The sequence below is a fragment of the Micromesistius poutassou genome (genome assembly GCF_964030765.1).
Source record: "Micromesistius poutassou genome assembly, chromosome: 1".
In the NCBI taxonomy this organism is placed as follows: Eukaryota; Metazoa; Chordata; class Actinopteri; order Gadiformes; family Gadidae; genus Micromesistius; species Micromesistius poutassou.
In genome coordinates this window covers 8,681,822-8,753,910 of record NC_140271.1, presented here as the reverse complement: position 1 = coordinate 8,753,910, position 72,089 = coordinate 8,681,822, and the positions used below count along the sequence as shown (strand labels likewise).

General features: G+C 43.6%; 3 protein-coding genes across 6 annotated transcripts in view; all 3 read right to left on the bottom strand.

Annotated features, from left to right (window-relative positions):
- igf2bp1 (insulin-like growth factor 2 mRNA binding protein 1) overlaps positions 1 to 2,505 on the bottom strand; it is a 34,236-nt gene extending 31,731 nt beyond the window's left edge. For both annotated transcript variants that reach the window (XM_084482359.1, XM_084482360.1), the window contains exons 1-2: positions 1,978 to 2,505; positions 607 to 667 (exon numbers count right to left, since the gene is read on the bottom strand). In XM_084482359.1, the coding sequence (XP_084338485.1) occupies positions 607 to 667; positions 1,978 to 2,152 (236 nt within the window). In that variant the 5' untranslated portion in view covers positions 2,153 to 2,505. The remainder of the gene's footprint in view (positions 1 to 606; positions 668 to 1,977) is intronic.
- A 10,458-nt stretch (positions 2,506 to 12,963) lies between these two features.
- LOC311352278 (uncharacterized protein) lies at positions 12,964 to 23,438 on the bottom strand. 3 transcript variants are annotated; one of them, XM_084472413.1, is made up of 7 exons: positions 23,235 to 23,425; positions 21,794 to 22,035; positions 20,792 to 21,047; positions 18,273 to 18,362; positions 16,513 to 16,758; positions 15,981 to 16,157; positions 12,964 to 13,321 (listed from the first exon to the last, which is right to left on the bottom strand). In XM_084472413.1, exons 1-7 carry the CDS (start codon positions 23,367 to 23,369, stop codon positions 13,154 to 13,156), a joined length of 1,314 nt encoding a protein of 437 aa, XP_084328539.1. In that variant the 5' UTR covers positions 23,370 to 23,425; the 3' UTR covers positions 12,964 to 13,153. The 3 variants fall into 3 exon arrangements, with proteins under 3 accessions (XP_084328539.1, XP_084328538.1, XP_084328537.1); XM_084472412.1 differs by lacking the exon at positions 18,273 to 18,362 and having other exon boundaries at positions 20,804 to 21,047; positions 23,235 to 23,438; XM_084472411.1 differs by lacking the exon at positions 18,273 to 18,362 and having other exon boundaries at positions 16,032 to 16,157; positions 20,804 to 21,047.
- A 3,688-nt stretch (positions 23,439 to 27,126) lies between these two features.
- On the bottom strand, positions 27,127 to 65,545 carry jupb (junction plakoglobin b; the record flags this gene model as incomplete). Its single annotated transcript, XM_084488544.1, has 15 exons — positions 27,127 to 27,263; positions 30,862 to 30,904; positions 33,835 to 33,956; positions 35,561 to 35,711; positions 36,605 to 36,724; positions 40,684 to 40,836; positions 47,259 to 47,477; positions 49,811 to 49,930; positions 50,535 to 50,638; positions 52,751 to 52,895; positions 53,595 to 53,796; positions 57,926 to 58,164; positions 59,677 to 59,930; positions 64,906 to 65,130; positions 65,536 to 65,545. The coding sequence occupies 15 exons, from the start codon at positions 65,543 to 65,545 to the stop codon at positions 27,127 to 27,129; spliced, it is 2,244 nt and encodes a 747-aa protein (XP_084344670.1).
- Between the last annotated feature and the right edge of the window lie 6,544 nt (positions 65,546 to 72,089).

Genomic DNA, 72,089 nt, shown 5'->3' with positions numbered 1-72,089 from the left:
AAATGTAGCTCAAATCTATTAAATGTAGGCTATATGGGCATTTGTAATAGGTCTTCAATACAGCCACAAAATAACAATATGTGCTAAAGAAAGGCTGTTTAATTTCACATTAGGGCCAAACATAAACATGAGTAGCCTTCATGTGTCCACATGAAGGCCTGGAGCCTGCTCGACCTACATAGAGCATGTGCTCGTAGGCTATAATGTGATGACGTTGCAAACAATGTTAACTCAGGACCTGTTCGCCCCTTCAACCACAACGACTCAATCAATCAATTTTTAAAGAAGCACATAGCCTACAGCGACACCTGAGTCTCCTTACATATTAACAGTACCAGCTTTAATTCGCCCATAGACATTAAAATGCAATGCCTTCAAACGCAAGCCACCATAATAGGGACAATGGTTAAAGGCTTGAATCCGAAGGTCTACAACCACAATATAACAATGGGTCCCATTTCGCAATCAGTCTATATAGCCTAGTACAGGTTTAAATGGTCAATGATTTTCATTTGCACTCAGTTTGCACTCGAGGTCGGCCATGTCGGTTATTTGAAACAACAACTGATGGGTTAAGGGGGAGGGTTAAGCCTTTCCATAGCCTACCTTTGCTTCTTGGGGACGGAGTGCTCGACCTCGATACGTTTCCCATGAAGTTCCACTTTACCTGAAACATAACATAACATGTTAATACACTAGTTATGGAAAGGGACCGCTATCCGTATAGCTCTTGGGCCTACTTAGCTTTGCTGATCAGATATCCACTTCTTTCTCAAGTTATGGATTGTGTTACGTTACATTAAACTCCTGAAACCATAACGTAGGACCAATGTGTCTTATGGGTTATCCATTTTCTGGACGCGAGAAAAGTCGGGGATTCCCTGGGCCTAACCACTAACAACAAAAGTTACTACAGATCTGAATGCCGTGCTAACTCCTCAGTCAAAATTCGTATTTATTTTTGTTTTTGTTTACGTTTAACACTACTAATGTACCGTCGACATTTGTTTGACCATGCTCTATAATGATCATTAGTTAGTCCCATTGAAATGGGACGAGGGGTTCACGTTGACACTAGGAGCAGTCTAAAATACGAACGTGTGAGTGAGTGAGTGAGTGAGTGAGTGAGTGAGTGAGTGAGTGAGTGAGTGAGTGAGTGAGTGTGTGTGTGTGTGTGTGTGTGTGTGTGTGTGTGTGTGTGTGTGTGTGTGTGTGTGTGTGTGTGTGTGTGTGTGTGTGTGTGTGTGTGTGTGTGTGTGTGTGTGTGTGTGTGTGTGTGTAGCACTCCTTAAATGTTTAAATTAGGGTTTTCGTTTAATTACACCGACCAACACAGAATGGTGATAATGTAATGCTTAAATGGAACGAGATAATTACGTCACAAAAACATTGAACAATGTTCACAAGTGATTCACGAGATGTGTTACTTTGGCTTAGTGTGAGATATGTTGATATCTTTGTCATGGTGCGGTGGGCTACCGGCTAAAGGGGGAGGGGTGTCTTCATTCTATAGTAGTAGAGTATCCTCCCATCCCTCCATTGTAATGCAAAGTATCGCCATCCTCTGATCGTTATAATATGGAAATTGGTGCATTTTTGTTTACTAAGCATATTGACTGTCCCCAGGTAATGGAGTGTTAGATATACGGCTATATGCATGAATTGTGGACAAATTCCGTTCCTACATTTAATTTGCCTGTATCTTAGCCTCGTGTGTCCTATACATTTATAGGCTACTAAACGCGACCCTCCCACCTGCAAAAGTTGAGCACGTTTTGTTTAATGGGCGTGTATCGTTTCGCCTATCCCTTGAGTAGTTATATCTCAAGTCATTCAAATATTGTTTGAATGTATCGGGAGTTAGGCTCAACCGTCGGGCATGCACCACTACAGCACACAAGCGTCAAATACACATCCCCAGAATGAATGGACATACACAGACGAATGAGCCGTTTACGATAAACCAACTTAACTCACCAGAAAACGCCTCGATAGCCTTCATAGCCCATTGATCGTCCGGACAATCCACAAATGCATAGCCCGTTTTCAGCAGAAATTCCCCGACGTATACGAGATTGTAATCTTCAAAGAGTTTAACCAATTCTTCGACAGTCACTTTATCGTTCAGATTTCCAATGTATAGCTTGTTCATTTTGGCAGATGTATTTGTAAGTCCAAATGGGCCAAACGGTGTTACGGAAATTATGCCTATAAAGTAACACAGGAGTGGGACTTTGTTTGAGATCTGCCTCTATCTGGATATCACACTAGTTGTGTCCGCACAGGCAAGACCTAAAAAAAACTAAAAGATCCTCGAATACAAAACAAATCAAAACGGACTATCGAGGGGGGGAGCGGAAACGTTCAAATGATCCAGTAAAATATGTGGAGCTGTAGTTGAAATCAAAATCCTTTGATTTGCAGTCGGCCCGTTGAACGAATAGAGCAGCAGCCTACTAGCCTATCTATCGCACTGTGGAGAAGGTGGGTTGGACTGGGGGTGGGTTTGATGATGGCTCTGTGGTAGTAGAGTGGGAAAACTATGGCGGGATCAAGTCTAGAGAAATGCCCCTCTCCCCCCCCCCTCGCTCTCTCTCTCTCTCTCTCTCTCTCTCTCTCTCTCTCTCTCTCTCTCTCTCTCTCTCTCTCTCTCTCGCTCTCTCTCTCTCTCTCTGACACCGCCCCTCAACCTATTCGAATTCACGCTGGATTTTTTGTTTGCAAAGAGGAAACCACGTGGTCATTTTGGAGTAGGAAATGAGGGGAAGGGGAGGGGCGGCCCACTCATCCAAGGGTATAATATTCACAGATTGTGTGTGTGTGTGTGTGTGTGTGTGTGTGTGTGTGTGTGTGTGTGTGTGTGTGTGTGTGTGTGTGTGTGCGCGTGTGTGTGCGCGCGCGCGCGCGCGTGTGTGTGTGTGTGTGTGTGTGTGTGTGTGTGTGTGTGTGTGTGTGTGTGTTTGTGGGCGTGCGCACATAGGAAGAGCTCGCTGTAGGCTGTGCAGTACAGTGCGTGAGCGGTCTAGTCACGGTGCTGCTGGATCTATGCAACAGGCCCAAGAGGAACTACAAATACGCTAAAACGAGTACTTGTTAATACAATTTACAATTATAAGCTTCATCAACACACTCCATCTTCATGTCTCACAGATATGAATACGTAGTATTGTTCCTTGAAGCCTGAACCGCCTTTACACATTTAGCCTACTAACCAAAACATGCAACTCTGATCTAAGTGACAGGTGATGTATGCATGGAAGTTTAATATAACTAATCAAACAAACCATTTGTGTGGCTGCAACAAATATGCATCACAATCAGATTTCACAAAAATAACTTACACAGCCAAAACCAATTGTGAGGCACATGTAGGCCTACATTTTTAAACAAGTATCTTAAATTAAATGATCTATAGCGAACTACCTCCACCCCTAGGCATTGTTCAGGTAAGGCATCGTAATCAGGTTAATAGCTGGGAGTGTCCTGGTCGCAGAGGATAGTAGGCTACTACTGTGCTAATTTCGTTCTTTAGTCCATTTTCTAGAAAGACGAGAAAAGAGGACAAACTATGGAACTATGTGTATGCATCTGGTAATAACACAATATATTTTGTGTTTCACATTGGCCAACTTATTCATAATTGGCTACTCCGTTACAACAATCTACCACAATCATTTTCGCGTCCATTGGTGTACATGTGCACCAGTGTATGCAATGTAGTCCTAAATGTTACATTGATAACCTATAGTGAACCTCTGACACTAGTGGACCTCTGGAGGGGGGTTGGTTGGTCCAGGGTCAAGAGGGCTCGGCTGGTATTAGGATGCATCTATTACTGCGTTGACCTGATCTCAACAGCTCTGAACTAAATTTCCTCATCTTATTACTAAGAGCGGGGTCCTTTTGGCACGCGTTGATCTCGGGGAAGTGGAAAGAACGCATCGAAAACGTATTTAGGCAATAACTAAAAAAAAAATAAAAAAAGTTATAACATGCAGCGGTTGACTGACAGCGGGGCCCATGCGCTAGGCTACTGCACCCAACAGGCGCTACACTGCTTGGAAGGAGGAACCTCCTCAAAATGGAGGCACTGGCTGCGAGGCGTTCAGACACAGGCCCACAGACCGGAGGATCTGTCCGTCATTGCCCCAGCGCCACACACACACACACACACACACACACACACACACACACACACACACACACACACACACACACACACACACACACACACACACACACACACACACACACACACACACACACACACACACACACACACACACACACACACACACACACACACACACACACTACCTTGTTAGCATTAATCCTGGAATTCCTTGAATTGAACCTGTTTCCACAGTTGTAACAAACGCCTACTACGGCCGCCTATATGAAACGTGGCTCTCAAGAGTGGCTCTCTGTGTATAGTAGCCTAGTGTAAAATGGCTCCTACTTACAAAATGGAGTAAATCATTGGTTAGATTTACAATGTTTGCACCGACGTTGAGATATATGGATATTTCACCGAAAAACAACTAAGCTCCGTACATGGGGCTAACTGGATGTTTACAATGAATTTCAACGCCGTCAGAGCGTAGCGCGAACGGGCACTGACAAACCACAGGTCCTGTCCTAGTAGCTACATTGAAATACTTCATCAGCTTCAGCCGATAACAGGCTATATATGTTATCAGTTAAGTTAAATCATCTGTTAGCCTAAATACAATGAGCACTTTTTCTATTTCTGTTTTACAGTTTGGCACACATTGGGTGGGTGTTATACACAGAGGAAGTGAAATAAACGAATTTTGTCTTAGTAACCCGGATTGTGGCAGGATTTTTGCATCCACAACTCTCCTGCTGCAACAGCCTTGCTCTGGTTGTTCTGGGGGAGGGGTGGTTGGAGGTCAAAGGTTGGCGCGGGGTGGGGGGTAGTCTGGTCTGGAGGTAGGGAGGAGGAGCCTATTGCCTCAAAACATGTTGAATATCTACCATCAATTTAGTTAGGTCTCAAAGTCTCAAACTTTGTTGGTATCCACATGTGTGCACATGTTGTATAACATGATGTTGCAAGTTAACATGTTAACCCCAGCAGCATTGACAAGTATACAAATGCACACAAAAATGTGCATACATTTGCATACAGAAAACTAAACAATATGTAGTTTACTGTGGAAATAAGCCAATTAGGAGAACATTTTATTCATCCATGATGTCTTTAGCATGTTTTGTAACATCACTTATATGTGACATCAGATTGGATCATACCTTGGCTTCTCCTTTAAATAAGTAATCAATTTACTCTTTTGTAAAAATCATCATATTTAAACTCTGAATCTTTGTCTTGACAACTTACCTTACTTTGAAAGTTAAGAAAATATCTTCCATCAAGGAATCTATACATTTGGAATCAAGATTACTTAACTTTAGGTTTAGCTGTGTTATACATTTGATTGTGTACCCTGAACAAACATGTTATAACCACCATGTTTTAAACATGAACTTTGCAAAACCTAGTTTTGTTCATGATCCAAGTTTTGAATCATAAACTCATGATTCATAACAAACTCATACTTTGCTAATAAAAGTAAAGTATTGTGTTCAACTGTGTTATTAAAACCAACCCTAACTATATCTATAACATGTGTAGGATTTGTTTGACCCAATAATCACATAATCATAATCACTTCAACCTAAGTGTAAAAGCAGATCCAAAACATCCATATTTGTTTTTTAGCTTGAAAGCTGAGAGGTTTAAATAACATGGATGATGGCCTTTACGTTCTCAGAATGTAAGGCCTTGACAAAATGCAATTCAAAAGGTAATCTATTACCCTTCCTCCTCTCCTCTTGTGTACTTTCATTCTTGAGAGCCTTATTCCCAAAACAAACAGAAACATGACAAACACAACATGAATTGACATTCATTCATATGCTTTGTTTATTGTACTTTCAAAGTTTCATCTATTAAATTTGTTGATTGCTTGTTGACAAGATTAATGAATACGAACAACAGAAATCAAAATAAATGATTTATTTGTTGGCATTGAAATTTGATTTTACACTTTTGATGTTACACTTTTGAAGGCCAGTTTCTGTTTCTGTTCTGTACTATCAACAAAACAATATATTACAAACTGTGTTTTGCTTTGTTTGTTTCTTTACATTGTCAGTTAAAGTTCATTTTCCAACCAAAAAACATAGGAAAATATTATTTACCACCACCATTTAATTAAAACAAAAACAGATAAGATCAGTTTCTTACAAGTAGCACAGATATTAGATCAAACAAGAAACCTTTTGCTACTGAAAATAGTTCCAATGCTTTCACAATCAAATTAGTCCTTTGACATTATTAGATGAATAACTTGTTTTTAATGATTAAGTGAACAAAATAGAAAGGAAAAATATGGACATGCTTGAGTTAGATGAATAACGCAACATATAAAAATATCTGATTTTTAGGAATAACATAGCAACCCCAAAAGCAATAACTGTTCTCGTTATAAAGTATGATTGCACAATAGTATACTTACATTTTGGAAATATTTGCATCCCAAAGGTACTCAACACATCACCTTTTGTTTGGAGAAGCTTGTCCTTGTATATCCTCCATTGTATACATTGTGGAACAGCCAACAACCATAACTCATATAACAAGTGTATAAGAATCTGTCTTTTCATTAGATTCATTATTTAGTGTCTTTCTTCTGTTATATTATCAGGTGTATCTTAGTCACAACTCCTTATCCTTGATGCAAACATTACTTGTTGACATTCAAATGTATGTTTTCTGAAACTCCTTTCCCATGTGGTGCCATGATAATTCGAGACACGTTTCAGTTCATAACCAGGCCTAGAATAGCCTTTAATGATAAATCATTAACATATCTTAAGTAAGCCTATAGTGGAAGAAGTCTTTAACTTAATCAAACTAACAAAATCAATATAGTGATAAGGATTTTAGATACGTATACGTATGTATCAACTATATATATATATATATATATATATATATATATATATATTCAGCTATATGATTATTGTGTCACATAGCATTTAATACTAACATACTGTTTCATTTCACTTATGACAGAGGGCAAAAGTTTAAGAGCTTAACATTGTCATGAATCAAATGGACATTGATCAATTGGAAACAAGAGTCATTATCAGTTGTTCATGCTTCTTCTAATTTCTGGTATTAATTGTTAAGAATTCAAATTATTACACATGCCTAAACTTGCCTAAAAGCATCTTTAATTAGCCATAATGCATTTTTTTGTATATTCTCTACTGGTGATTGTCTGATATTTTGAAGGAAAACTTTTGTTTCATGTTGTAAACTACTTTTAATTACTGATGTTCACAATAGGATACGCAAAGACTGGTAAATGACAGGTACTGTTTTAATGAGTAGTTTGGACCAGTTCCAATATAGAGACAACCACAAACTTCATGTGGCCTCATATGAAACGATCGAATGAGTATAGGACCAAATTAAGGCCTGTTGACATTTGTTTTTAAATTACTGAAGACAAACATCGACCTTAAAGCTACTTGTCTTAAATAAATGTTTGATCATTTAGAACAAACAAATGTATCAAAAAATCAAATTATTTTCACAATAATTGAAAAAAAACCATTATGCGATGCACCAACATAAACGAATCTATATTAATGAAAGACGAAAGAAATATTATAAACGGATACGTTTGGAAGCCCAAACAGAATTGTTTTATTCATCAAAACGATATTGATAAAAAAGTTTATATTTGCACAAAGCTACAAAGCCAAAACGGTTCTTTAATAGTTAAACTAGCACGATTTATATTTGGAAAGCCTTAAACCTAATAACATATTTTCGTTATTAATTGCATTGAATCATAGCAGTAGGCTACTGCTACCAACCCGTGGGACAGACGGTTCAAGTCAGACTACCTTGGTATCTTGGTCGCTCTCTGTCTGAGTGGATCTTATTATGGAGGGAAGCCAATTGAAAGCGTCGGTAAACCGTTTTATAAGCGGACTATTTTAATGCGCACTCGCCTACTAAATAATATCCCTCGTGTGGCTCCCAGCGATACCGCAGCTCCTGTTGTTCTCAGAAGGCACAAAATGGAGAGGGCTAGGAGGGGGGTTTCCTTTCAGAAAACCGACAACCGGGGAGGGGGTGGTGGTGGTGGGTGGGGGAGGCGGGGGGTCGACTACTAGTATGGGGGGACGGAAACACCAAAGATATGCATCGATAACAATCTTATAATAATGATTACAATTAGTTAATTATTTGGCATGGACTTATGGGGGTAAACTGCCAATACGGTGAGCCGACTTGTAGGCCTACTCTAGGACCCAGGTCTACTTGTATTTCAACTTTTAAGTTATTCAAGCATCTTTGGGGACGAAAAAATAAAATACACGGTATGTGTTATGGTATAGGCCAGGACAAGACGAACAAGTCAAATGCTATTTAGAACCAGGCTTAATTTGGCCAAGTTGTATAACTTGATTCAAACTGGCTGTATTAACCCTAGCTATGCCTTTAATGCTCGTAGTGATTTTCAATGAGTGCGTTACGATATTTGGAATACAAGTTTAAACCTGTGTAAATAAAGTGACGTATTAACACGCGGAACCTTTTTTTCTCTCAAGACCGCTGACGCCACCAAGCGGTGGCAGTGCGGTTTTGCACGCAGTCCCCCTATGTCTAATGCATAGAGGGCCTATAGGTTTTATGGTGTCCTATACCAGAGTGGTTGATCCTAAACCTCGTCCTCGTTACAGGCTATTTGATGAGCGAATTTTCCTCAACGATGTTGTGAGTATGGAGTCGAAAGAGAAATATCAGGTACAATTTCCTAAAACAAAACCACTACAAATAAAAAACAATACTATATTGATATATATATTTGTCGACAGGGCCACTGCGGGTATTGCGCATATTTCCTAAAACATTTGACATTCAGGTATTTTCCGATGAAAAGTTCATTCGTTTATCCTCGCAATTTAGGCTAATGTTAAACTGTAGCTTCTGATTTGGGAAATTAAATTAAGAAAGGGATATATATTTTTAGGGACTTTCGATTAACTGGTATCGTCACTTGCATGTTTGCTCCTATGATCATTCTTGCGTTTTATAAATAATCGTGCACGAAATCCTGCGTCTTCAAGTCACTCGATGTAACGTTTTAATCCGAGGCCCATGCATCACTGAAGGCAACGAACTATCGAAAAGGCAAACAATTGTTTTAGAGTAATGATCATTGATATACAGGTAATTAACCCTTCACTGGGTTGTACATTTAAATTCTCGTTGATTCGGAACAGGGTTTGGCTCAATGTGTATTTCAACTATTTATAAAGACCCTTTCTTCCGAGCGGGTTTGAATACAGTTTGTGTTGACTTTTCATTCGCAATTTACAGTCGAGACAGAAATGTTCATAATTTTACTGGAATAATGAGTGCTGATCTCCTGTTTGAAATAAATTTGGCCTATATAAGACTATATTAGGCTATTCGGGGTTAAGAACGCTATCTTCTGTGAGAAAAATTAAGTTGTACAGTCCCTTAAAATAATCCTGTAGCCCATTAAAAAGTAGCATTCAGTCTGAAATTGAAACAAATCTTGCCAAAAAAACACCCGAATAATCAATTATTGTAGGCTGAATAATCCGTGGGCTACCCTAAAATAACGTCACGCATTTGGGTAGGCCTATACCTTAAACGTTCCGTTTATTGAAGCTTACTTAAGAAATAAACACGTGTGACACCGCATTTCCAGAGCACCACCGATGGACCCACACTTGTTGACTTTCACTCCAGGTCGATGGTGCGTGTCTCCTGAGTGACGCTCTTCTCTCCGCGCGTCGCACCAGAGAGGATTGTTTTGCCGAACAGGTATATTAAATTTCCCTATAGCGTCAGAAGAGTTGACCTATCTGAATGAATTCTAGTAGAAGAAAAGTATTATAGGCCTATAGAAAATAAAACCAATTTTAAGGCGTAAAGCAAGTGAAGACTGAAGGTCATCTTATTCCAAAAACTATTCGGTTATTATAGGGTAATTATTCATATTATTATGACGTGGCTCATGGCTGTAATTTATTATTCACCTGTTGTTTTTTTCTAAGCAAAAAAAATATCACATTTAGTCTTTTGTATTATGCTTTAGGCCTACTCCTCAAGCATCACTTTCAATAGTAGGCTACGCCACGAATTGTAAACCCGAATGAACACGGTTAACGGTTTAGTTATGTGGCATGCCTATCATTTATGCCATTCCTCTTGATTCATTGGCGTCAACCAACCGAAGCTATTCAGAGGGGAGAACCCTTAAAAGACAGCAACAATGATTCTTTATAGTTGGCCAATATATCATCTTTATTAGCCTCCTAATAGACTTCGTTGACGCAACGCAACCACTTCAACCTTGCGGTAAAGGTGCGCACTCTTGACACAAGTTCCAGCTTGTCATACCGTCTAGACCCTGTCTAGACTATTGAAGTAGGCTACATTTCATTTAAGAGTTAAACTATGGCAGCCAATCAGAATCACAGTGTCAAAATATTTTTCATATGCAAAAATACATCTAACAATCAGCTGGCCTGGACAGAATATGATCCTTAATGTGCGGTAATCCTCCTGCACCATAGGCCTACTATTCAATTGTTGATATTAATTAGTAAAATCACTATTCACTTTTCCATAGCTATTCATTCAATCCTACATACAACTTTTCAGAAGCCTCTTTTAAGCCACATGATTTGGGATTTTCAAACTAATGTTAAAAGCATCAGAAACGGTTTTTAGATTAGTCGAAAGGTTGGTCAGCATTTTCTTTGGCAGTGGTACATCTGTAGCTGCCAAGGTGACGGCAAACTTACCTCCAAGCAGGGATTGTGGTCATTGAGGTAGAAGATGTGCATCGTGTTCCATGTTGGATCTCACAAGGTTATAATGACACACGCTCTACAAAGAGAATACGAGCTGTGGTAATAATAAAACATTTTATTTGTATAGCACTTTTCTAATACTCAAAGACACTTTACAAGGAGAGAGAGAGAAAGCAACAATGAAAATGTGAATAAAAATAACTTTTTAAAAAGAGAAAAATACATTGTCAGTAGACTTGTGGTTATTTCAACAAGCAGGGTCGCCAAGTTAACACGATAACCTTTTTTTTTTTTAAAGAATTGTACATTATAATTAATCAAACGCTGAACATTGGCTGGATATGATAATCAACTCACATTTGGACCGACAACTTAAATATTTTTTTCCCCCCCAACATTTCTGTTCCAATCTTCAATATCTACCTGCTTTTTTGAAACACCCTGTTGGTTTGTTGTAACAAAGACCACTCAGAGAGCGAGGAACTGCTGGCATGGTGTAGTAGAACGATTTGAAAATAACAAAAATAAAACTGAATGAATGAACACGCTAGTGAGGGACGCTAGGCTGGGCCTGGGGGACAACGGCTCTAGGCCCATTGGCCAGGTAGCACGATGTCATGCCAGAAGGTATGACATCACAGCACAATGCAAGTTCACGTGTCCACTCGATGCAGAAATGCTGTCCACCATTGTGATTTAAAACATTTTCGCTATTACGGGTCAATATTAAATATCCAAGGGCAAAACCGCTCCATGGATGGATATGTGTGTGTGTGTGTGTGTGTGTGTGTGTGTGTGTGTGTGTGTGTGTGTGTGTGTGTGTGTGTGTGTGTGTGTGTGTGTGTGTGTGTGTGTGTGTGTGTGTGTGTGTGTGTGTGTGTCATAATTAACGTGCACTTTTTATTTATAAAAACAAAGTGCTTCAAGTAACAAAATGAAGAAACTAACACTTAATCAGTTGGCCGTCTTTAAGAGTGAGGAGAGGTTAGCACAACCCAACAGGTTTATCAAACAGATTATCAAAATTACAGTAGCATTATGTCTGGATTACACTAACCAGAAAACTCGGTAGGAAATTCATTTCCAGTTGGTGGGGAAATGGGCTAATGCGATCGGTTCACACTCACATGTGAACCGGGTTTAAAATTTCTTCCGGAGATAGGCCCAAACGTGAATTCCAATAAATTGTTTTTACAGTGGATGACAAAAATGGTCCAGATTATATCATTGCAGAACTTTAAAACGGTTTCTGGGTTCCGGGAAAAGGGGAGGGGGGACCTGCAAGTCTGGGAGACGGATGGATAGAGTGAGAGAAAAAGGGAGAAAAGAGGGAGAAAAGAGGAGAGAGAGATCTGACGGTAACATCAACCCACATGTGACCAAGTTAAATATACAAAAACTAATTTCAGGGTGGGCCCTATGACGATAATATTAATAAAAAATAAAAAAGTTAACAAAACCAGAAAAAAAAAAAGAAAAAGAACATTTCACATTTACTCTTCCTCTTTGCTGTAACCTGAAAAGAGAACGACGGGCCGTGCGGCAGAGTTTTGTCAGATTCATTTCCATGACGATTTGTAAGCCATGTTTCTCTCGTCGTCGGTGGTCTGAATGAACGTCGCAGGAGGAGATCCGCACACTCAGTCGTCCAAAATTAAAAAATAAAACAATTATTTTCAAAATGTATAAAATAGGGACAATGGTAGGGGGGGGGGGGAGAGAGGTGAGAGACTATTTATAAAAGGACAGATAAGGTTTATTTTTTTTGTCGTTTTTTTTTTTACATAACTAGAGAAGGGGGGGGGGGGGAGGGGAGCTGGGTATAAATTTCCATCAGTGAAAGGTTTAGGGAGAAAGACATTTTTAACTTATATCAAGTACATGGCATAGATCATACATGAGGGGTCAAGGCAGCACAATTTTTAAACCTATAACTACTCAGTAATCATTCGCATCTAGTTCTCAATGGTGCCCCCCCCCCCCCCCCCCCCCCCCACCCCACTTCCACATCGGAGTGGGGGGGGGGGGGGGCGGTGTTGTGAGGGGGGAGGGGGGAGGGGGGGAGGGAGGTCCGACGTCGGCTGGCAAAGGGAAAAAATAAAATAAAATAAAATAAAAATAATTAAACTCCCACAGCCTGGACCCTGGGGAGGGGGGTGGTGGTGGGGGGGATGGGAGGGGTGTCATGAGGAAAGGGCGGGGCAGCAACGCTTGGGACGGTGCTGGAGTGGGGGGGGGAGGGGCCGGTTCAGGGCTTTCATTGGTTGTAGAGGGAGCGTTGCTCCCACGGCATGCCCTGGATGGTGCGTGCCACCGGGGAGGGTTTGAGCGTGGGGGCCCCGTTCGGATGGAGCCCGTGGCTGATGGGGTTGATGGTGGTGAGGGGCCGCTGTGGGGCCAGAGAGAAGGCGTCCTGGTGCTTGGGCTGCACAGAGAAAGAGAAAGAGAAAGAGAGAGAGACAGAGACAGAGAGAAAGTTTTTTTTAGAGCGAAAGAGAGGAATAGACACAGATATAAAGATGGAGAGAAAGACCGTAGGCATATATTGAGTTGAATAAAAAGACATTTCAGCAGGTCATGGAGAAAAACTACTACACAGTGACACTTTTAAACCAATGTTCAGGTCGAAGCCTCTGCAAGGAGTTCCGGATGTTTTACAGCTGGGATGGCTGTTCAAGTATCTCTCCAAAAACAGTAGCTTCAAAGCTAAGGAGGGCAATTTTTTATTTTTTGTCATATTGGTGGAAAATCTCTGCCCGTGCACTGGGAGTCTAAAACAAGGCTAGGCAGGCCTATTGCTACACCTAGCAGAGCTTCTCTTGTTAGTGTTTTGACCAAGTGGCTTTGGATGGACACCTGAATGGAGGGGTTGGATTGTTTTTTCTCCAGTTGGATACTTCCAATGTCTAGCTTACTCAGGCTGGTTACAATTGCCTTAGCCCTAGCTTTAATTGTCTGCCCTTGCAAAAAAGGATCACTTTAAAACGTACGAAATACTGCAATCTAATAACGTTTGCTATGATACCAGGTCTAGAGGTTTTAGCTGCTTGAAACTGCCTAGGGGTCCCCTCTCCTTTTGCCACATCTCCTGAAAAACAGAAACGCCATTGGGTTTTCCAGGTAACCCGGCTGGATTTGGACCGTGGATTGCTCTGCTTGTTTTATTTCCCTGTTACAGGAAATTCACCAATCAAAAGCCGTTTCTCAATTCGCGTTCTCGTGCGTACTCATGTAATTGAGTTCTCGGTAAACGTCATCAGTGGTGGCCCAAGCACTGTTCCAATTCCAAGTACGCGAGTACTGTCATAAAACCCAGAAGTGTTCTCGATGCGTTCTCGATGAGGCCGTTCTACTGAGGATGCATCGGAGGTGACTCGTGTGAACTTGGGACTGTTAAATATCCCAGAATGCATCATCGAGTCCGCTGCTGTTCCAATTGCAGGTGCGTACTCGCGTTCTCGGAAGTCTGTACTTGAAAGTCCGGACTTGCCAAGTACGTACTTCCAAGTCTGCGAGAACGTAGTCCGCGTACTTGGTATTGAGAAACGGCTAAAGTTTTTAGTTGTAGCTCTCTCATTAGATCAAAACATATGATAAAACAATTGAAAAATATTATTATCATTATCCTTAGTATACCAATAACTGACCAATTAGGGCTCTTCTGATTGTTTGGAGGCATCCATCTTGTCATTCACATATAGCTACGCTCCACCACCACTGCTTGAAGGCTACTCTTCTCAATGGCAGAGAAACTCTGGCAAGGAGCGTTTTGTTGGGATGTTTATTTTCAAAACCTTCCCGTCTTCTGCTTGCTTCCAACAATAAAAATTGCCTACAGCAGCCTCTATAAGCAGTTTGATTAGGTATAATAATCCACAGGATTTCTCTTTTCTTTTGACTGAATTTGGGTCGACTACTCTGATTTGAGGTACTGCTAGTCTCTCTTGGAAGCATTTCGCTCCACTCAACTCATTTTTGTGGGAACCCCTGAGGGTGCCATTCCATCGTGAGCTGAGCGAATCATCACACCCCTGATAATCAGTGGATTATTCTATCCACACATAGTCTAGTGGCTGTCAGAAACTGCCTCATCAGTTTGCAGGATTTGATTTCTGCAGTTGGAACATTGGAAAAAATCAAAAAGGAAAATTTGTCTTTTTTTTTTTACTTTAAGCAGTTAACAGCGATACAATGGATTCCTTGCAGAGACTTCAGACGGACAGAAGTCGAAAGGGAACACTGGGAAGTGTTCAGCAGACAGAACCATTGGAACAGGAAAACATGCCACAGTACTGCACAGCAAAAACAGCAAAAACCACTGTCACGGAATGGAAAACCAACAACACAAATTCATATTATTAATATTAACAATTAAAATGCACTTCCAACAACTTGGTTTGATTTGAAATTGGAAAAACAGAATATCTAAATAGTCTACAGATATTCTATTCTTGGTTGTTGGCATGCGTTGATCAAACATCAGACAGAATACAAAGACATGCATATTCACGTGCAACACTACTTGAATTGAAAGGTTAGTCTGAAAGCCGGCACCAGGGTTAGCGATGTTAGTCATCGGTACCAGAGAGGAAAGCGAGGAGCATTGGACCGGCCAAGGAGAATCTCAAACATATTCGTCATTCAGCCTTTTTTGTAGCTGTAACCCAATGCATTTTCTATACCTCTCTGTTTTACTGGAGAGCCTTTTATGTTTGTTTTAGTATTATGAACATTCAAAGAAAAATCTGGCAGCTTCTCAAAAGGAAAAGGTGAAATCAATAAAACATAATACCAGCCTTGAATGCATTGAAGTACAGTACAGCATAAAGCACAGATCATGGCTCTACTGATGCATGGCACTATCAATCTAATAGCTACAGGGGAAAAAAAGGGGGCTTTGACAGAGCAGGGTTACAGCAAAAGGTGCCAAAGACTGAAGAAGGCATAGGCAGACTAGTCTATGTGTGTGGGAAGGACGGGTTAGTATGGCGGACAGCTGAGGGAGGAAGGACGGCAGCCCAGCTGGGGCCGTTGACGGGAGTGGGGGAGGAGGGGGTGTGGGTGAAGGCGGCTCTCTCTCCTACCATGGGGTGGCTGGCGTTCAGTCTAGTGTATGCGGATCCCATGTCCTTTACCTCAGGCACCAGGGGCTGGAGCAGAGAGTAGGAGGAGGTGTTGGACGAGGAAGGGTGTTTGCTGGAGGAGCTGCTCCTCATGTTTTGGCCCCCCTGGCTCTGTGAGGAGGATGAGCTGGAGCGCCCCTGTGGGGAGGGGAGGAGAGGAGGGAGGCAGAGAGAGAGGGAGAGATGGTGCATTGTAAAAAAAAAGAAAGAAAAAAAACACTTGAAAATAAAATGTATATATATATATATATTAAAAAAAAGAAAAAAAAAAAAGGTAAAGTACTAGATGTTTCATTAAAAGGATATCAGGAATAAACACATTTTTCCATTCCAGTTAATTAGTCTAGAGTCAAGCCCTAGTTTGTCCAAATAGTTATTAACTGAACAGGAGCAAAGCCTTTGCCATCATGTTTTCTACGTTATGCACAACATTTTTTTTTTTTTACCATTTAAAACAACAAAAAGTTGTCTCCTCAAGTTCTACTCCTTGTACCTGGTGGGGGTCCGAGATGGATTGGCTGACCACGCCCCCTGACTGGGACATGGGGGACACACAATGAGAGGCCATGGGCTCCTGCTGGGAGTGCCCGCCGTGCTGCTGCATCATGGGAGTAGTGTTGCTGTTCTGATGCTGCTGCTGCTGCTGCTGTTGCTGCTGCTGCTGCTGTTGATTTTGTTGCTGCTGCTGCTGCTGTCGCTGGCGCCGCTGGGCGGAGTAGTTGGTGCGACGACCGCCCGGCTGTAGGGGGGGGGGGGGGGGGGTGAGGAGAGGAGAGCAGGTACCGGGGTGTGAGGGAATGGGGGAAGGCCGATGGGGGTAGGAGAGGAGAGGAGAGGCAGGGAGGGGAGGGATGGATAGGAACAAAGAGTTGAATTGAGGGCGTTAATAGTTGGACGCTTGTGCGGTCCTGTTGTAGGTGCGACATAAATGCGAGGTATGCCTTCTGAGGTGTCCCTGAGGAGAGTGACATGGGACGAGCGGAAGAGAGAGAGAGAGAGAGAGAGAGAGAGAGAGAGAGGCGTGTAACGTGATGACGACGGCGACGATGGGGGGGGGGGGACACTCGAGTCCCTGTGTTGATGTGTTTTAGGTTTGATTCTGTTGGACAAAACCCAAGACTCCGGACTCAAAGACCCATCTGTCTGAGACGGCTATTCTACTAGCATGGAGAGGTGGAGTGAATACGTTGCACGTGCACACGCACACACACACACACACACACACACACACACACACACAGGCGCACACAAACGGACCACAGTTACACACGACCGTAGACCCTGTTCTAACTTAACCCTGCGATGGACTTTACTTGACTGAAATGTGTTTTACGCTCACCGTCTGTCCACTGAACACTATGGGCTCACCTAGAGAGTTGTTTTGATACTCGCTTTCTCACACACTAAACACGTGCCCACTGTGTTTGACTCCTCGGGGCCCCAGGGCCCTGCGGACGGCTGCGGACGGGACGCCGAGGCGATTAGTCCATTGACAGAAAATGATGTTGGATTTTGGTCAATGCAGCAAATGGAAATGGCTTCCGAAATATCAACTACTTGGCAAAAATCCTTTCGGCCTCTGGTCACATAATATAATGAGTGAGTTTTCAATTATTTATGCTATTATGAATTTACAAAGGAAATAACCCACTAGACAAGTTATGGATACATCTGGGTGGGGATTGTTTTGCAATATTACCGCATAGGTTTTTCCTTACCTGTCCCATACGTTAGGACCTCAGAGGGCAGGATGATGGAGAAACTGCCTGAATTACTTTAAATGATCATTACAGAAGTCTTTAAAAATAGATATAGATAGTAAAACGTTATGTTTCTGCAGCCAAGCCTTGTGGAACCTACATTTTATTCATGACACTTTAGAACGCCCAATTGATTGTCGCTTCAAAAGCGGAAAGCACATTCACCGTGCAGTAATTTGTGCCAAACGAACTGTATGTGCAAAACAAACATGTGTTTAGCCCGTGGATCGGGATGTTCCAACCAATGGTTTTGGGGGGGGGGGGGGGGGGGGGGGGGGGGTGGAGGGGGGAACTCTTGAAAAGAGACTCCGCCTGAGTTCAACACCCTAAAAAATAAATGACCTACAGAACAAACGTCATCATGACCTATTGTTCTCTTGCCTCGGATTTCCCTGTAATCCGTGATAGTTACGACCATGCCAGACACACACACACATACATACACACACACACGTACACCGACCCACGGACAGACAGCCATGCTCACACCAACCTGGTTTTTGGCAGCGGCACTGCAGCGGTGCTGGGCCAGGTCCAGCATGGTTCGGTAGCTCTTAAAGCAGGACGGGCAGTTGAACCGGTTCTTATGAACCCACACAACACGCACACGTGAATAATACACACACACACACACACACACACACACACACACACACACACACACACACACACACACACACACACACACACACACACACACACACACACACACACACACACACACACACACACACACACACACAAATTCAGATTACTAGCCCGGTAAGGGATATATCCGACGACGTTGCGATCGTTCCCTGCTGCCCTGAATCGGGTCTAACCCTGGTCCTGTTCCTAGCCCTGACGGCAGTACGTCATTGTCCTCACATGGACATCTAAATCAAAACTAAACCTGCGTATCCAATGGGGAGTAGGAGGATACGATAACCCGCTAATCGTACGCCAACATTCATTCACAAAGCGGTTGATACCACTATGCCAAACGCACAAACACAGCCACCTGGCACTCAACACACACACAAACCACTACGCTCCAAAATTGACAAGCTGCTTGGCCAGCTGCTTCCAGGCCTATTGTTTTACAACCAGACTTGGTATTATCCAATTGATGCTGGATTCCACAGATCAATGGCTGATTGAGTGGCGCCTGTTGTAGCGTAAGAGTAACTTAATTCCGAATTAATAAGTATACTGCTCCACTCCAAACATTACAAGTCGCTCATTTGTTGTGTGATGCAGCAACGGCTAATTACAGCTGCAAGAAGAGGACAATTTGGCTGAAATTAGAGGTTTCCGTACAGCTTGCTTACCCAACAAGCTGGATCCAGGAATCCCATTGAAAATTGGTGGACAAACAAGAGCGTTGAATCTTATTGTCAAAGCAATAAACATAGTGAATTAACTAATGAGAGAATTCATGGTTCGACCTGTAACGGATGAACACTGATCCGCCGGACCAGATGGTGTCGGATCAGTGTAGAATCTTGGCATCAGTGCCTTGTTTATTTTGGATCACGTGTGTTTGCAGAAGAGCACACACACACACACACACACACACATCACAGGGAGTGTTACCGCGCATGAGAAATGTGTTGCCGGTGTACCTTGCTGTGTTAACAATGGCCCCACTGTTTTCAATGCGACCACAGTCAACACAGAAGAAACGTCACCCGTGCTTATGACACTTTGACAGCGTCCAGTTCGCCCGGTGAGATGTCAGCAACATTCATAGCAATCATTCTGCCACTCAACTGACAATGGTGGGGTTGGCGCTTGTGAGACAAATAAGGCTAACTCGTTGCCAAACCAAGTTGCTACCCGAGTCAATGACATGCAATGCTGGCTAGTCAATAAACCAGGGTTGAATTTGAATAGAATTTGCCCCTTCTGTTAAAATAACCCAGGCAACCATTACAGAGCTAGCCAGCTAACACGGTAGCCTCTGTGTGCTAGCAGAGCCAAGAAGGCAGTACACAGCATCTGACCTTGCTCGTACGGTTGAAAGGGATTTGGATCTACCAAAACGAGGCATCACAAATTACACACACGGCCCGGATTATTGGTATCGGCTCTTCGTAAATTGGATATTCTCCCACGCCAATAGTAGCCTGGTATTGTTGGAATTGGTTCAGTTGAAGTGCAATTGGAGAAAAATGTAACCTACTTAAATATGGTGAGAATGTTGTCAACTGCATAAAAAAAGTATTGCTGATGGTTTGTTTTAGGACAAACACAATTCTCATTACACATGTGATTAATCACCAATAATAGGAATCTGTACATTATCTCTATAATGAATCATTTCGGAACATTAATCCAAGTAAAATAACAGAGAGCAGTTAAATAAATATATCCATTTAGAATTACAATTAAACAGTATAACTACTATAACCTCAACACTACTCTGTCCTTCATTTGCAAGCACAGACCCGTATAGCGCCTTCACCCCTCCATGTTGAATTCAGTTTTTTATCCTAGCAAATATCAATACATTGTTTGCATTTATTTATAACAAGTCATCTTGATTCAGTTGATTTAGAAAAAAGGTTCATTATATGAAATCATTTAAATCAGCTTTAATCTTCCCTATATTTTACAAAGAATATATTTTGACAGTGTCCTTAATTTTGCCAGGCTACAGGGGCCCTTCACCGGTAAAGCCAAGAACTTAAAACATGGTGCAAATGGGGCCTTCCCAAATTAACAAAAAATAGAGATCACAATTTGTGATGGTCAATGTCTCCAGAACAGAATAGAAGGGGGGAAATTTGAATCCCAGGTCTGCCTTATATTCATAAAGCCAACCCAGGAGAAGAGAAGGAGGAGGAGCTGGCTACAACCAAAACACACCACAGGTTTAGCTTGGCCAAAACCATGCACCAACCAACGCACTCACACACACACACACACACACACACACACACACACACACACACACACACACACACACACACACACACACACACACACACACACACACACACACACACACACACACACACACACACACACATCCACACCCACCTGGCCTGACGCGGCGTTGCATCGGTGCTGGGCAAGCTCGAGCATGGTGCGGAAGCTCTTGCAGCACGACGGACAGTCGAAGCGGTTGGGCCCGTCGTCGTGGATCTTCTGGTGGTTGCGCAGGTAGCGCGCCAGGCGGAAGGCCTTGCCGCACAGCTCGCATGCATACCGCTTCTGGCCGTGGATGCGCATGTGGTTGCGGAGCGACATGTAGTTGTTGTAGGGCTTGCTGCAGAAGTCGCATCTGGGGTGAAAAGGAAACATCGTTAATCCTTTTTTTTTTTTTTAATTGTTGCACTGTGCACAAAAAGGAACAGGCCACCACAAGACAATGATAAATGCATTACACAAATTATAATATTGGATTGTGGTACCAAAACCAAAAAGGTTGTATGCATGGTTGCATCTGTGTCATACCATCGTTTTTGGGAGGACTAAGTCTATAACTGTGGCACACATGCAACCACAAAAGAAATCTTATCGTCGGTATAGTAAACAAACCCAAGGAAGTCCGGAAACACGAGGGCCCACAACCTCAAATCGCTGCTACAGAGATATTTTCTAGTCTTTAAGCATTTAGTCTTCAAGTACACCACCTGTACACCGATGTTCTGATGACCAAGGCAATAGAGCCGGCCTTTGGAAAACAATGTAAGCCTACGGCACCAATGCTGCTAACCAGACAATGCTTTGTTTCATTGGGGGTGGGGGGAAAAATATAAATGGTTGGCCTTCTCCATTAAACAGCTGATCATCTGGAAGAACACTGAAGGAGGACACATCAAAATCATACACACACACACACACACACACACACACACACACACACCTTGAAAATCGCCTGTTTTTCCAAGCATGAATTAAATTATAAATATATAGCCTTCAATTTTATATAAATAACGGGAGACAGCTTCAATCATGCCTTCCACAGAGTGAAAGCTTGGTACGTCACGCCAGTGACCAGAGTCGTGCTACGGACGGGGTCCTCACCGGAAGTCCCCGGTCCTGTGGGTGAGCTTGTGGTTCAGCAGGGAGCTGGCGTGCTTGTAGGCGCAGCTGCACAGGTCACAGGCGTAGGGCCTCTCGTCCGACTCCAGCTCGGCCGCCGCGATGTCCGCCGCCGTGATGCCCGTGGACGCCACCGCCGCCCGGGAGTCCAGGGTGATGCTGGAGGTGGAGAGCGAGGCCGAGGACGAGGGCAGCTGGTCGCACCAACTGATGGTCGAACTCGGCTGTCGCGAGAGGTGAGAGAAAGGAGGTTTGACATCTAGGTGTTTTTTTTTTTTTTGTGCATCAAATCATAGCAGCGGGTGTGTAAATGTGCCCAGTCAAATTACATTGCTATTATTGTATTGGTGTGAAAATAGTGGAATTATTTTTGATACGCCAAATATTTAAATATTATATCATATATTTCACATTACTGTTAAAAACAATTCTGGATGGACAACCTATTTATTAAAAATGAATAGACCAAAAAGACTTTCGGTCATCAAATGACCTCAATTATGAAAATATGAAGACACCTTAGAGGCCTTTTCCACAAATAAGACATCGTACAAATAAACAACACGTTCAGCTCACAAAAATAACTACGGGTAAGGCAGAGGAAAATTGGCATGGTAGTATTTAACTTCAGATCTGTATTAATTATTGTGCTGCGTGAGTGGCATTTATAATCTTCCTTGAAAGAAGCCCAGCCAGGGTCGTCACAAAGGGGTCTTTCAGATGCCCATACGGGGCGTGTTCCGCTTCAGTTTCCGGTGGAACAACTCGTCATGTTTACTTTTCACCAGTCGATAAAATTATGCGGGCCACTCAGTCAACCGCATCTCATATATTCAGTGGTAAAACATGTTATTCAAGCGGATGTTAAATGGCTTTCATCCACGTCATAACCCACATAAATTAATTCATACGCCATCTAAAGAAAACTTATTGTGTGCCTTGTTGTGAAAACGCTGCCTTTGGTGAGCCTGGCAGAGCTACGGCTATCGTTCACCTCGGCTAGTAGATGCTCAGATACATTTCAAGTTCTCAAATAATCCCCACCAATTTAACTTATTTATGACGACATATTAATATCCGATCATCGTGATATAAGTATTAATTCAACAAATGCGAGTTCAACCGCATAGTAAACGTAAGTGGTCCAGAATGGGCTAGCTGGTAGCCAGACCAGGCCTCACATAGCATGACAACTGGCAGCACTGTTAGCATGCTGCTAACTTTTTTTTTTTTTTATATTGCAAACCTTTTGTAAACACAGAGTAACCGGTGTTGCCACACTGCGTCGGAAAACAGTAATGGCAGTTTCAGACGGCAAATACCCATAACCCGCATATGTCTATTGGTCAAATGAAGATAAACAGCAGTTTAAAATAGCTATTTAGTTGCTTAGCTAGCTAACGGTAGCAGAATCAGCTCTTACTCCGGAGTCATTGGGATCCTTTTTCCAGAACAATTGAGAGCAGTGTCCAAAAGACTCTGCCGATGTCACATAATTTCCTCCGTTTCTGTCCTGAAAGTCTCCATGCGTACTCCCGGCATTTGTCCTGGCGTACATGCTTGCTTTACGGTTTGTTTTACTTTTTTTGATTGTAAAGAAATAGGGCCGCTTTGTGGGGACCTTCTTCCGAAAAGAAAATATTTCTTCTTTGTAGTGATTGTTTTGGCGGCGGCGCTGTCTACGGGGTTAGCACATTACCGCCGCCTACTGGGCTGGAATAGGAAATATAAACTGATGTATTTTGCATGAAGGCCTATTTAGCAAAATAAAAAAAATAAATTGAATGACTATGTTTATGACATCACAGCGACTTTTCTATTGGTTATGCGTTTTATGAGTTTAATGGGATTTATTTGAAAGGACGCAGGTAACTGCAAAAATAACACTAATAATAAATTCAAATCCAATCCAATTGTTTTTTTGTTTTTACATTGTGTTTAAAATAACATTTTTGTTCACTAGCTATACCAATACATAAAATGATTTAGCTATCTGTGCTACTGCCACCCATACTACTTGTTACATTACCAGCTCATATGCAATACATGAAAAATGGGTCATTAACTAAATCGCCTGCTTACATGCTAGTGGCCTTAGTGAGAAGGCCTTCATATAATAAGTGTATTTCATGCACTCGTGTCAAAAATAGTGGTCAAAAATAGATTAATTGGTCTTTAACTGGGTTTTCTTGTCCATTGTTGCAAATATATGGATTATCTACATTATATTTTCCCATATGATGAACATAACACAAGTCAAGTCACAAGTGATGAAGTCACATATCTTAAAAAATACAAAATACATACATTTTAAATAAAAAAAGTTTTCCTTGCTTTATTTCGCAGCATCCCACACATATTCTACACGTTTATTTGTTCTCACGGTTAAACAACTTTTTTTCCTCTTCTTTCCAGCTGAGATGGATATGGGCTGACAGATTGTTTGAGGTGATTAATTAACTTAATATTACTGGGGTGGAAAACAATTATATTGGAACATTGTACATATATAGCCTCTCTATTATATTTCTAGGGGGTTATTTTCCCAATTGTTAGAACACAGTGTCAGGCCGTTGTCAGTCCACAGAGATGTAAACCACATTTAACACCCATAGGACACACATTTGCAATCATAATCATAACTCATGCATCATTTCCCTTTGACTTGAAAAATCAACGATACGTCATCGCAGTGCTTCCATTTGTTTTAATGTTTCATTTCTGAATCACACTGGGAATCTCAAATTCAGTCCTTCTTTCAATCAAACAGTGGCATGCATGTGTTTTTAACATGTTTCTAACATGTCACATTTAAATGTTTTGGAGAAAGGCACTGAATATCTCAAGAGGTTCACTCACTCAAAGGCTCACTCTATAAGGTTGAAGCCTGACGTGTGTGAAACCAGGACATCCAGTCTCAGTTTCAAAGCAAATTAACTCACTGGATGATAATTATGATTTTCATTTAGTATCAATTAAACATCGTTCTGCTTATGAATCTGTTCACACACTTTTTCTGTCTGCCTCTTTTGTTCGGCTGTACACTGCAAGCACACAGATCCAATATGATTACCGTCGCAAAGTTAATCTCTTTGGCAACCTCATGAAACCCTGCTTATGTTCCCTTTCTCTCTTCCTCCCCTCCCCTGGTTCCTTCTCTGTCTGCTACATTAGGAAGCAAAACCAGCATGCCCCCCTGGTGGTTGGGTTCATGGTTCATAAAAAAAAGGCCTCAGGAATTAATTCAACAGAAATGTTTGATGAGATCCTGAAGTAAATCAGTCAATAAATTATATATATATATATATATATATATATATATATATATATTTAGTTATGTGGTGCTTAAAGTGGAACCTTTTTATTTGTCAATCATCTAATGAAGGATTTGAATCAGGAGTGAGTAACCAGCAGGGGGCACTGTTGGTCTCTTTCTCTACTTCCCGTTCCTTCTAGGAACGTCATTTCGTAAATGTTGCATCTTTTAACAGCACAGCCATTCCCGCTTCTAGACCTAGTACAAGCATGTACATTAGCATACAAAAAATAAAAACAAGACACATCTTTCCATACACTATACACAACGCGGTAAAGACACCAGTATAAAATTGGTTTTTGATGTCTTTTTTTTTTTTCTTCTCCAAAGCGCATTGTATTAAATGACTGTGTCTAGACAGATAGACACTTGATACTTGTGCTGTTAGTTTTGAGTGCATATTAGTGGGTCTGTTTAGTGAACCGATTGATATATTTTCGTAATCCGGGACGCTTTCTTTGTCCCTTAACCTATGGTTTGAGTGCAGGGTGTGTTGGCTATGAACTAACAGAAAGCGCGCCTGGACGGTTCGGCAGAGTCTAACCGTTCTGCACGGCGCTTTTTAACATCAACGGCATCCTCCCTACTAGAGTTCCTGTTTTGCTTCTATATGTAGGAGGTGGACACATTAAGAGAATCACATGGTACACTGCCATGCAACAACCATGAGTGGACACACCCCAGGACCCGTCTTAAGAAATGCTTAAGGACTCCTCTAGACCGTTTGAGGCATGCAACATGGGCACTTTTAGAAGCAACAGAGACAGGTTTTATCCTACCTGATGTGTGAGTAAAGTCTAGTGGTCCGGATGTTTTCGAATCTCAGAACAAAAAGGTTTTGGGTTCAATCCCAAAAATGCCCATTATGTATCCTAATATAACTCTTGGATTAAAGCCAACAGTATCTTTGAATACATTGTGTTTTAAAAGTGGTTGAATACAATCTGTCCACCCTAAAGGTATGATAGGGCAACAGAAAAAAACGATTGAACAGATGGTAATAAGTGTCTGCCTGCTTGTTAAGTGTTGTTCAAATCTGGTAGCAGGCGGTTTTCCCTAATGTCTCAGAGTGAGAGGGGATCTGCAAACATCACGACGCAATGTTGCTCCGATCCGTTGCTTCACAAAAGTCACCCATCAAACATTCCCCCAAGTATGCGCACACACACACACACACACACACACACACACACACACACACACACACACGCACACGCACACACACACTCTCTCTCTCTCTCACTGTTTCTCTCACACACACACACACACCCACACACACACACACACACACACACACACACATACACACACTCTCTCTCTCTATCATGCTCTCTCTCTCACACACACACACACACACACACACACACACACACACACACACACACACACACACACACACACACACGATAGAACATGTGAACAAAGTAATATCTGTCATTTACACTTACAATGAACACTTATAATACACATCCCTCCTCCTAAAAGTGGTTCTTGATTGCCAAGTGGTGTTTTGTATTTCATCCCGTTCCAGTCCTCTGTGATTAAAAACCTCTCCGGCCGTGGTTCCCTTCAGGTCCTCTTCATACGCACAGCAAATCGTCTCTTTCCTCCTCCTCTCCCAATGCCTTCTTTTCTTGCTCCTAGTTGTCCTGTCACACTGACAGGGAGCTGTTTAGACATATGGTGAAATGGTTATTTTGATGACTTACAAACTAAGTCATCGTTTATAAGTTGGAATTCATGCTGTACGGAATTATGTATTTATTTGATTAGTGTAGTCGGTTCAATGACACGTTTAACTCAAACATGTACAGGAGGATCTGCTTCATTCATGTTGTTCATCAGAGAATGTGTGTGTGTGTGTGCGTGCGCGGGCACATCTGCGTGCGTGCGTGCGTGCGTGTGTGTGTCTGTGTGACTGTGTGTGTGTGTGTGTGTGCGTGCGTGCGTGTGTGTCTGTGTGACTGTGTGTGTGTGTTCGTGTTTACCTGTTAACCTGTTAGAGGGGTTCCGGGTAGGGGTGTCTGGGGTCGTAGGTCATGTCAGGCATGTAGCTCTCGTGAAGGTCGGGGTCAAGGGGCAGGGTGTCCAGGGGAAGGTCTGTGTAGCCGTACGTCGGGTAGGAGCCATCTAGCTCTGGGAGAGGGGAACACAGAGAATGAGATATGAGATATGAGAGAGAGAGAGAGAGAGAGAGAGAGAGAGAGAGAGAGAGAGAGACATATTTTAATTAATTATTTCAAGACTACCCAACGACCCAACAGGGGCTATTGTTAAACTGTTAAATTCTTTTGGACTTAGATTCATAGTCTTTGAAAAACTTTAATTGAATTCCCTCTGCGTTTCATAACCACCGCTACACATAATGAGTTATTAAGTGCAGCTTAACTGATGTCTGGCTTGTTACCTTTCAGCAATTCAGAAATGTGTGTGAGGGTGTGTGTGTGTGTGTGTTGGCCTGATGGGTGTACATTGTGTGCTTGTTTCTTAGATGGAGCGTATAGATTCTATACACGATGGTGGGAAGCTCCCGGTTCATGGCTCAATGTTCTATTGTATAGAATCTATACTATAGAACATTGAATCATAAACTCAATCATGAAGCTGACTCAGACAGAGAGACAGGCACACTGAGAGCAGATGGTATAGGCAGGGCAGACAGACAGAAGGACTGACAGCAGATAGTAGTTAGACAGACAGACGGAACGTCAGAATTACAGATAATGTAGCGAGACAGATAGACAGACAAACATACCTACAGACAGAAACACAGACAAAAAGTTTGACAGACAGACAAACAGACAGTTAAAATGGCTGCCAGCCGATAGTCTAGAGACCAGCGGTTGTCAAAGTGGGGTTGGTGTAACCCTGGGGGGGTACGTGGATCGATCTAAGGGGTACTCCAAATGTATCATTGATTTACCTTCCCAAACAGCCCTGTGGCGGACCCAAGTCTCAGTGCCAAAAATAACTGTATGCAGCCCACTGCAACGACACTCCCCTTCCTCTTAGCCATGACGGGAAACTCACGCACTGAAAGATCTACGCAGCTTGCTCTCGGTCGTTGACAGACATTGCCATGACAACAGAGACGTTTAGTCTGAAAGTAGGGCTGAAAGTTTTTTCCCCTTCGTCAGAAACGTTAAGGTTAGATGAGAACCGACACATTTATTAATATCTTTGAAAGCAAGGCTGGAGAATAATGGGGCGGGACAAATGCCATTGTTTTGAGGTTGGTGTGAATGTAACGCCTATGACATGCGAGCAGATAATCCGCTCAGCCAATGACCACCCAGGGCAACTACGTTTATGTTCTCGTGCAAAGATAAACAAAACACCTGTCATACTTTGCTCTTCATCGCCTGATGTAGAATAAGCTTACAACTATCCCGAATAGTGGTTATTCTTTCTCTTATTTATGTGTTATGTACATATGCGTGTACAATATCTGCGTGTTCACTTTTTGTTTATGCAGCAGAATTCAGAACAAAAACATTACTCGGTAGGATGTCAATAGTCACGGACATGTACATGATTGTTCAAAGTTTGGGAACCACTGGTCTAGACAGATAGACAGATAAACCTACAGACAGACACACAGAGAGACAAGGAAGGGTGACGGCCATTATAGGTAGTGTAGATAGACAGACAGACAGACAGGTTGATGCAGACATCCTAGATATTACATCCATACATTATTTACATTTGCTGAGAAAAACACTCTCATATCGCAGCACCTTCAACTAACCTCCATTAGAATTCCTGAAAGCTTTGTTTGTATGTCGGAACATGGGTACGTGCCAGAATGTCTGCATGATTGTGTGTGTGTGTGTGTGTGTGTGTGCATTTGTGTGTGTGCACTATTGCAGAGGATTAGAGGTTTTTGGAATAACTGACAAGGAGATCACAGCTTTTAATGAGTCTTACACACACACACACACACACGCACGCGCAAACACACACACACACACACACACACACACACACACACACATACGCGTGCACAGGCTCACAAACAAACACAGAAACACACAACAGACATATGCTCGAGCATATTGGCTTGACAGCAGGAGTTCTGCTTGCATGATTGCCTCATACGCACATATCTCTTAGGTGTGTGTGATGGAACATAATGTTTGTTTGTGCATGATGCATATGGTGTATGTTACATGTGTGAGTGATACGATTTTTGAACAGAACGTCATTGCAACCTTTTTATTCATACAATCCTACGACACGTACATAAATGAATATGATCCAATTCCAAGTAAAAAATGTTGATCCCATCAATTAAAATGAACAAACTTGGGGGAGAGAGAAAAAGAGGGGGAGGGAGAGAGAGAGAGAGAGAGAGAGAGAGAGAGAGAGAGAGAGAGAGAGAGAGAGAGAGAGAGAGAGAGAGAGAGAGAGAGAGAGACACTCTTCTTCATCAATATGAAAGTGTAAGTGGACCCCCAGGTTCACCTCAAATTTGAACACCATGAGATTGAAAAATAATGTTTTGGTCTGATGGTTATAGGGAGGAGGGGTGGGGGTGTGTTATCCCCATGGTTACGACCCATGCCAACTTTGTGATCCCTTTTTTTAGGATAGTACCGTTGTTGTGTAGGAGCGATATAATCAGTGATGTTGTATATGAAGTGCACCACACATTGTGGGGTAATACTATAAGTCATGGTAAACTTTCAAATGTTGGTTTTCAAATATTTTTAGTGCAAAAATAGGTTACCTGAAATAAATAGCGTATTTATTTCCAGAGGATCAGGGTAAGGTCAGCGGGGCGTTTATTCAAAAAAGGTTGAGAACCACTGCTATAAGTGTACAAGAAACATAACCATTCCTCGAACACACACATCTATAAACAACCACTGCGCAGCCAGCGCTCCACACCCCCCCACCACACCTCACTGCTGGTGTCCCCCCCCCCTCAAGGCATTGAAGCACTTGGAAAGGCAGTTTGTCGTCTCCAAGAGAACACAATTTGGCAGCGTTTGGAAAAAGTATAAAAAAAAAAGAAAAGACTTCACACCTGCATTCTCAAAATGACAGGTGTTTTAGTAACAACCACAAAATGGCAGTTGATAACTATGTGGAAGATAATTAAGACATAATTACCTTGTTTTAAAACAACAAAAAGATTTCGGATGCACTGCCCCTTTAAGAGAAAGCCTTTTGGCTCTAGGAGCCGAATGCCCTCTGGGGCGCGTAAAATAAATGTGTTGGTGTTGTTAGGTCTTAGCAAGAGTCCTTATTAATCTGCATTTGAAGCTTGAGCCAAGTGTTTACTATTGTTCTGACAATGTTTGTTTTAAAAAAACGGAGGCAGGCCTGAATGTGACCTACACTGTGCCGCAGAACACTGCATGGACCGAAAACAAGCAAGGCCGGGGACAAAACATAAGTCACCACTGATGGATTTGATTTGTTTTCCTGTTCCATTGTGCCAAACACTGTTGAGTCCTTGGGTCCTTACCGTGCCACTGAACCAAAAAAAAAAGATGCACAAGGTTGGCGTGCGCCGTAACCATGGGGATAACACCATCCTCCTCCTCCCTCAAACTCACAGCCCTAGAGCCAAGATTTCTTTACCTTTCCCTAGTGTTAAAATTCGAGCTGAAACAGGGGGCGGTTGCTTCACGCTAATTTGACTAGCATGTAATATTAGCAGCGTATTGAGTAACACTACCTCACATCACGTTCAACCACCGATGCGCTGAACAGCGCCAGAACTTACCGTCCGCCATGTAGGTGGGCTCCATAGGCATTGCATGATGAGCCTGGAGAGGAAGAAAGAGAAAGAAAGCGTCACATCTTTATCTCAACAGCGGTCCTTGTCCAGCTCTGCTGTTTGAGCGCGGCATTGCCAGGGGCTAGAGGGTTCGACTCCCACTTGGGAACAGGGCATGCCAAGAGCATGTGCATTCAGGGGGCTGTATGATTGCGAAGCCAGCCTGAATCTCCCCAGCACACCTCCGGGGTTTGTCTCGAGATACGAGTCCTGCTTGTAATCCCCCTTTTGGATAACAGCGGCCACTAAATGTTAAATGGAATATCTTTCATGTAGTCTGAACAGACAGGATTGTGTGTGCGTGTGTGTGTGAGCGTGTGTGCACGTGTGTGAACCAGTCTGGGCAGATCTGTCTGTAGGGGTGCACCCAAAGAAAGTGGTGGACAGATGGCAAGGACTATTTGTGTGAGATGAACTACAAGTGTGTAACGTGTGAGCATGTGTATGCAGGGAGAGAGAGAGAGAGAGAGAGAGAGAGAGAGAAAGTAAGAAAGAAAGAGAGAGAGAGAGAGAGGATGGATGATGGGGAGGTGGCTGTGTTTGATATAGGGCCAGCTCGCCTAGGGGAGGACATGACACAGTGGTGTGGACACAGGCTGAGAGAAAGAGAGGGAGAGAACTGTATTGCAACATTTAAGTGTTACCATGAACAAATGATTTTAGCTTATCAGGAAAGAGAGGGAGAGAGAGGGAAAGATAGGTAGGTAGGGAGGAGAGAGCCACTTGTCCGGACCGTAAGGCATGTCAGAAGGTCCTTTCACAACAGACGCGTAGCGAATAAAAGCAAGAAAAAGAAAAACAGACGAAAATGTAGCGGCAAAACTGTTTACTTTAACCGCAACGCCAAATGCAAGGACTATTCAACCTACATGGCCTTGTGACGACAAGCTCGTCCTCTTGTCCTTTCAACTAAATATCTGATGTGTTTAGAGGATTCAAATATCTGGACCTCACTGGGTGAGGTATGACCTCACTGGGTGAGGTTGCTACTGCATTGCACTATATGACAAATGCACGATATGACAATTAATATTCAAACTGCACCTTACTTGCTCTTTGCACTGCTATTTAGATCTCCAGCTACATGTCGTTGTCACTGTACTTAAAGTTGAATCAGAATCTGAATGTGAATCTGGAATATACTGAGTTTTTCTAAGAGTAAATAACTCTAGCGAATGTTCACGGATGGAAGGGATAATGATAACTGTAGTGTGCGTTCATGCAGCCATGTTTTGGAGACGTTTGTTCAATAACTAAAATGGGCTATCGCTCTTTCGGAGGAAGTTTGTATAACTGCGATTCATGGTATCAAAAGCAATCTATATTCACGTGACGCAGTGAAAGTAAACATTGGCTCAAGGCGCCTACTGCTATCTCTAGATGATGAACGATCAATGCATATAACAGGTAGCGATAAATATCAGTATATGAATGTAGTTGACCACTATGGACACAATAAGAGTACTGTGTGTTGAGAAACATAAATAGGCTGTTACCATGTCCTAACCAAATATACATTGGTGCAATTAGTTAAACTGATTTATTCGATGGTGAGAGCTGTAAAAACAACCTTTATGCAAATGAAATGAGTGTCGCATTGTTGCAATATGGGAATGTATTGACCTTGGAAAAAAATACCAGCGTATAATCGCGAACAATGTGAAAGGACCTTAAGACATGAGCCGAGTGAGGGACAGAGTGTGAGTGTGTGTGAGTGTGTGTAAGCCAAGTGCACCCATTGTCTCCTTTATACCTCTCTCTCTCTCTCTCTCTCGCTCTCTCTCTCTCCTGTTCCACTCTTCCCTTCACCCTTCTACCCCTCTGCCGCTTTTATTTTTATCCGGCGAAGGTTTTCGGAGAGAACAAAATGTTTTTCCAGCACGCGCTGATGTTCCCCTCATGACTCGTAGAAACTTTCAAGACGCGACTTGCTGAACCCAGGGGGGACGGGGGGACGGGGGACTTCATTGTCTCGTTTCGGCGCGGTGTACAACACTGTAGCGCTGCACCTGCTCATCATGTACCTCCTCTCAACTTATTTTTTGCACAATTACTTGCAGGAGAATACCATGCAGGGAGCAGTGGCAATCTGGTGATTTTGAATCGTGAATTCTCATGTTCGCTAGATCGTGGCAAAAATGACGAAAAACAAAACCAAAAAACATGGCAAGGCACCATGGCAAATTCAAATGCGATGTGCATTACAGCGACCGCTTCGTTGGAGAAACGTGTGGACAACGAAACAAATCGATCAGAATCTGTCATCTACTCTCCCCGGCGTCGTTTGGAACAGTAATCCAGCCTTTAGCATCCTCCTAATAATCCACATCTAAAAGATGCGTTCAAAACAAATACCCAACTTCTCTCTGACCCGGTTTATCTGTCATCAAATGAATGCCGGCGAGCAGAATGCATGGCATGCGCGGTATGCCGCTAAAGTGTTCCGAGGCCAAACGCTTGCACAAACAGTTGTGTGACAATACATGGAGATGAAGAGCGCTCTCCAGGGGGCGATCGCTCAGGCCTTCTGAGAGCAGCGCGGCCAGGCGCATCGAGGTGGAGTGGCGTGGAGATGCATGTGTTGCTGAGCCCCCTTAACTAAAGCCCTCCCCTGCTCCCCCAAGGAACTGTGACATGTCTCTGACTGGCTTAATCAGGGTTCTAGCTTCTAGCCAAAAGTGAGTTCCTGTTCTTGTTAAACTGATAATGGTGAAAAGTGAACACACACACAAGCACACACACACACGCACAGACGCCTGCGTACATGCAGGCCAACACACACACACACACACACACACACACACACACACACACACACACACACACACACACACACACACACACACACACACACACACACACACGTACACGCACGCCAACACTTACAACACCCACAGACCCACACACAAAAGCTCTCACCATGTCCCAGGCCGCGGGGTCGTGCTTGAAGAGGGAGTGGGTAAGCTCCACGGAGACCCTCTTCCTGTAGTCTGAGCTCTTATCCTCTGAGATGCGGAAGAGCACGGCGGCCGCGTAGGTGGCTGGATGGAAGGGGGGGGGTACTCGGGTCAGTAATGCTGGCTACACACTCTGGGATGATCAGCCCCGATCTTGGTTTAGTCCGACACGAGTCAACGCAGACGAAATGCCCCTCCTTGCTCGGTTGCTTTTCTCCAGTAGTGCCCACAAAGTAAACCGATTCACACGTTTTTGTTATGCTTCTTGTGCTTGCTATACCGTTACCGTTTGTTATACCATGCCTGCTCACTAAGAGACTGAGGCGGGCGGTTACAATTCTGAGCCAAGATAGCGCCGGCGTTTTAAGCTGTGTGATAATTCTGGATTCTGGAGTGCAGAGCGACATTTCAATAAGTCGCCAGGGTAGGGGTAGGAGTTGGTGTTTTTTAATCGATCGGAACACAGCAGCTATCAGGTCCCAGGTTATAAGAACAACCGCAGAACAGGAATGTCAACTGAACACAACTATTTTTTCCTGCTGAGCCAGTCTGTTGCAACCGGAAGCAGTAAATAAAAAAATTTGGTCGAAAGATTCACCACAGTTGCAAACCAAGGCAGTTAACATTAACATAACAATTTCAACTGCTTGCCTCTTGGTCTCTGTCTCTAAGTCTGTGAGCATGCACAGTGGCGCGTCAACTCAGAATGCCTATGCTGCAGGATAAAGCAGTTTAAAAAAAACAAGCCCCCTATTGAAATGTTGCTCTGCACTCGGAATGCAGTGATAATTCATCACATGCATACAACGCAGTCACACTATCTTCGCGCTGAAATGTAACTGAATGCCTCAGTCTGTGTTTCTGTGAGCATGCGCAGACACTAGTGGGGAGTAAACACAGAATCAAAGCTTTGGGGATATTTTTTTTTGTGTGGCAATTATTGGAGAAAGCTTCATAGCCAGGGCAGATTGAATGCGCTTTACCTGGGGTTGGACAAAAGCAAGATGCAGCTATAGGAGCAAGTGAAAACTCATTTGGGATAAAATGGATGTCAATTGACGGCCAACTGCCCTATTTCAGAATGCGAATCAACTGCAAGAGAGATGGGGAGAGCTGAAAAAAAAATCATGGCTGATTCACATAAAATAAGCAAATGTCTCTCATGTACAATCATAACGTCTACGTACTAATTAAAAGCTTTTGGATTTTGATTGGCTTAAGATTCTATGCCGGTGCACTTTCCGTACCTAGATCTTTTTGTTGTTGTTGTGTGTATACTATTGTCTGTGTATTTGTATTTTTTTGTGTTTTTTGCAGGTGTTGGTGTGTATGCATTTGTGTGCGTGTGTGTGTATATGTGTGTTTATATATATGTGTGTGTGTGTGTGTGTGTGTGTGTCTGTGTATGTATATAAACGTGTGTGTGTGTGTGTATATATGTATATACCGGTATATGTGTGTGTGTACGTATATATACACATGTGTGTGCGTGTGCGTGTATGTGTATATATATGTATATACCAGTATGTGTGTGTGTGTGTGTGTATATGTGTGTGTGTGCATGTATATATATGTGTGTGTGTGTGTGTGTGTGTGTGTGTATGTATATATATATATACCTGTGTGTGTGTGTCTATATATACACGTTGTGTGTGCATGTGTGTACGTGCGCGTGTGTGTCCCCCCACCGATGCCCTCGTTGTTGGAGTGCAGCAGCTCCATCAGCGGGGCCGACGCCCCCTCGGCGTCGATGAGTTCCGCCGACTGCTTGTCCAGCGCCAGTTCACACAGCACGCCCGCCGACACGCGCTTCACGTTCTCCACGTACGAGTACAGGAGCTGGGGAGACACACACACACACACACACACACACACACACACACACACACACACACACACACACACACACACACACACACACACACACACACAACCACGCACACACACACACACACACACACACGCACACACACACACACACATGCATTCACACATGCATGCACACGCACTCATGCACACACAAACACACGCACACACACGCATGCATGCACGCAAGCACACGCACACATGCACACATGCACCCGTCCACACACACGCATGCACAAACACTCATGCACACACACACACACACACACACACACACACACAAGCACACGCACACACAGGCATACACACACACACACACACACGCACACACACACATGCACCCGTCCACACACACACACACACACACACACACACACACACACACACACACACACACACACACACACACACACACAAACAAACGCAAACGCACGCACACATGCACCCGTCCACACACACACACGCATTTAGTTTGTGCAGACAGTGATAATGAATAAATTACCTTCAATAATCAATGAGAGACATTTAGAGACATTTTATACATGTTGCTACAGGCCTACTGAATCTATTGGATGGTATACAATGTATACAGACAGAACACAGTTATATTCATGACTGATCTGCTATCTGGTGAAGCTGGCTGTGCACCGCGGTTCTGCGGACCTCCGCCTCCGCCGTCACCTTTCGTGGGCAGTGCACCTTGGTGGTCATGGTGAGTCTCTTTCACCTCTGGCGGATCGGGACACGCCTCTTTTTATCTGGCACTCGCTTCGTTTCTCCTGTGATTCGTTCTTCAAATGACTGGGATGTATCCATATATATGGGTGTGTGTGTGTGTGTGTGTTTGTGTGTTTGTGGTACGGTACCTGCACAAACAGTGGTATGGTCTGCATGCTGGCGATCTCCCCTCTGTTGAAGGGGTCTCTGGCTAGGATGTGGAGTGCCCCAGTACAGCCTTCCACTATCTCCTCCATCCTCACCCCATCCTGGGGGGGAGACACAGAGAGAGGGAGAGACAGAGAGAAAGAGAGACATTGACACAGAAATGTAGAAAGACAGAGATATTACGTATTGCAGTACAGCACACTATATTGCACATAAAAACAACTGTATCTTGTATTGTATATTTAACCTTTTCGTAGTATTTAATATGTTAGCATCTTTTTTGTCTTACAGAAACTTGGTTAACTTATACAACCCCTTTGGCTGCATTTAATGTCCCGGGCTATAAAGTATACAGACGAAACAGAGGAAAGGGCAAAGGGGGCGGGGCTCTTATTTATGTCAAAGACAGCATTCAAAGCAAACAAATTGACATAGATGAAAACTGCCTGGAGTGCGTCGGCGTTACGATTACGCTCTCTCCTGAAATGTCATTTATTGTTTTTCAATTTGAACTGGTTAGTCAAAGCACGGAGAAAGAAACTTAAGGAAATCACCAAAACATTTCAGATGACACAAATGATAAATAAACCTACAAAGAATAATAACATCTTCACAAACACTACTGGACCAGATTTTTACAAACAAAGCAGACAGAATAACAACAGCCTACAACTTAATCACTGGTCTCTCCGATCACAATCTGACACTATCTGCTCGAAAGCTGACAAAGACAAGATATAGAAATCAAAATGAAATGGGAAAGAATTCTAAAATCCCTTTCATCCCTAAGAAAGATCTTATGCTAATTTAAAATGAATATGAATGAATAAAGCAAACTAATTGGAACAACACTGTTGCAGATAAATCCTGTGAACAGACATGTGATGATCTAATGTCAGCTTTCAGACAGATGATTGTGAAGTTTACCAAGACTAAGACCCAGAAGCCTAATGCTAAACGATGTTTGCCTTGGTTTAATAGTACTCTGTGGGACTGAATGAAAAAAAGAGATGCCTCTTTGAAAAAAGCCAAAACATTTGGACTGGATACTGATCGTTTAACCTACAAAGGTCTGAGAAATAGAGTCATAATGCAACTGAGAAAGGCTAAAGCACATTTTTTTCTTGAAATCATTAGAGAAGCAAAAGGGAACATTGTGTAAAACATTGTGGAAATGCATTGATAAACTACTTGGGAAGGAAAATCCCAAGAGTGGTAGCATACAGTTGAAAATAAATGGTACTATTGTCAAAATCACAATTATGTGGTGGTGGTGGCAACTCATTTCAACAATTATTTCTTAGATTCTGTTGTGGACTTGGGGCAACATTTTTATAAAAAAGCACCTCCCCCAAGTCCCAGCTAATGACCTATCTGCTTTTGACACAGACAAATGACAGAGACAAAGGTTGATAAATGTATCACTACCCTTTCGAACAGTAAAGCTAAGGACATATATGGACTTGACACAGCGGTAATAAAAAAACAAAAAAATAATAACTTCCCCATACCTCAATTAATTGATAAGTGTATAGATGAGAGCACTTTCCCCAGTGCCTTAAAACTGGATATAATAACCCCTGTATACAAATCTGGAGATAAAGAGGAGGTAAGCAATTACAGACCTATAAGCATACTCCCTTCCACCTCTAAAGTAATTGAAAAGGTTGTAGCAGAACAATTAATTGCACACCTTGATTCCAAGGCTCTGTTACACCCCATGCAATTTGGCTTCAGGAAGAAACACTCAACTGAAACTGCCTGCTGCTACTTCCTTGAAGCGTTGAAAGCCAATCTAGATAGGGGAGGAGTAGTAGGAGCAGTCTTCCTTGATCTATGAAAGGCTTTGGACACAGTAAACCATACTATATTACTCAATAAACTGGCCAACTATAACATTTCCATCACTACACAAAACTGGATTAAATCATACTAAACTAGCCGACAACAATGTATTTGAATAAATAACAAGTTATCACCCCTGAAAAACTGCACCATGGGAGTGCCACAAAGCTTGATTTTAGGACCACTGCTCTTCAGCATATACATAAATGACCTTCCATTTGTTTGTAATGACGTTGAACTTATGATGTATGATGATGACACGTGTGTTGTACATCCATGGAAAAAATGCCTCAGAAGTTGCTACTAAATTGACTAAGGAAATGGAAAATGTTGCTTAATGGCTTATTGACTAAAATCTCACACTTAATTAGTTTAGGAAGACTGTTACAATGTAATTTTCAAATAGGTGCAAATGTAAAGATTGTCCTGACATTTATGTTAATGGACAAAAAAAAAAGTGGAAGAATTTAAGTACACTCTTGATCCAACAAGCCTATAAAAAGGTTGAGTAACACAAACAAATTTAATCAAGCAAACTATCGATTCATGAGAAACTCTCTCACAGTTGAGGCATCAAACAAGCATTTTTTTTGTTGTTGTGTGTATACACAATAGGGCTGTCAAAATTGCTCAAAAATTACATTTGAATATTCCCTCTAAAAAAACCACATATATTCAAACTATTCAAATATCTATATTTGCGCATTGTCAATGACACGCATTATGTCAATAACAGGACAAACTAATACAACAAGACATAACTACTTGTATAGGTAGTTTATTTAAGTTTAAACATATTTGACACCATATTACCTACACAAAAATAAGTAAATTAACTAATGGCCAAGACCGCAGACCTCGCTCTCTTTTTCTCTCTCTCTCTCACTCCCCCTCACTCTCTCTGCGCATACTGGTTTAAATAAACAACAACAATAAACAAATGCTGAGTGCTGATCAATAGTTTTGTGCAAGCAATTTAAGGTCCCGACTCTTGTCGCTTGACTCTTGTCTCTTGTCTTGTAGTGTTCTGGTCGCCCACTCGCAAAGCAGACCGCTGCACCGCGGCTGCCGCGGGTGTGTGTTTTTCCACATTCTAATATAAATTTTCACCTTTGAATGTCTCTTTTTAAAAACTATTCGAATATATATTCAAATTTAGAATATTCGTTGACAGCCCTAATACACAACAACAACTCTTAAAATTCATGACAAAAAAACACACCACTATCACCACTTCAAATCACACACAATGCCGCACCTCCTCCCCTAAAGAACTTTGTGACATTGGCCTCAGAATTTGCAGCATGAGCAACCATGTCAACAATTAGGGGCGAATGCAGAATTCCACAATGCAAAACCACATTTGGAAAGTCGTCCTTCTCTTTTGTAGGAATAAAACAATGGAACAGTCTCCCAACAGATCTAATAACCAATACATTTTCAAGCTTTCTCCCGTCTGCTCACTCAGCAGACTTGCTTTTTATATTGTGCATCTACATTGTACAGTCAATAATGGCTACAGCAATGGGTTCAGATTCATTCTGTGGCCCAGATCCGGGGAAAGGTATGCTTCAATGCCTCTCCTACATTACCGTATTTTCTGTACTTGGAATGATAATCAATGTTCCCTTTGTCTTTTACCTTTTGTTGAATGTTTGAATAGCTTTATTTCCCATGCCAAAAAAATATCTTTTGAATTGAATTCAACTGAATTCAATTGAGAAAGAGAGAAGAGAGAGGAGTGAGCAAAAGGGAGAATGCCAAAGAGACAGTCAGACAGAGAGGGGGACGAGAGAGAGAGAGAGGCAGGAAATAAGAGTAGGACCCTTGAAACACAGAGAAAGAAATGGAGGAAATGAAAGAAAGATAAGTAGAGGAAAGAAAAGAGCGCAGCACCAGTATGCACTGAGGGGCGGTAAGAAAGGGAAGGACAAGGAGATGCAGAGAGTGACAGACACATTTGTTGAGAGAGAGAGAAATGAGATTGAGAGTTTGCTAACAGTTTTAAATTAATCTCAGGTAGCGTACAAACTGCCAGAAGACACTGTGTCTGTGTGTGGGTGTGTGTGTGTGTGAGTGAATGTGTGTAGGGGCATTCCTGTATGCTTGTGTCTGTCTGTCTGTCTGTGTGTCCGTCTGTCTGTCTGTCTGTGTGTCTGAGTGCGTGCGTGCGTGCATGCGTGTGTGCGTGCGTGTGCGTGCGTGCGCGCCTCACCTGGTAGGTCTGCTGGCCAGAGGAGCTGTGTCTCTGCGTGTCCTGGTGAGCCTTCAGCAGCAGGTTGACCAAGCGCGGGATGGCTCCGGCCTCTCTCAGCGGCGCCTGATTGGTCGGGCACAGCGCTAGGTTCCGGATCAGGCCCACCGTCGCCTGACCAATGGGTGGACCACAAGCGGGGTGAGTGATTCTTCCCAGAAACCAAAGCCACAGGACAGGGTTTTTTCGGTATGAAACTCAGAAGACGCTGTTTCTGTTTGTGTTGGATGTTATCCAACCGTGTGTGTCTGTATCCTTTTATGGATGAATGAATACATGTTTTCACAGTGGTACTGTGTCGTGGAAAACGCGGATCTGGGTGAATGGTAGGCAGCATTGTAAAAGCGCTTTGAGTGGCCACTGCTTAGAAAAGCGTGCTATAAGTGCAATCCATTTACCGTTTACCATCCTTCACATGACAATATGACAGCAGTGGCCGTCCCTTTCAGCATCAACATTCAAATTGAAAATAAAATATAGGCTCCTATTAGCCTACTCAATTATAATATAGACTAACAGAGTATACCTAAATTTATGCAATGCATCTATGAATTCAAACAGTAGACAGTCTCTATGGAGACAGAGAGCTTCCGTGTCACTGTTAACCCGGTATTAACATCTGATCCAGGCAAAAATCCCCTTTAAAAATACATGTGAATGTACCATTCATGCGGCGCCATTCAATTAAGCTGAACAGCGAAAATGCACTAGCGAGAACTGACGGAGGGAATTCCCCGGCGCCAGTGTGATTATATGACGGTGCGGCTGCGGTTGACACAGAAGCATTTCACTTTTTTGGGTGGATCTCTAATGGTTCCCAAGAGTCAATCCCCCACCCCTACAAATGACAATGCATACGCTTTTTCTTCTAGAAGCCCAGGAACGCTGTGGTGGTATCAGTCATTTAGCATCCCCGTCCTCCCAATGGAGCGTCCCACTGTTACGCGCTCACAGTTTTCACAACAGTTTTTTCGACTCGACTATTAAAGACGATGCTGAATAAATGCCTTTCAATCTGACAATTAAATCGTCCAAGAGTCAAAGGCTCTCCGAGTATATATATATATATATATATATATATATATATATATATATATATATATATATATCGGTGTGTTCTCATTGAGTGCGATCTAAAGGCTGTCTGGTACCCACGGTAACAACCCGCCAGGACATTTAATCCTGCTGCTCCACCACAGGGGTGAAGCGTCTCTCCTCTCCTCTTCCACCCCGGAGCAGCCCGGGGAGGGGGGGGGGAGAGGGGAGCGAGGGAGGCCGTCCTTGTTTTGACTGCCTCAGCAGGTGCCACCGCATAGCTAGCAAAAGCATTTCACCCCGCTCCGTCACCTTGACCACCAGGGGCAGAGCAAAGAAATCTCCCATCACCACCTCCACCACCACCACCACCTCATCCCCATCATCTTCAGGCTACAGGTGGTAACCTTTCTAACTGACAGTTGATCCCCCCCCCCCCAAAGGGAGTTGAGAAAAACTCTGATGGAGAAAGTTCGGGGATGGCTCACAGAGCTCTTACATCTGTTGAAAAAAAGTGGAAAGATTTGATTGACACTAACCAAAGCCGGCCGCAGGTCGGCTCTCTTCCCCTCCAGTGAGGGGTAGATACTAGCCCTTTCATCTTTTTTTATAGTCCAGGGTTCCCTGCCAAGGGACCAGAGTGAAGGAGATTCAGCCTCTTTCACACCGGGCCAAACGGTACGGATGGAAACCAACCACATTGATGTGAAGGAATATCAGCGTTCACCTGGACCATTTCACCTCGTCGTGTTCCACAGCATGCGATTCATGTTGTCTGATGTCATTCTGTTCTGTGACAACCAGAGGGATTGAGGCAACAGAACGGACTCTTGCTACTCTAAATAAATATGACCAGTGCCTCGGTTGGTCTTCGGCTAAACTGGACTAACCTTGCCACACAAGCTCTCTTTTTATCGCCGATGAGCCTACGATGGATCAGAAACTTCTTCCGTTGGTTTTGATCAACTAGCTCAAATGATCCTATTCACCTCAAGATCGATGATATATTAATAACCCTGGATCAATATGCCAAACGTAAGCCACGGTGTCCAACTCTATATTTGTCAACAAAAATAAACGGGAACCTCAAAACTTGACTACTGCAGAAAACTCAGGAATGACTTGATAATTACTTCCCAACATCCGATCCAACGATATATGTAAAAAAATATGTCTTTCAATTACATGTTCTGCTTCTCCATTTTGTACATGCATGAGAATAAAATCAAGAAGCAGATACGTTGAAACAACATCAGCAGCACTGGAATTCAGTTACAGGACGATCTCGGGGTCTTTTCGCTGTCCCCCCTTTTTCATTATGAAACACATTTCACATGAACAAGCGTGCCTGTGACCTGTGATGTACTAGCGGCGTTAAGATAAGTTCTGGCTGCATAAGCAGCTGCATTACATATTCAATAGAAGAAGTACGCCTTTGCGCAATTATGGAATACGCGATGCGTGAGGCTTGTCCTCCGTAATTCCCCCGCGGCACTCACTCTGCCGCGCGCGCACTCTCCCTATCTTCCCCTGGCGTCCGTCTATCTCGGCCCACAGCCCTTCTGAAGATGTGATGGCATCGACATTCTGCAGGCCTCCACTCTTCCCCTCTATCTCCCTCCCCCTCTCTCTCTCTCTCTTGCTCTCCCACTCTCTCTCTATCTTTTTTTCATTAAGCAAAGCAATTCTTCTTCTTCTTTCCTCGCCTTTTAACCCCCTCCCCCCCCCCCCCCGCCCCCTACCCCACACCTTCAAAAAAAACAACCTCTGCCAGGCTCCTATAGGCTTGCTCACTCCCCGTTTAGTGCTAGCTCACTGGCCCATGTCAGTGCCTCACTCCCCCACCCCGCCCTCCCCCCACCCACCCACCCACCCCTATAGAAAGTCACCCTGTTCACCCTCCATTCCACATCATTAAGCACCAGGGCCCAGTTCATTTGTGTCATCTGCCTGGATGGTCAGTGCTCGGCTACTTTCTGTGTACATCCTCATGTGGTCGTGTGGTCGTGTGTGTGTGTGTGTGTGTGTGTGTGTGTGTGTGTGTGTGTGTGTGTGTGTGAAGGTGTGTTTGAAGATGTGGGTGAAGATGTGTGTGAAGGTGTGTGTGAAGGTGTGTGTGTGTGTGTGTGTGTGTGTGTGTGTGTGTGTGTGTATGTGTGTGTGTGTGTGTAGGTGTGCAGGTGTGAAGATGTGTGAGAGTGAGAACAATAATACAAAGACAGAGAGACATACAGAGAGAGAGAGAGAGAGAGATAGAGAGAGAGAGAGAGAGAGAGAAATAAGAGAATAATAATACGTTGATAATAACAATAATCATAATTATTATTATTACAATTATTACACTTAATAACAGAGAAAGAGAGAGCGAGTGAAATCAATAAAACAATATAAATAATGTGTGTGTGTGTGTGTGTATGTGTGTGATGTATTTGTATTTTTTTTGTTTGTTTGTTTGTTTTCATGCAATGTCGTTATTTGTGGATTTGCGTGATGATATTCGCAAATGACATCTGTTAGTAACCTCATTAGCGTTTTTGGTTTCTGCAGACAGAATAAAGTGCAGAGAAAAAATATAGCAATTGAGCTCAGAGACAAACATTTTCACCGTCTGAATCGATTCTCTCAATACAATTGCTTATTCTCCAACAGAAAAGATGACTGAAGCCATTATCTGTTTTGTCTGAGCTCAACGTAAATATAAAGTAGACGGAGAAGCAGGGATCCTCTGCACATAATTGGTCGCGTTATGGAGCCATCTCAGGAACCTCTAACACAGGAATGCAAATGTCGAAGAAAGAAAAATGTCCCGGAACCCACCCCCACACAGCGATTGACAGACCGCAATTACAGCCAATCACAGCCAGATCATACAGGCCTCTCGCTCTCCCGTGTTGTTGTGGTCCAATTGCATTGACGCAAAAGCCCGATATACCAACACATAAATACATGTGTACACAAAAGGGAAAAAAACGTCTCGCCGCCTTGCTTGCTTTGCTTCAGACAAATGTCACAATCACAGGCCCCATAAGAAGAAGTGCTCTGTCTGGGGTCTGTGGTAATTCCCTCTGTTTGTGCTTCTCGTGTTTTGGTTGCCAAATGCTTGGAAGCCAATCAATTGTGTCTTAACAACGGAACAGGGATGCAGCGGTGGCAGGGTTTACATCTACTGTGTAGCACAAGGGGAGGTGGGGGGGGGGGGGGGGGGGGAGGGAAAAGACTGCTGCTTAAGAATCCTTCAGAACACAAAACATAAACCAGAACCATATCAGCAGCATTCCCCTTCATATCCGCAGCATGCCTGCACACACACACACACACACACACACACACACACACGCACACTCACATGCAAACATGCACACTATAGAGACACACGTGCACACACGTATATACACACACGTGCACACACGTATATACACAAATGTGCACACACACACACACACACTCACATGCACACTATAGAGACACACGTGCACACACGTATATATACACACGTGCACACACGTATATACACAAACGTGCACACACACATCTTCACACAGGTATATACACACACCCTCACACGTTTATACACACACACACAGCTAAATATTCGCAGCACTAAGCCATTCTTTTCTGCCTTATCCACTGTTTAAATATTATGTTTACTCGTTCTTTTCCAAACCCCTTGCTTTCACCGTCTCTCTCCTACTCCTGCTCTCTCTTTATCTTTCGTGGTCCCCCACGCTCTCTCTCTCTCTACACCAAACCCTCCATCTGTTATTTAACATTTCTGTCCCTGTCACTCAGTTTCTAAACATGAACATCCTGTTCCCCTCATTCTGTATTATTTATTATTATCATATTATTGTTCGATCGCTCCCTCTAACTCTCTCTTGATTATTTATTTTCACGTCATATCTATTACTTTGTTGCCGTCTCCACTCTTGACACCAAACAAAACCCATGTCCCTTTATTCTTCGGCATCTTTCTGTACTTCAGTCAATCTTTAGTTTTTTCTCTTTCTCTCTCGATCACTCCTGTTGTTTCTATCTCTCTCTCTCCGTCACTCTCTCCCTGCTCTTTCCTCTAATAGTCTTTGTCCCTGTCATTTTTCTTTCATGTCTTTGGCTTCGTCTCTCCTCCTCCTCCCCCCCCCCCCCCCTCCCTCTCCCTCTCCCTGTGTACAGGCCTAGTCTCTCTACCTCGGGGCTCCCAGGGGACACAGCCGGGGGACACGGCCAGGGAACCAGCGGGTGCTGTCACAGCTGAAGCATTTCAGGAGTGAAGGATCATGGGAATTCTGTAGAATGTCGCGTCCAATGGCGCACTGTGCGTGAGTCTATTGGTGTGTGTGTGTGTGTGTAGGGGGGGGGGGGGGGGTGTGGTTGTGTGAGTGTGTGAAGGAAGGGAGTATTCTGCTTGAATGCAGCTTTTCTGCCATTGGGTGTGTGTGTGTGTTTGTGTGTGCATGCGTGTGCTTGTCTAAGTGTAAATGTGTGTGCATAACTGAGGCAAGTATTCTGCCTGACTGCAGCTTTCCTGCCATTGTGTGTGTGTGTGTGTGTGTGTGTGTGTGTGTGTGTGTGTGTGTGTGTGTGTGTGTGTGTGTGTGTGTGTGTGTGTGTGTGTGTGTGTGTGTGTAGGTAGATCTTCGCCCCGGGGTGAAGCAGCACTAAGTGCAATAACAACAGCACCCACTGTTACCCTTGCCCTTCCCTCTCACACACACACACACACACACACACACACACACACACACACACACACACACACACACACAGTTATTGCAATGGATGTGTATGTGCTATCTAACGTGGCATGACAAGGAATTCATATTCTCCTCCTTGTTGTTCTCTCTATCTCGCTGTCTCTCTCTCTTCTTTATTATTTTGGATCCTATTCACACCTCGCTCTCACCCTCCACCCCTTCCTCTCCGTTTATCCTCTCCATCTTTCATTCCCTTAAGTCGCTTCACTAATTCCATATTCAGCTAGATAGTTACTAGAGTTATGTAATGATAGATCAATAGATTGATAGCTCTTCTGTAGATACAATGCCGTTCAAAAGTTTGGGGTCACTTAGAAATGTCCTTCTTTTTAAAAGAAAAGCACAGTTCTCTTCAATGAAGATAACATTAAATGAATCTGAAATACAGTCTATTCTAATTACTATTCTAGCGGGAAGCGGTTGGTTTTTAATGGAACATCTACATCGGTGTACAGAGGCCCATTTCCAGCAACCATCACTCCTGTGTTCTAATGGTACATTGTTTAGCTAATCGTGTTAAAAGGCTAATTGTTGATTAGAAAACCCTTGTGCAATTATTTTAGCACAGCTGAAAACTGTTGAATAAAAGTGTGAGCTTTCATGGAAAACATGAAATTGTAAATCTGGGTGTCCCCAAACTTTTGAACGGCAGTGTATATATAAAATATAGCTGGACAGAGAGATAGATAATGAGAATGAGACAGACGGACAGACCGACAGAGAGACGGAAAGACAAGAACAGATCGTCACCTTAACGACGGGCCAGTAGTGCGGCTGCCCCAGCAGCTTCACCACGGCCGGTATGCCGTAGTGGAGCCGCACGGCATTCTGGGCCAGCTCGGCGTCCTGGTGGCGAGAGGTCAGGTGACGCAGGGCGCAGACGGCGGGCTCGGCCACGTCCTCCTTCTCCCCCGCGCGGAGCACGGCGTGGATCAGCGCCTCTACTCCTCCGTACTGGGTCACCAGTGTCTGGAGGAGGAGGAGGGAGGGAGGGAGGGGTGGAGGAGGAGGAGGAGGTGGGGGGGGAAAGGTGAATGGTGAGGAGGAGAAGGGAGGGAGGAGGAGGAGGAGGATGAGGATGGGGGTGGGGGAGGTAAAGGGTGAGGAGGAGGAGGAGGGAGGGAGGAGGGAAAAGGAGAAGGGTGAGGAGGAGGCGGATGGGGGAGGAAGAGGAGGAACAGGAGGGATGAAGGGTGAGGAGGAGGAGATGGGGGAGGAGGGATTTAGGGGAGGAGGAGGAGGAGGAGGTGAGGAGGAGATATAAAACAACTGAAAGACACTGAACACAATTGAGTAGAGCAAATGCAATATTTAATATTAGAACACGACAGAATAACAGAGTCACAGCAGAGAAAATGTGGCCGCAACTCAATGCGTGAGATGGCAGAACCTGTCATAGTGTTTCATGATCCCGAGTAGGATATATTCCTGTTGCTCTGCAATCAATTATTACTGTCTAGTAAAACTGGAGTCCCATTGTGCTGATGTGGACTGATCAAAACGTCCATATTTAATGAAAGAATTTATTGCGCACACACACACACACACACAGTGGGGTGTGTTCTTTCTTCTCTACAAAGAATAAAACCATGGATTGTATTTAGACACACATTTATGGTATATTGACGTGAAAGACCCCGGGAGACAGAAAGATACAGAGAGAGTGTGAGTATGTGTGTGTTTGTGTGTGTGTTTCTGAAATAGAAAATGATGTGGTGATGGTTGACAGAGAGAAAGAGAAAGAGAGCGAGAGAGAGTGAGGGAGAGAGCGAAAGAAATATCTACACACAACACCTACTCATTGATTAGAAGCAGGTACTGTCTGATAAATGTACATGCAAGTCACGGTAACTGTAGGTCTCTATAGGTGTGTGTGTGAATGCATGTTGGTGTGTTGGTGTGTTGGTGTGTGTGTGTGTGTGTGTGTGTGTGTGTACAAAGATATACACAGGATGCTTTATGCAAGCCTTCATATGTAATAAAAAGTACCTTAAAATGGATCCTGAACTTGATGGGTAAAACATTTAGAACCATCCAGTCCTTAATGGCAGTTAGACAGTTGTGCAAAACAGTCAGTTTGTCAGTCTCATTAGGCTTAAAAGAGACATTCAGCAGGATATAATCTAGTTTGTGTTCATCGTGTTACAGTGACACGAGATACATTTCGTTTTGCAAAAAATAGGATCCAATTGAAGCACAAACCGTGCAAATAATAGAGGACCTAAGACAGAACCTTGAGGCACACCACAGGAAACTGCAGCAGTTACAGATGAGAGGGAACCAAGTGACAAAGACAAACTCTTCTTATGTCATCAGAGAGATAAGTGGAGAACCTGTCAAGGGCGCCCCCAGAGACACCCTCCGAACGCCTAGGCCTTTCTGTCAAGAGGCTCTGATCTATAGTAGTAACGTATCAAGAGCAGTGCTAAGATCCAGAGGCACTGAAACCGAGCATTCAGCAGACATCATAATGTCATTGGAGACTCTGAGAAGAGCAGTTTCAGTGGAAAGCTTCTGACGGAATCCACATTCAAATTGATCTAAAGTGTTGTGCGCAGTAAAGACAGCAGCGAGCTGTTTGGCAAAATCTTTCTCTAAAATTGTCAAGATTAAAGGCATCTAAGAAATAGGATTTTTCGTTTTTGGGAAGGGATAGATCAAGGTCAGTTGTTCTTGGAAGAGGCTGAACAACTGCATGTTTAAAATAACCAGATGGAAGGGTAGCCTTATATAATACAGACCAGGACCCAAGTGCATTCTTAAGCATGGAGGTTGGTCAAATATCTGCAGGGCTTGATGAAGGTTTCATTCTGGCCACCCGATCAATAAGGTCTTGCAGGGGAATAGAGAGCAGCGGCCCGAAATCGAGGCCAAGTCGGATAAGCAGAAATGGGAGTAGAAGAGGGGATGAGGCTAGCCCTGACCTCTCTCATCTAATCTACAAAGAGAGAGAGAGAGAAAGTTACTGCAAACCGTATTTGAAAGGACAGGTACATCCAGAGGTGCAGGAGGGACACTGATGTTAATAGTATCAAACAGGACTTTAGGGTTGCGTTTATTGGCTGGAAATTAGGTCAGCAAAGTAAGAAGCCCTCGCATTCTCGACCATGTTGTTAAACTCAGTTAGAAGGCATTTGTTATAGAGACTCCCACCTTTGCTCTGCCCTCGAAACAACAGATAGTGTCATTTAACCGTGGGCAATGAACTGACAGAGGGAACCGGATGCATTTTACTAGGAGCCACTTCACCCGAAAGCACCGGCGCAAGGACTGTGAGCGTGAGAGAGTGTGCGCGGGGGCACCTTGTTGCGAGAGTTGTTGCAGGTGAGGTTGGAGAGGATACCCGTGGCGCAGGTCAGCATGTTGACATCGTCGGAGCCCAGCTGGGTGACCAGGATCTGCAGAAGACCGTCCAACCCTTCCTGAAGGGCAGAGGAGCGGAGCAGAGGGATGAAGAGGGTAAGAGGGTCAGAGAGTGAGAGCGGAGGGTCGGGCAGCCCGGAAAACACTGAAGAACGCTGAGGAAAGGGCTGGTGTGATGGCAGCATGCAATATAAATAATCGGAATAACCAACAACACAATATTCCTACCGCTGCGCACACACAAAGCAAACAAAAGGAGCAAGGGCAGTAGCCACAGAAATCAGAAAGACCCACTGCAATCGTGTGGAGTAGATAGATAGAAAGAGAGACAGACAAACAGACAGACGCATAGATGGGACAGACAGACAGGATGAGAGCGATAGACAGATAGATGCATAGATAAACAGAGAGATAGAGACAGACAGACAGATAGACAGATAGACAGATAGACAGATAGATAGATAGATAGATAGATAGATAGATAGATAGAAATAGATAGATAGGTAGACATAGCAATAGATAACAGAGTAGCCACAGCAATCAGAGCGCCAAACTGCACTCTTTGTACAGTGAAATAGTACTAGTAGTATTAAGAGACTAGAAGTAGTAGTGACATTCGGCCATAGTGTTGTGGCAGCATGGATGCAATACTGCCATGTTTACCTGTTTAGTCGCTGCGTCAGACAGGTTGCGAAGAGTCCACAGACAGTTCTGGATCAGTCGTTGACTAGAGCCAGTTAAGTGCTGGCCTAGAGCCTGCATGCCACCTACAGACACAAACAGTTTGTTACTGTATACCTACAGACACACACACACACACACACACACACACACACACACACACACACACACACACACACACACAATATGTTACTTAACACCTCCTGACACACATGTTGTTACTGTATACATACAGACACACACAAGATTTAACTGTACACCTACAGACACACACAATCTATAATTATACACCTGCAGGCACACACAATCTATAAATATATACCTATAGACAGACACATCACAATCTGTTACTACATGCCTATAGACAAACAAAATCTATTCTCAGGGGTGCAAACTGGTGATGGCCCAAAGAGGTGACAACATTTCTATGCCAGAAAACAAATAAGATGAGTAATGCATGGCGCCCAGGCCCCTTCCTCATGCATTCAAACTACATTTTTCTAAACAGAGTTGAACTGTCTAAGGGACACATAAAAGCCTGTCAGTGATACGAAGACCTATATGAGAGAAAAACTCAGTCGCATCTATTCAACTTTTAAAGATGTATTCATGTGAAATTACAAATTTAAAATAAGTGACTTACAATACCCCACCCCCACCCACACCTCCAGTCCACCCCACCAAAGCCCATTGCTTGTGCTATTTTGTCTTTGCCTGTACCAGTGCTTTTTTTCCTATCTTGAGCAGCTATGCGCCTCACTTTGGCTTGCCTCTCCTCCTCCACGGCCGTCTTCCTGATTTGCTAAATATGTTCATGAAATTAATCAAGATTGATCAAGATTAGAAATTATTTATATTTATATTTATTAATATAACTAAATATTGTTTATACAGCAGCAAGAGCAATGTTTACACCAGCAAATTAAGTGAACTATATAAACACCATAATAGCTCACTTTTAACAATAAAGTAATTAATATTCCTGAAAAAAATGAGAAAGAGAAATACAGACTTGTTCATAACAATAAGCAGTAACACTAACCAGCCCTACAGGCAACACAGCACGGGTCAGATACAAACTCGGTTCTGTAGCGTGCCGTGCAGGTCAATGGATAAGTGGCATAGCTAATTTGGTAGTTTGTCCATTTGTCTTTGATATGATCTTCAACATAGTCATCTATGCCGTTTTATCACTGTAACTGAATTAAGTCCCCAATTTAAAGAAAAAGGGGGGTGAAATCCAATGTTTTTGCCAATCTTTTTGCCAAACACTCTCTGAACGTTCCACTCTGCTGTGAACGCAGGGAGGCATTTCTTGTCGCGGGGGCACCGGCGTGGCGCGGTTTGTGTGGACGCGTGGAGCTCTGTCCAGGGCAGCTGTTGTATGCGACGTCCAAGAGAAAGTTTAGCTTTTCGCACACTTGTGTGTGTGGATGGTGAGCTCTGGGCAGCAACACGCCCCCCCTCTTTCCTAAAAATTTAACAGTGAGTTCACCAGTTCTTTAAGATGACAAGCTAACCTCATCAACCGCATAATTACTTCTATGAAACGCTGCTCACAGTGAGTGTGTGTTCTCCACGCTGCCTGGAAGTGTTGCTAGCAGTTTGCGCGAGCAAACAAGTAAACGAGTAAACAAGCAGCACGAGTTTTATCAGCAGCAGCAGTGTTTAGCCGACAGAGCAGACAGATGGCGTGACCCACCCTACTATGCATATCATTGGCTCATGCACAGTGATGACTTGGATGAGACGTAGAACCCCCCCTCCACTCCAGACTGTGAATTTCGCAGAAAGGTTGACGAGTTTGCACCCCTGATCATTATATACAAACACTCACAAACAATCCGTTACTATACACCTCCGGACACACACAATCCGTTTCTATATAGCTACAGATGCACAAAATATATTGCTATACACCTGCAGACACACACGAATCTGTGACTGTATACTTTTTTGGGGGGTTATTTTACGGGAACGTTGGCCAGCTGATGTGAATTGAAAATGTTGAATGTGATGAATGTGGAAATGTTGCGCATTGGTTTAGAGCAGTGACGAGCATCTAGCCGGGGCGGTGATCTGACTGTGTTGCACAACTCTGGACACAAGAAGTGTTCCTGGCCGTAATATACAATACAATGCAGTACGATGCGTTGATGGGACCAGTAACTGCTGCCGAGTAAGACCCGTGCACCTACCGGTCTCCACGATGGCGGGCTTGTTGCTGGGACACACGGAGAGCACCTTGAGCACACGGCTGGTGGTCCAAAGCAGCTTTTCGTAGTTGTAGTTCCTCATGATGAAGACCAGCCCCTCTGGACCGCCATTGGCCAGGATGATCAGCTGATTGGCAACAATAAAATGAAACAAAAACCACAGGAAGGCGCGTTAAGGGTTTTAAAGTTATGAGTGAGAGGAGGGGATCCGGGATTTGTGATGTAATCTCACTTCAAAGCAAAGGAGGAGGGAGAGAGGGAGGGCGGGAGAGAGGACGGGAGAGAGATAGGGTGGGTAAGAGAAAGAGAGGATGGGTGAGAGAGAGAGAGAGAGGGTGGGATAGAGAGGGCGGTTGAGAGAGAAAGAAAGAGGGTGGTTGAGAGACAGGGTGAGTGAGAGAGAGCAGGTCAGAGAAACAGAGAGAGAGAAAGAGATAGAGAGAGCAGATGGATGAGAGAGAGAGGTGGGAGAGCCAGTGAGGGTGGGTATCTAAAAATAGCATACATTGATTACTGGACCATGTAGGTGAAGTAGGATCAGCAGAATAAAACAAGAGTCGCTTCTGCTGTCATCCAAAAAACTACAATGAATGACAAGTTGCTATTATTACCATTCTTCACTACTCACTTATTTAAGCCTTTTAGCAAAATACGACACTTTTATCCAAAACAACCTACAGTGAGGCAAAGTGAAATCACATTTAATTTAAGAACGGTGGCAGCTTACCTCACAGACAGACAAGGCTCCCCCCCCCCCCCCACCCCCCCACACACACACACACACACGCACGCACGCTCACGCACGCACACACGCGCACACACACACCTTGCTCTCCTGGTTGCCATAGGACAGCAGCTGCAGACAGTCGGTGGTGATGGCCAGGAACTTGGGGTTGCTCTTCTTGAGCAGTGGCACGATCCTCTGCAGGCCGTCGGCCAGCCGCACCGCCATCTTGGCGCCCTCCTGGTGCAGCAGCAGGTTGTGCAGCGTGGTGATGGCGTAGAACAGCACAGACTCCACCGGAGAGCTGGCAGAGGGAGGGGGAGAGAGGGAGAGAGAAAAGGACAGAGAGAGAGAGAGAGAGAGAGAGAGAGAGAGAGAGAGAGAGAGAGAGAGAGAGAGAGAGAGAGAGAGAGGGGAAGAGAGAAAGAGAGAGAGAGAGAGAGAGAGAAAGAGGGGGGGAAGAGAGAAAGAGAGAGAGAGAGAGAGAGAGAGAGAGAGAGAGAGAGAGGGAGAGAGAGGGGGAGATTTGATTTAATGTTTTTGTTCTGATATGTTGGCACCTTGAGGCAAAGGACATAGAAATTACAAAAATAAAATGTCCATAGGTATTTAATAAAGAAACAAAGAAATTACATCTACAATACAGAAATGTCATATATTTAGTGTAAAGTTCTCGTTGTCGGATGTCACGCATATAAAATACATACATATAAAACATGCCGAAACAAGAAAAGCCATTGAATGACCATAATACAGAAGGCTTATGACGATTAAGTCACTGCACATATCGGTTCTCAAATAAGTAGACACATCTCAAGCTGAAGGCTTACCACACACAGCCCTATACACTGTGCATTCAAAGCAGTGCGCGTGTACTCTACAAGTCTCCCTGGCTTTCTGGACCGTTTTAGAATGGGCTTCTGTCTTATAGGGGCTGCCTTAAGCCTAGCTGTACCACCACCACACTGCCAATATCCTGTCTCAAAGTTACATATCAATGTCCTTTAACCCTGGCAACCTAAATAGCTGACGTAGCCGCCCAAGAACAGAGAGTGAGAGAGGTAGAAAGTGAGAGAGCGGGAGCAAGAGCAAGCAAGAGAGAGAGGGAGAGATGGAGAGTCAGCAAGAGTTAAGTTAAGTTATCCTTTATTGTCCCTTTTTGTGGGAAATTCTGCTTTTGACCCATCCGGGAGCCGGTGAACACATCCGGAGCAGTGGGCAGCCGCAGTGCAGTGCAGTGCCCGGGGAGTAAGTGGGGGTTTCCAGGTGCCTTGCTCAAGGGCACCTCATCCGTGGATGAGGACATAGGAGAGTGCTGCACAACTACTCCCCCCCGTCCATATTTTTGCCTACCGGTCAGGATTCGAACCGTCCACCCTCCAGTTACTGCTCCAACTCTTTAACACAGTAGGCCACGGATGCCCCCGTGGCCTAGGCAGAAAATGACAGAATGGAAACTATGGGAACATAAGACGACAGTTTCTAGCTGTTGCTGAAGAGTATGGTTATGATCCACTTGGAGAAGTAGAGGGGAATATAGTTAGGGATTGTTTAATATTGTTATCCAACCAGATTTATGCTTTCTATCTCATTCTCCACAAACACACAAGAACACCTGTTCGTGTTTGGGTACGGTGTTCATACTGTGCAGAAGCACACGCGCACACACACACACACACACGCAAGCGCAAACACTCACGTGCAAACACGCACGCACACACACATGCAGACGCAGGCGTCTGCAGAGGATGAAGACATACCGAGGCGGCTTGTGTACAGAAAGTCTGATAGGGAGATTAGTGGAGAGCGACGAGGACGAGGAGGAGGAGGAAGTGTAGGAAGTTATGTTATGAAGGAGGTGAATAAGGGAAGGATGGAACGAGTGACGACAGTTACGGGAGAGAGGTGGAGGTGGAGAGAGGAGACAGCGAGAGAAAGATGAGACGACATGGAAACAATGAGGAAGGGGGGGGGGGGGAGAGAGAGGTGGATGCGAGTGGGATGATGGCATTCATATATTTCAGAAATGCACCCTCGCGCTCACAAACTCTGCCAAGTGTCTTTGAAACTCGTGAAGTTGTATTTTTCAGATTTTCTTCCCCGCTTCCTTCCTTTTTATTATGTGTATTAAGCCGCAGAATCAATTATAACTGTGAATTATGGATTCAGTCAAAGCTCCCACTCAAGGATTAGCTATTTGTCGTCGCCGTGCCCGGAGTAGGTCTGGGAGATGTGAGCGGAGCTGGCTGGGGTTCATGTTCACACACACACACACACACACACACACACACACACACACACACACACACACACACACACACACACACACACACACACACACACACACACACACACACACAGCTACTGTTTGTTTGCTTCGTCGGCTAAACGGATAATCTCTGTCCGTGTCTTTGTGCACAGTACACGCGGAAACAAGGTCAATATTGCCAAGAATAACATCTATAATGTATTGGATGATTTTCCTCCTCCAAGCAAATACAGGATGGCTGTGTGTGTGAAGTGATACAGCGATGAACATTTCATGGGACGATCAAAAGGAGATCAAGAGAATCTACTGGTAAATACACAAACGCATGTATATTTGAATGTAAACGATACATGATTCATTAATTGATTTGTATTCATTTGAGATTGAGACATATGAGACTGAAGACTTTTATGTTTGCTTTAGCTTTCTGCTAAATCTTGACTACACTGCACTTTCTACAATGCATTTTTTTACTTTGCTATTTTATTTTATTATTTCATTTTGTTGTACGTGAAGCCCTTCGAAAATTGCTCTATAAATAAAGTTGCCTTGCCTTGCCTATATAAACACAAATCCTTCACAAAATGAATGATAAAAACCTCAATAAATAGAGAAACAGATTAACTATTCAGTATTTCTAGCAGTAGCTGGTTTAGTAGTGTTATGAAGTGTAGTGAAGACAAGTGTTATTTACTTTCTTTTTGGTCCGTGTGGTATGGTGTCATCATGGACATGGCACACATTGTCTGTAAGAATTGCCTCCCATAGTTAGGGATTGCCAGGGGATTTGGCAGGTTCTGTTGTTCTGCCATTCAGCTGACTGATGCATTTCCCATGCCAATAGCTGCTCGAGTGAGAAACACCACATTTCCTGCTCTGAAAGTCTCAATTCTAGGTTCACCTATCACTCTGTCTGTCCGCTTCCCCCTGTCTTTCTGTTGTTTATCCCTCAGAGATGCCTTCTCACCCGAGCCCGGTATCCACCTCTCTCGTTCAATCACTCTATTGCTTTTGTTTTTTAAACTCCTCACTTGAACTGAATTCTAATTTCTCTCTCTGTCTCTCGCTATAACTCTCTCTCTCCGTCTCTCTCTCTCCATCTCTCTCTCCGTCTCTCTCTCTGCTTTCTTTCCTTCCTTGTTCTCCTAGGATTCACTAAGTACGCCTAGCCCCACTTCTCCATTTAATCCATCCTCTCACCAATCTATCATCTATCCGTCCACTGACCCGCTGACCCACCCACAAATCATCCATCCGTCAATCCATCCTCTCCTGGCACCCACTGCTCCATTCAGCAACCCTGAACCCTTTCCTTCCGATCCATCTATAGCCCCTTTCACACTTAGTTCCCGGCACTGCTCGTGATTTTCACTACTCACACAGGGCAGCAACGTTCTGGAACACTTCTGTCTCGGGCCCTTTCACACACGCAAGCAAAGTAGTAGATGTGCCAAGGAACAGTCCAGCAGACAGACAGTAATGCAACACTCATGGACCCCGGCTCCCCCAAACTCGCCGACTGAGAGGAGCTACCTTATTTCGGATTCTGTAAAGTTTCTTAAAGTAAAGTAATTCTTGAAAAACTAAGCTGCTTGCAGACAAAATAAGCTGTATTGACATTGTTATCAAATCACCCTGAAAAGCAATGGCGCGTTAAGATGATCCGTCACGGATTCAAATACGTCCTCATCAGGATTCTTTGGTTCCTATATTTTCCACTTGTATCGCCAGGTGGACTCAAAAATCGTTTTTTTGTAAGAAAAAAAGGAAAAGCCCAGAAATGTCAATGTAATCTTATAGTTAAAACATCGCTTGTACTGCCCTACAGGGGGTGGGTGGTTGATTTGCATCAACTATGTTTGGTTCTCTTTTGGTTCAGCCCTTTTCATAACAAAAAAAAATGGAAGACCTGAAAAACCCAAACCCCAGCATTGCACCCATACATCAAAAAGATAAAATACCACCAAAAAAAATCATAACATCGCATTGCAATTCTGACAGAATAGCCATTCATAGTGTATTGGTCAGTAAAAAGTAGGGCTGACCAGTTTGGGGAAAATCGAATTGCGAATTTGCAAATTGTTCGTTCTATTACATCGCAATATCGGTTTTAGAATTCGATTAATCTTTCAGCCCTAATAAAAGTGTTTTACATTGTTTCTACCTCAGCATGCGGACCAGGGCTGGGATCCCCCCGGACTTGAAGATGGCGACCAGGCCCTCCCTCTGGTGGGAGAGGCTGTGGAGGACGGAGGCGGCGCAGCGTGCCGTCTCGATGTCCGCCGCCGACGTCATGGCGCGCACCACCGCCGCGATCATGGCGGGCGACTGCACCAGCACCCGCCGGCTGGCCTCCTTCCGGGTCAGCTGGTTCACGATCATGGCCGCCTTGTTAACCACCACCTTGGTTACCGCACACACACACACACACACACACACACACACACACACATGGATGCTAATGATAATAATGAAAACAAACTGGGGAGGGCTGTCTGTCTGTGTAGTTGTGTAAACTGAGAAAAAGCATGTGATGGGTCATCTTGTTGGCGATGAAACCTATAGAGGGAGAGAGCAAGTGCGCAGTGTTGGGGAGTAACGGAATACATGTACCGGCATTACGTATTCAGAATACAAATTATAAGTAACTGTATTCCGTTACAGTTACAATTTCAATAGTTGGTATTTAGAATACAGTTGCATTGTTGAAATCAATGGATTACATGACGACACTTCTCTGACACACTTCACGAGATCATTCACTCTCTATGGTGCCTTCACACCAACAGCATATAGTGTGCACTCAATGAGTTTGGTCCCTTGGTTGGGTGCGTTTGCGTTGGTGAATGCAACCACCTCACTTTGGTGTGTGCACCAAATCAGCCGGCCGAGAACTCCCTGAAGAGGTGATCTCGGTTCGCTTCCAAACGAACCCCGGTGCGGGTTCGCTTGAGATGTGAAAGCGAACACACCTCGGTCCGATCCAGTTCTAAAAATCACACGCCTCTTTGGACGTAACAGGCACCCGCTCAGCCGCGTGCATTATGGGAATTATTGTTTGAATTTAGCGGTAACTCCAAGACTAGCAGCACATTGTCGGACCGTCGGGTGAAAATGAGTCGTGGCTCGACATGGAGCAAAGAGGGAAAGACGGAATGTCTATTGGATATTTGGGCAGACGCCCACATAAAAACGTATGCTGGAAAACACATAATGGCGATGCATTTAACACATTCCGCATCAGGATGAGGGAGTTCGGCCGGTCCGCAGATCAATGTACATCACGCTGGATATCCATGATTGTTTACTTTCACCGGCAGTTTCCCCCCCTTTTTTTTATCTAACTCTTTACCCCGCCCAAGACCTTTTTGTCCAATGATTTAACAGTCTTTGCATCTTTGCTGAGTAAATAAAGAAACTGAAAAAGGAAAATTTGTCAATTCGTCTTTTGGTCATATCTTTTGCATAAACATACCCTTATAGTCTTTGTTCCTCTACAGCAAATTATATAATATAGAGCACTTTCAGGGAGACTTTGGCCTAACACATTCAGCCAGTTGGAACAGAAGAACACACCAGAATAGGCCTGTTTAGTAAGCAGGATTTGATGCCACATTCCTACACTTCTTCTTCTGTAACTGGATACATTTTAAAAGTATCCTTCCCAACACTGCAAGTGTGTGTGTGTGTGTGTGTGTGTGTGTGTGTGTGTGTGTGTGTGTGCGTGCGTGCGTGTACGTGTGTGTGCGTTTGCGTGTGATAGAGAGTGCAAGAGATTGTGTGTGTGCGTGCGTGCGTGCGTGCGTGTGTGCGTGTGTGTGTCAGAAAGCGAGAGCGTGTCTGTCTATGCGTCTGGAGAGCGAGAGCGAGAGAGTGGGCAAGAGCGAGAGAGAGAGCCAGTCCCAGCCAGCTCACCGGGTCGTCATCTGACAGCAGCTTGGTGAGCTCTGGCACCGCCCTGGTGGCCAGCTCTGCGTCGTCCTGGTAATTGATCAGGTGCACGATGGCCGTCTTCAGCAGCTGGGAGGGCTCGGCCAACCGCTGCACGTTGCTCTGCTGCGCCGGATCCGATTGGACGGGCATAGCCGCCTCCCCTTCCACCAGCGTCTCCGGGAACATGGCGGCTCTGACGCGCTGGGCTCTGGTCAGGGAGTACTGGAGGTCGAGGTCTGGAGGAGGGGAGAGAGAGAGAGAGAGAGAAGTGGGAGACGGAGAGAGAAAGATTAGAGAGAAGAGCAATGACAGTGACAGCGCGTGTTCTCTCGGAGTCGCTGCCATGCCAAACACTGACACCTGGAAAAAATGCAAGGATAAATGGGAGTGGCAGTGTGGATGTGCGAGCTGTGTTTGTTGTTGGCCAGGGAGTTTCAATGTACAAAGACATACACAAACAGACACACAAAAAGCCTTGGGGTCTTTGAATATAAACAACAATAAGTGAGGTGAATATTCGGTCACGGGGTTGCTGTGCACGTGGCTGTCGTGTGTGCGACCAAGCGTGGCGGTCTGGGAGTGGTACAAACTACTGTAGTGGAACATGAGTCTGTGCTGTGATTTATAGAGAACGAATATACCAAATAATAAGGTAAAACGCACCGCCATCAATCCGTCAAGCAAGTCCTTTTATTTAATTAGCCATACGTATCACCAAATTAATGAGCACAGCTTAAACGATCATTTCCTCCTGATTCCTTTAATTGATTTCAGCTTCTTAATGTCTCTTGATGAGGCGTATAAAAGAGAAAAGATAACGCCGTCATTCTTTTGCCATTCATCTAATCCAGTTCCCTGGTAATTGCCGTGCGATACAAGTTTGACTATTCTCGTTACTTTGAAAATGATCACTGTGACATTCTGTCATCTCTTGTCGTTGTGCCGTGAGGCCGCTGTGAACGTGTTTGTGGTCTGTGGAGAGTTGATTGCACATGTCTAAAAGCTACGGGTCCCCTTTTAAGCCCAACGCCGGCACAAGGTCAACCTCGAAGCCTGACATACATATGAGGTTAGAGTGGAGATTTAATGACGTAAAAGGAGATATTTGAAGGTGTGTTTCTATTCTGAAATGATGAGGCGTACAGTCCATTAGATGTGAACGACGGCCTCATCATTCATCACCATGAGCAAATGACACCATAATGGTATTATGGTTGTGTGTTGATGGGGTAGGGAAGGAGATGCATATCAATGTGAGAAGCTGGGGTTGATGTAAAAATATGGTCACGGGCCAAACAAAACAATTTAATCGATCTAAGGACTATTGCCTTTGTCTTTCATAATTTCCTCACTGACCAGACGTAGTCTCCCCTCTGGTTGTCTTAATTATATCTTCAAGCAGTCTGTGATATTTAGTGCGTGTGAATGTGAATGGCATCTTCACTGTGTTTTACACCATGTTTTAAAAGATGCAGATGTTCCTGTCAGGCTGTTGTAAGCCTGCCAGCCATGTAATAGTCTGCAGGTAGGACTCATAGGCTAATAGGAGCCACACCCATTCTGGTGCTCCTTAAGAGGGCCAGAGTTCTAGACTGGAGGGAGTATTGAGTTATGACTGTGCGTCAAGGAAACTCTTTTCACAGTGCGACTAACATGTATATGGTCACTATAGTGTTGTCCACTTCGACTCATGGGGCAGTGGCACTTCTGATCAGATTAGATGAGAGACAATAACATGAGATGTTATTGTCCTTCAGAGAAAATATCCATTGCCACCGGTGTACTTAGATAGTACTTAGATCATAATAAGAGCATTGATATCATCAAGAAGAGAAAAACACATGAAACATCAGGTAGTGATGTCCCTTGAGTTGCAATCAAGCATACCCTCGCCTTCCTTCGGTACCCAGAATGCAATGCAATTTTTAGCTTGTGTTAAATATTAAACATCAACAACACCTGAAGCATTCGTCCTTTGTCCGCTGACAATTCTTTCTGCAAACAATGCAATGTTGTTTTGGCTCTTGCTCGCTCAAGGTAAACGGAGGCAACTCAAGGAAAAACATTGCTTTCATTCAGGCTGCCTTAGTTATGTGTTTTCTGATTAAGTTGAACATAAAGAAAATCTTTAGAAAGCTTGGATGTTGGCGTTTCTTATCAGTGCTGTTCTGCACAAATCATTAGCTAATTAAAGCAAGGGCACTATCTTAAATTACCTAATTAAGTTGCTCTTGATTTAACAACCTATGTTTTGATATGAAGCAATACAGTCACTCCAAATTGCTTCACCTCAAATAGAATTCTCAGTCAAGACTTAATGAGAGTGAGAAAGTTTGGTCAGCAATGGACAAGCCGTCTACGGCTGGAACCATGCATTGGGCTTGTAGCTTTTCTTTTTCTCAAAATACATGACATTGTATAGAAACTACAATATATGCTTTATAGATAGGGTTTTGCAAACAAGCTTATACAAAATGACCGGAAAGCTACAAGAAAACCATGAGTGACATCTCTTCTGCTGGCTTCTGGCTTGTTTTTTGGCCCTGAGATGGTTGAAGGTTTCACACGGGAGAGGTCTCTGCTCTGAAAACAGAGAGTCTAAAGGGCAGGCTGATATGTATGAAAGCATGCCTTTTATATAAACTGTATAATGTAATTCATAGGTCATTCAGGAGCATGTAGTGGGTGAGGGCATCTTGCTAAAGGATGCCTACATGCTGCAAATATCAGGGAGCAAACCTTACCAGTTGGCTGAATCATAATAAACATCCATAGACAAAAATATGCACTGTTGCAAAACCTTTGGTAGACATAATCCATGTATGCTCCCTGTTGGCACTGAAGATTCATAGTGGTTGTCCTTGGGTCCTGTCACTCCTCCCTATTGTACCAAGACAATAGTTTACTTTTTTTGTAGTGTGCAAAAACCCTGTGCCTCCCCCCTCCAAATGGATCAAAGCAGAAAACTCTGTTGTGCCTCGTACCTATTCACCAAAACAGTGTTTTTGCACTTAAACCATAAAAGATCCGACAGCGGCATGAAACATTCCCCCGGGCCCGTAAAGTTCTTCCTGTCCCTTAATGGCACATGCTTCCGAGCCAATGAGACGTGCGGCAGTGATGAATCCTTTGCTTTGACTCTATATGTGGACGCTTCTTAAGCAGAGGGTTGCAATGCTCACACAAAGAAAGGGAGAAAGGGAGAGAGGGACAGAGAGAGAGATAGAGAGAGAGAGAGAGAGAGAGAGAGAAGGGGCCGGAAATCCCTTCTGCGTAATAGGTTCAAAGAGCTAATGTTCACCGCTCTCGTTCCTCATTGAATAGCAGCCTTTTAGTTATGCTCTATAAGGTTGAGAGAGATTAAATATAGGATAAATGACCTGGGGTTCCTGCTTAACATTCTATCCAGTTAAAGCCAGAGCTATTCATGACATAAGAAAGAAAGAAATCGGTCTTGTGGAAAACAAGATTCTTTGCTCTACATTCAACATTGTACACTGTACAGTGTATAAAAGTCACTAAATGATGTATGTTTCAGGCATGAAACATTCATGTGTCTACGCCAGACTGGGTTATATTTCATCAGTTGGTGGCAACGCCTCAACGTTTTCCCTACCGCTGGTGAGGTCGTTTAGCAGAGCCTGTGCACCGGGGCCAACAGTTCACCCGGCATGGCGAGAGCGAGGAGAATCCCAGGGTTTAGCTGCACCATCGCTACGGCGCCTCCATGCTAGCGTCATGAATACGGCCTTGCTGGTTCTACCTGTGTGTAATGGTGTAATGGCACTGTGTCTTTGTACCTTTCCTCCTGGAGTCTGCTATGAAGGCAGCGATTTATACTGAGCATTAGTATAGTCGGGCCTTGCATAATGTTGTTTTTTTATGGGGTGCTTTGAAAGTACAAAATAATAATAAAATAAAATAATAACAAAAAAAACTGCAAGAGATAAATGTGCAGACAGCAACCGCTATATTCTTAGGCTGGTTGAATGCTCCTACTTAATATAATATAATACTAAATATAAATACCCACCTGCCTTTGAAGAGGATGATGACAGAACATTATGTCTTTCTTTCACTTGGGGATCCTTTGAGAGGAATATAAAATTGTGCTTTTATCAACAGGGGTTGTAGATAATGTGAGACGTTCTTTCAGGTAATGTATTGTTCACATGTTTACTTTAAGTATGGTAGTTAATTATGCGCCAATTATGTTGAAGTATATATTGGGTGAATATGTGATCAGAGTTTGTGATCAAGTGAGTGCGACAGCAAGTGAATGAAATGGTGAGAGGACAAGACACTGATTGAGTCACTGAAACAGTGAGTGTGTGAGTGAGGGAATGAGTGACTGATTGGAGAAGACAGTGATTGAGTGATTGAGCCAGTGACCGAGTGAGTTGTCTACTAAAATCCCGGAAGATAACGAGCTGAAGAGAGGGAAGAGAGTGAGAGAGCGAGAGTGAAAGGAAGAGTGAGGGACACAGAGCAAGGGGGAGAGAGTGAGAGACAGAGAGTTATGGAGAGAGGGGGTGACAGAGAGACAGAAATAAGAGTGGCAAAGTTCAAACCAGGGCTTTAGAGTCTGAAGATGGATAGAGGCGACAGGGATAGAGCGGTAGAGAGAGGGAGATGGATGGATACATCAAAACAGGAACATAATGAGGATCTGACAGCTAAACAAGGTTTAAAAAAAGACCAGAGACTCACCGACTAATAGGGACGTGACACAGCAGGGACCTCACGACACACTCTTACAGAAATGTTTGAGTGGCAACACGATACGTATTGTGATACTTTAAACATTAAAGTAATACTTTAACACGTTTTTTAAATGTGTGATTTTAGATTTTGTGTGGTTGAACACTGGGGCTTGGGTTCTAAAGGTCAGCCATTCTGTTCTTAATGAATGTGGCCAAACCGCACACAGCTAGTTGACGCGGCCGACTAGCGGCGAACACACTATAGCGCCCTCTGCAGGACTGTACCGTTATTTTGCTTCCACTCTGAAACCATTGACGTTTGGGGGCTTACATAAAACGTTTTCGGGGGTCAACCTGACGTTACTTAAGTGTTGACGCAGCGATCGATTCTCACATGAATCCACTTTTTCTTCCCCCCCCCCCCCTCCTCCTAATACAGAGGAAACGTCCACAGTGATGAACAACACCAAACCAAACAGAATGTGTGATCCCCGCGGGTCCTCCTCACCGGTGGGGCTGTCCGCGTCACCCTCGGCGGCGTCCCCGTTCCCGCTGCTAACCCCGGCGGCGGCGGCGGCGGTGCTAGCGCTCGCCGCGTACTTCTTGCTCAGGCTGTACTCTGTGCTGCTCTCGTCGTCCCGCAGCGTCGTGGCGCCTGATTGGATGCCGGAGTCGTGGGCGTAGTATGTCTGCTGCCACTCGGCCACCTTCACCACGCTGTCTGCCTCGCTCACTGACACACACACGCACGTACGCACGCACGCACACGCACACACACACACACACACACACACACACACACACACACACACACACACACCATAACTATCGGCGCCTTGATAACTGTAATTGTAACTGTCATTTAACTTCTCTTTTATCTCCTCACAGAGATGCTTTTATCCAAAGAGACCTCCAGTGAATACAGGTACAGGTCATTCTAGTGTCTTCCGTGTATATACTAATTATATTGCGGGTAACGGGTGTTTAATTCAACCCAGACTGGTATAGTCCTTTAAGGAGCCTCTTGTTCAAGGACTTCCTGCAAGTTAGGTTCCGGACATGAAGGATTGAACCCGGTACATTTCAGCCGGGAGAACAATGTACAATGAACAATGTAACCACTACTACACTATCCTACCGGGCCCCATTGCGACAGCGGAGGCTCTACTGTCGGTCGGCTTGCTTTAACAACAATAGTGTTTAATGTTTAAACATTCAGCGACTGACCCAGCCCCCTCTATCCACCCCCCATGTTCAGTAGCATCTCTTTCAGATAAATGTATGAATCATCGTCTAATATTATGTGCCATGAAATAAAAATCAATCATCTTCATCTGGTGGGTTTTTATGTGGCTGCGGGAATTATTTATGCCACGCCCCGTTATTGCATAAAAAAATTGTTTTGTTGTCATCCGCACAAGGAACGTGCCTTCCTACTGCGATTCTTACTGCCACATCGATTTGTCTTGTCTCGGCAGAGATCTGCAGTAAGCAGAACAGTTTCTGGTGGATAATTGTTTAAATATACCACTTCACTTTAAGTATCCATACTGATAATTGGGATCACATCCCCCACTGTTGTTATTGTTGCTATTGCTGGTGTAACTATAATGTTGTAGGGATGCAGTTAGCAGTTAGGCCTACTTACTTTGCATGGACATAATCTCTGCCCAACGTTGACCACTGTGTTCAATGATTTATGACCTGGATAAAGGGAGAGAGGGAGAGAGAGGCAGAGGGAGAGTGAGAGAAGAAGAAAGGGAAAGAGAAAGAGGGTGAGGGAGAGAGGAAGATAAGGAGAGAAAGGGAGAAAGAGAGAGTTTGAAACGGTGAGAGGGTGGTATGCCAGTTAACAGCAATAATGAACATAATTCAGTTATACTGTACATATAAAAAGTACATCATTTTAGTTTATTAATAGATATGGTGGTTGATACAATATATCTTCATCATTCACCATAATAACAGAAATATATGTATTCAATACATATATAAAAGTTCAAAATCTGTTCCCTTTTTAAAAGCATAAGACTGAAAAGCTTTTTGAAAATGTGTCACCTAATTCCAGAGGGCTCAAAATCTTTCATCACAAGACCCCCCTCCCACCACATTACGCAACCCGAGAAGATAATTACGTCTGTGTGTGTGTGTGTGTGTGCGCGTGTATGCATGCTGCGTGTGCATGTGTGTGTGACAAATGTGCAAGATCAGTTTGAAACCGACATATCACTAGGCCCCAAAAATACCCTCAGGCGACAGCTATTAAATCATTATTATAATTATAATAATGAAATTGTTAAGATCACTTGTTAAGAAGAGTGAGTTTGATGTTCTGCCTGTGTTTGTGTGTTACAAGTGTGTCTGTGTGTGTGTGTGTATGTGCATGCATGAATGTTGTTTTTTTCATTAATGACATTCAAGCCCAAGTCAGCATTGTAACTGATCCCTCAACACCTCACAACGAATCCTCCGGGAGTCAAAAATGTTTCATTCATGAGCCGATCTTAAACCTGATGCCGTGCGTCTCAAGTGTCACTCTGAATGGATAAATAAACACCCGACAATGACACCAAACACAGCACTGTGTTTCCCTGAGATACAAAATAAATAAAACCGCGTTGGTTCCCCAGCGACTCAATAATGGTGAAATTAAATGTAAATGTAGATGTTCCAACGTCCGCAGAGACCTTCTCGGGGGGGGGGGGGGGGGGGGGATCCCAGGCTAGGATGTACCGGGAAGGGGCACCGGATGGTTTAATAAGAGCCACAGCTTTGCCCGGGTTGTTAAAGGTCCCATGGCATGGCATGAAAATTTCACTTTATGAGGTTTTCTAACATTAAGTTCAGTTCCCCTAGCCTCCCTATGGTCCCCCAGTAGCTAAAAATTGCTTTAGGTGTAAACCGAGAAGTAGGTATCTTGCTCCTCCTTTGAAAAAAGGATCGCCGAAACACTTCGATTTGGGAGCTGGCCCCATATGACGTCATATGGGGCCATGTTACCTCCCCTTTCTCTGCTTGGCACGCCCAGAGAATTTGGCCCGCCAATGAGACAATGAGCTAGGACCGTGCGAGCGCCACATGTGTGTGTGTATGAATACACACACTGTAACGCGTGTTCGTTGTTATTTGGATAACCGTTCTGCTGTTGTTGTTATGGCGCATAACATGCAACACAATAATGCAAGTTTGCATAAAGCTCCCATTTGGTGAAAAGACTAGACTGCGTCGGGTTGGTTGAGAAGGAATTGGGAACCGTGACATGGAGGAGAAAAGGATTGTTGCCCAGGATTGTCCGTCGGAGCCCCGCTGCCCACTGAACGCTGCCCGTTGCCCGGGGTTGTCTCTGGGTGGGCAGCCCCGGGGACGGGCAGCATTCAGCGGGCAGACCCAGGGGCGGGCAGCGGGGCTCCGGCGGGAGACAACCCCAGGCAACGAGCAGTGTTCAGCGGGCAGCGGGGCTCTGACGGACAATCCTGGGCAACAATCCTTTTCTCCTCCATGTCGCGGTTCCCAATTCCTTCTCAACCAACCCGACACAGACAACCCCGGGCAACAATCACGGGCAACAATCCTTTTCTCCTCCATTTCGTGGTTCAGTCTGTACTTAATATTGACGTGATAGTGGAAGAACCAGAGGCGTCAGAGAACCCAACGCAGTCGTTTGAGATTCATAATATCATCCGGAGGTGCAAACAGCTTTTGACCATGATAATATATATTATATTATATAGATATCTAAATATAATATATTATTTAGATATAGAGCTCCAGGACTCCCGCCGGAGCACCCGGAGTGTTCAGTGTTCCACTGTAAACACTAGCGCATGGTACTGTGGCCGCAAGCTGCTCAGGGCCACACCCCCACCCTCCACCTTGACCCGCCTCTAAAAACGGCACGTTTGTGGAGAGCTCATTGTGGGACTGGCTCGTAGTGGCTGTAACTCTGCACCAAGGCTGAATTTCTTGAACGTCTTCAAGTACTGTACTAGGGGCCCACTAACACCTATATTAAGGCATCCATAAAATAGCATGCCATGGGACCTTTAAGGCTAATGGCCTCCATTCATTTCCACAGAGGGGGAAGCGCTACGCTAGGAAGCGCTACGCTAGGAAGCTACGCAGCGGAAGGGAGTTTTGAATGGCCCTTTGGGTGTGCTGGGACTCAGAGTTTTAGACACTGAAGAATAAACACTATTGAGCCTTTTATCATATTTAACAATATTTTGTTAATATTATCTCTCCTTCTACTACTAATTATACTAGAAAAAACAATTTGGCCTATTTATTTGATATGCATTTAATATTACCTCTCCTTCTACTACTACTACTCTACTACTTCTACTTCTACTACTACTACACTAGAAGAAACACTTTTAACTCTTACTTCCCCATATGTATTTGATATCGCCACCGAGTATAACCACTTCTGCACCAACAACTAAACATAGTAAGAACTAAGATACTAGTAGTGGGGATAAGAACAAGAGCAATAATACAGACAAAACTATTTAGAATATCTTTGATGTACGTACACACATCTGCGAAACAGTAAAACATAACCACACACCGAGATCTGTTAAACAGATGTTTGTCTCCAAAAACCATCAATGTGTTTACATTCATCCTTTTATTTAGGCAAACGAAAAGCCCATACAAAACTAAACTAAATCCTTCAGTGCCAACTAAGCCCTTAGTAGTTTCTTAGCAATTAACCCTAATGTGTTATTCAGAACCAGGAGAGAGGATTTAACAAAGGGAAAGGGATTCTTTAATATGCAAGATAAAACACTGGATAATGAGAACACATGTTGCTTGTCCGACATATCACAAGAGATTGCTTCTTGAAAAACATGAATAAACAAGCAACTCTCCCCCCCACCCCACCCAACATCTGTAAAAGCTGTGGAGGAGGCTAGTAAGCTACACAGCTTTTGCCAATTCATACATTTATGGATTATATTGTGTTCTTAAAGCTCTATTGACTGGAGGACATCCATGTTGCCAACTGATGAGGTGATGATCCGCCCATGGGGCTAGATGTTTGCTGAAACTCTTTGTAGCTGCTTTCACACAATAGACGTACAGCCCGCTATTAAACCGCTATTCTCCCGACGGGCCGTATATGTGAACGACAAATCTTGACATTGGACATCCTGAAAAAAGACTACCCGAGGTAGTATTTTAGCCGGCGGAAATGTTAATTACCTTATTTGCGAATGAGCAGTAGAATGTAGGGATGTCACGATACCAGAAATTTAGTAGTCGATACCAATACCAGTGAAATTCCACGATTCTCGATACCCAATTCGATACCACGGTCAAAAACAAAACAATAAATCCCATGTACTTTATTTATTAAAAACATTTAAACATTACAAAAAACAGTGGCACTGGCATGTAGCCTTCAAGTAATGAATAAAAATAAACCACTATTAACATTACAAAAAAAGAACAGTGGCATGTAGCGTTCAAGCAATAATAATAATTTTTTTTTAAATACGCGCTGAAAGCAGGCAGTCATGCAGCTATGCGGCTCGCGTTTACACTTGCGTGCATGGCGGGGTTTAAAACATAACTTCCAACCTAATATTAAGTAATATAACACAGGTGCGCAAGGCAGCCACAGGAGACGCCAACATTGTTTTCAACCGCTCGGTACCGCGCCGTATTAATTATCAAGTTTTGAAAAGAAAAAGTATTTGAAGCGAATAAGCAACGCTGTTTTTGATTTGTTTATTTGATTTTGAACGAACAGTTTTGGATGCATGCATCGGCTTTGAATTGGTTTGTTTACTTTGAAATTGCATACACTCGCAACACACACGCACACGCACACGCACGCACACATTCACCGCCGCACCCACTACAACCTGCCGATCTTCGATCAAAACAACAAGTAAGTGATGCCGAACGCAGTCGTACCATGCGTGTTTAGAAGCGCAACATTGAAACGGGTCCCGTCTGAAACAGTCGCGCGGCGCAGCGTTCCAAACGCAAAGTACTTCCAGACACGACTCTTGCTATTCTTTTTATCGACGAGTCGAGGCGGAGCCGTCGCACTCGCTGCAGCTGCAGCTGCCGTCTTCCATGTTCCCGTGTAGGTGTATATGCTGCCCACATGATGTCCGGAGGAATTGCATCTTCGGTACCTACGGTACTAAGAAAAACGAGTACTGTCACGTTTTTTGAATTTTGGTATCGACTTTGTACCGAAGTATCGGTTCTCGTGACATCCCTAGTAGAATGTCGGCATTTCGCACCAGTTGAGTGGGCGTGTTGATGACGCTTCAGTCTACGTTTGCATGTCATTGAGTGGCACGTGCACCCTAAACGATAATCAGCCTGTTGCCTTTTGTTCGCTGAATGGTTTAAAAAATTTGAGTCATTCATGGTGAACGCTAAATGATAGGTCTTATCGTAACCCTCAAAGAACACATCATACAAAAAATTACAATACATGAGTTCACAGCTGCACACGTATTTAGAAAATGTTTTTTTTTATTATTATGTTACACCTTTCCTGCTACTGTAGTCGAGAGCACAGGGAAGACGTCCCCTCCAGGGCCGATGTTTCACTGGCAGTGGGTCTGCTTATAGGTTTGAATATGGTTGGAATGAAGCGGCCACCGATTTTTGACAGGCTGGGTACTTTATTCTTAGTGTCACTAACTTTACAGTACACGTTTGCACAGACACAACCGGACTCGTTCATTACTTCACTAAACTGACACATGCTACCGCAGGGTTCCTACAGGTTCAAGTCAAATTCAAGTCTTTTTAAGATCTTTTTAAGACCATTTATATAAAAACTTAATACCAATTTCACAGCCTATTTCACAGACCTACCGGCAAAGAGAAACAATTTTTTTTAATTTGTTCATTTATTTCTCAAACAAATGTGAAAATGTGGACTGTGTAAAGCAAGTGTTGGGAACATTACTTCTAAAAAGTAATTAGTTATAGTTATTCACTACTTGTTCCAAAAAGTAACAGAGTTAGTAACTGAATTACTCTATAATAAAAGTAACTAGTTACCAGGGAAAGTAATTATTTGCGTTACTGTAAAAAAAAAAAAAAACTAGCTTTATAGATGCGTGTGTTGTTGTGAGATGCTTCATTAGATGCGTCAACAAAATCTTCGCTCCTGGACATAATGTACACTTAATGTACACATAATGTACACATGCACGTTCTTGCCTTTGACCTCAATGAATTAATGCTTATATCTCCACCTTGAAAATGACAACTTTTCATCGGATTGCTCCGGACTCGCCATTTCTACTGCTTCATCGAATCTGTTTGGTGTTTGTGTGTGCGTGTGCATGTGGCACGCGTATCCTGGCTTGTGTGTAAAAACACTGGCTCCGATTGGCTACCATGAAACATGACTCTGCCTTAGCCAATCATAATCGCTTATCTCGTTGTTAACCTACCCGGTCTCCTCACTAGCAGTTTATGTATGGAGCCAGGGGTGCGTTCGGATTACGGAGTTTATTCAATGAATTCATAGTAACGCACCGCATTTAACGTTCAGTAACGATAACGGCGTTGTAACGACGGAAACAGTAATTAGTTTGATTACCCCGTTACTGAAAAAATAACGGCGTTACATAACGCTGTTCTTTTAAACAGCGTTATTCCAAACACTTACTAAAGCATTATGGAAGAATGATGTAACATTGCAGCATAGTA

Excerpts from the sequence above, each read along its gene's own strand:
- LOC311352278 (XM_084472413.1), bottom strand. The coding sequence starts at position 23,369 with ATGTACGCCAGGACAAATGCCGGGAGTACGCATGGAGACTTTCAGGAC. Across the intron at positions 18,363-20,791 it reads CAGGCCAGGTGGGTGTGGAT|AACCGGTTCAACTGCCCGTC; the intron begins GTGTGTGTGTGT and ends TGGGTTCATAAG. Across the intron at positions 13,322-15,980 it reads TGAACGCCAGCCACCCCATG|CCCAAGCACCAGGACGCCTT; the intron begins GTAGGAGAGAGA and ends TTCTCTGTGCAG.